Raw genomic sequence first — 72,089 nt, forward strand, 5'->3', positions numbered from 1 at the left:
GTTATATAGGATTGGTGTATTATTAATATGTAATTATTTATAAAATATATATTTTAAATATTATATTAGTATGTTACTCATGTACTAGAGGGCTCTTTGAACACACTTCTCATTCACTGCCATTAATTTTTTTACTAAACTTTAGAAAGAGAAAGAAAAACGACCCAAAATCATTTTTTTACAATAAGAAATACTCTTCCAAATGTGGCACTATTCTTTATTAAAAGTTGCGATATCTTAAAAGCAGTTGGTTATTTGAGCTTAACCAATGAACGTTAAGAACAGTACATGTAAGATACAAAATATACAGAGAATCAGCAGCTGCCTAAAATCTTGAATATTGTAGTTTTTGATGCTGTGAAGTTAGCATACTGACTTAATTGATAGTAAGGATTTATTAATTCAAAAATGTTAAAGACATCCCCAAATCAAGTTCCAAAACCGTTATATGGAACAAACTTTGCTCAATGATATCCTCATAAGTGTGTAAGTAAGTCACGTCATCATCAAAATGTGTCAAATATCGTTGAAATACTTATCAACATCCATATTTGATAAGAATATTAAATGCAGCCTTAATTATTTCAGGATAACGACAAACTATTCTTATTCATGAAAGCTACTTAAAGTTTGATTGAATAATAAAATGGGTGCATTTGAGTATTTTTCTGTCATATAAGTGACTAACATAAGTAAGTGTTATTAGCGTTGGTAAACAGACAAAGTTTGCTTAAATTGCAGTTAGTGATGAAAATGATGTATATTTTGGGCATGTTAAAAAAAGAAACCGAATATCAAGATGCTAAACCTGACAATTTGAAAAAAATGATTTGGAGGAGATCAGCTTCGCTGTCATGACGATTCATTAGATCAGCTACAATCAGCTGTGACAAGAGAGAAAAAGGAGAAATAAATAAACGTAGAACTCCGGAACAAATCTTCAAGGTTACTCTCTGTCTTTTATGAGCACAAATAAATTGTCAATGAGGGTTCCAATATAATTGAATGTAAGTTCACTCTGCAGGAGTTATATAAAATAACAACAGATAACAAACATTCAAACATTCACTCTTCAGTTTGACAACCAAAAAACCCCCTCAAAAAACGGACAAGCAAAAAAGTACTCCCGATTTTCATCACTAAATATAGTAATACCATTCTTTTCATTTTTAAATTTTTTCCCACATAATATTTGAAATTTCATTTTCTCAAAAAGAAAAATATATATATAATCCTGTTGATGCCCTGGTGCAGAATTATATTTTACAAAAAAAGTCATTTGCTTCATAATTTGAGGCAATTGCCTTTTATTAATAAAAGCAAAAACTCTTTCATGGAGGGAAGGGGGAGGCTCCTGATTTGTGGGGAGCTGGCTTCCATTGTTCACTTCCAGGGCTGGCTCATAGAGCCGTTACCTTCGGTAACGACGACTATCACTACTAAGATGTTCTCAATGACGCAGTTTCTCTATTTTATCAAAGGCTAGTGCAAATATCCAGCATTGACTGGAGTTTTTAGGCACCAGCAAACATACAAACTTTGCTACATTAATATAGAAGATGAAATTTTTGGGGTTACTTTCCGTTTTTCATGAGCACACTCATAAGTAATTGCTCAATACTTAAATGTTCTCTCTTCAAGAATACAAGAAAAAAAATATGAGCTTTTGATTTTTTTAAATATGACTTGATGTCCCAACGAGTACTTTAGGTCGTTGTAAAACCTCATCTAAAGTCATATTTATTTCTTTATATAAAGTACTTCTAATTTTTAAAAAAATGTATGAATTGACCTAAACGCTTGCAAGATTTTATTCATTGTTACATATCGTTTTTATACAACTCTACTTAGTCTTCTTTTTTTTTAATATTACGCAAACGTTTGATTGTATGGATATTTCTTAGCCCAGCACATCAAATATATATCTATGAAGGGAGTAGTTTTAATAATTAAAGTTTGTCTGTTTTTTTGTTTTTTGGGCGTTCCAAATAACTCCGAGCAATCCCGATTTCTCCTGCTAGTAATCGATAAAATAGAGATACCACAAAACATAGTACAATTCTTAGACCACATAAATGATAAACCAAGTAGTAGAGGACTTGTACTAAAAATTTGTTACTCAATTTGGACTTGTTAAATTTGTTTTATTTTGCAACCTCTCTTCCAAAAGAAAAAAAAAAGGCCCAAAATCAGTTGGTAATTAGCTCATTATTCTAACTAATTTTTATGTCTATGAGTTAATAGCGTGTAGAAAGTTATGTGTACAACTGTTGATATAAATGTGGCTCCGATCACTAATCTAGTTAAATAAAAATGTTACGTTCGATATAGATAATATTTTATATATAAATAGAATTAAGTATTTCATTTTATTATCCGTAAAAGTAAGAATACCCAAAGTCGGTTCGGGTCTAGGATCTTTTTGGATAATTCATGATAACTTTACCTTATCGGGGTACTTAGGTTCCGGCTCTAAGACCCGTCTTATATCTAGATCTGACTTTACTTGTGAGCATGGACTTGACTCTCAACTTGGATTTACAGTATATGTACTTCCGGAGAGAGAGGCTACTTTTGACACCAGCAATGAAAGTGTTATAAGTTCTTTTGAACTCTTTTTTTACACTTTTGCACCCCCCTTAGGCCCTGATGCTAACTCTCTCGACTACAGTTTTTGGGTACATGGCAAGTGGAAGGCTTTCAGTCTCCTTCATACAAACACCAAGGCCCAAAAAGCCACTCTCAGCCAGCACTGGGATCCCATGACAGAGTACTACATACGCAGCGGATGCCAGGCCGTCCACCGTTTCCGGGAAGCCATCATTGTCGCTAAGGACAGCTAAAGGATTATTTTTTATATAACTTGGTACGAAGATTAATATATGGTCAAAGTAAGAGGTACTTTCATTTTGAGGTGTTAAGGTATAACACAATGAATAATGGAACATAAATTTGGAGCAAATTGAGATAAATAGCTTAATTTTGATTTTGGGCTCTACCGAGTGCCCATTACAGTTTAATTTTCCTTTACAAAGAATATGACTTTGTCCAGCGGGAAAAAGTATTAACCCAAAAATGGAACAGTCTAATTTGCATAAGTACATTTCTTAAACAAGAATAACTATAAAAAAAAAACTAATAAGAAAAGCAAATTCGCTCCCCCACAATATATCCAAAAAAAGTATATATTGAAACAAACCCATTCTACAAAGAAAAAGAAGATATTATGAACATTAAATAAATAGTACAAAAAAAAAAAAAAAAAAAAGACAAAAAATGAAAAACAATTATTTGAATATTTTACGCCTTATTTAAATTATTGCGTGCTATGTGCTTTAAAGTCTCATTACAAATTAAAATGAGATCATGTACGTACGTACATATGAGTACTAGATATTGAGTAAAGTTTTTTTCTCCCGGTATCTACATTTCCCGGGATTTCCCTGGGCTTTACAACTAGGGGATATCCTGCATTTAATTATTTCATATTCGTGATGGGACGAGTAAAAAAAAATCATGATACTTATTCCGATCCGATTCATGTAAAAAATCCCAATGCCGATTACAATTCTTTTATATTTTTAGAAATAGTCAAAAAATACAATTTTGCTATCAGGGGCTTCCACAGGATAATATTTTTGGGGAGGCTTGGTTTTTCTATTTTTTTTGAAAAAAAAAAAAAAAAATAAAAATAATTAGTACTTATAACAGGTATAAACTATTAAAAAACTGATCGTCTAACGACCAGGTAAAATGCAATTATGATAGTGAAATTTGATTCTTCTACCTTCACTTAGGCGGTCAGAAGGGATCAAATATAATTTTAGACCTACTTTTGTTATGTAAGATGATCTTTTCAGCACTTTAACAAAAAAAAAAAAAAAAGAAAAGCTAAAACCCTGCCTTGATCCCAGAACCTATTTTTCACCAATGAGTTTGTATTTTTTAAATTTATTTTCATGGTAATGAGAAGAAAATCACGAACGTCGTGAACATTAAAGCCATTTTATGACCTTTTTAAGTTTATAAAGTACAGTTTAAAGGTCATATGAAAGGTGAAAACAAAGGTCAAATTCATATAATTTTATAATTTAGCGTGTATACTAGGAGTCCCAATTTTTAATGAACTGTTTATTAAATATTCTATTGTATTTTAATGAAAAATTTATATTCCAAAGTTTCATTATTGAAAGGGTGATTTTTTTTTACCTCGATAGACATATTGAAAATGATTTATTTTAAACGACATTCTCTTTTTCTTAAGGGATTCAGAATGCAAAAAAGTATTACCTGGTAAAACGCATTTTATAAACTTAGTATTTAGAACGGGTTAAATAACTGTACAGAAAAACTGTCAATCAAGCGACTAGGAAATTCAAATTGTGACAACACAATTTGAATTTGTAAACACAATGATGATAACGAAATTTGAATTTCCTAGCTTCAATATTAGCAAAGACTTAGTCATACAGATATTAAAAGTTGAATATCTCAGTTCAAGATTTTCAAAAATTGAAAGATTACATTTTTAGAAAAAAATATGAAGAGTTTAAAAAAAAATTGAAGAGTTAAATGAAAAAGAAATTAAATTTTTCCTAAAAAAATTTCATGAATTTTAAATATTACATTTTTTAGTAAAAAGTTTCAAACATCCACAGGCATTCATATAAAAATGACATTTTTTGGAAACAAATTTAAAATATTATTTTTTTTGGAAAAGAAAAAACTCAAAACACATTAACCATTCCCAATAAATTCAATATTTTCAGAGCTGCTCAACAAAGTTAAATTTTTGAAAAAAATTCAAAAATCCGCAGTTGTTCACAAATAATGAAATTTTTCGGAGAAAATTTTAAAAAGTCCATAGTTATTCCCAGAAAGTTAAATTTCTTGGTAAAAAATTTGATAAATTATTTTTTAAAATTAATGTTAATATTTTCTAGTAAAAAGCAAAATTCCTTAATTTTGGAGGCCCACCCCACCTGTATTTTCTAATTGAGTCAACGATATATTGATAATTTTTGGAACAAAAGATACAATATTTCCGTACTAAGATAACCTGTACCGGGTTAAAAATTGCTTGCAAGACCTTAAAATTTGCCAGAGTCAGTTTTTCGATACTCCCCAGCAGAAAAGGGCTATGAGCAGGAGTAAAAAAATATGAACCCGAATGCGGGACAGTTTAATCTTTATGTACTATGTACATAAAAAAACTATGATTTTATGGAAACTTTCTGATATACTCGTAAAATAAAAATGATAGACTTGGGTGAGTTCACATACCTAGTAGATTGTAAAGTAACAATAGACGAAATGACGACGAGAAAATAATAAGAATAATAAAAAGACCCTCTTCTCTGTACGCCCACGTGATATCATGAATGTCGTTGTTGTTGTGAAGAACGATAAGTGCGTAGACGCTCACTCCGATTACCTCTCATGATAAAATAAAACAATTAAATGAGGCCTGTCCAGGATATTTCAAATTAACCGATGTATGTAAGTATTTGTTTAATATGTACCTCTATCATTATCTATGTTTGTAGTGACAATCTTGTAACAAATAACAATAAAAGACCACATTTATTTACACTCCAATATTGCAAAGACATACCGAACTGTCCGTAGGATTATATGTATATTTTTTTTTGGGGGGGGGCGCTCGGTTTTGGAACTTTTTTCGAAAGAAATTTCAAAAATCTACCTTTAAAAAATTTTTTTTTTTGATTTCTTTTTTTAAAATCAAGAGTTGTAACCAACAATTGAAATTTTTGGAAATTTTTTTTTAAAAATTAAATTTTTCTCCGAAAAATCTACAGTTATTGCCAAAAAAATAAAAAAATTAATAGCTATTTTCAAAAAAAAAAAGTTTTTTGAAAGAAATTTTTAAAATTATCACAGAATAATTTCAAATATTTTTAGCTATTGACAAAAAATTAAATGTTTTGGAGGAAAAATTTCGAAAATCTATATCTATTGACAAAAAAGTAATTTTTTGGAAAAAAAGTTTAAAAATCCAGAGCTGTTCAGAAAAAACTAATATTAAAAATAAAAGCTATAAAATTAAATTTCAATAAAAAATTTTTGATTTTTTTTAAATCCATAGATATTTACAGAATATGAGTTTTTTTGGAAAAAAATTAGAAAAATTTAAATATATTTCAGATATTCATTTTATAGTAAGATTAATAAATCTTCAAAATGGGGGGGGGGCTACAGCCCCTCCAGACACCCCCTGACATATTTAGTAGTTTTTTGAGAAACTGGGGAAATTGATTGTAATTTTTGGGAATTTATGGGAATCTTCTACTAAAAACAGGTCGAAGGATTGGAGCCCATGAGAAATGCTTCTTGAAAAACAGAAAAGATTTCAGATATATCAAGGAGCATTCAATGTTTGATAGAATCATTGCGTTCGAATAATATGCTGAGTGCTTTTATTATAATTGATATCAGTAAAGTATTTGATTCTATTTATCATCATTTGCTAGAGTTGATTTACCTGGCGTTTCCGGGACATTAAGAAATTTAAATTAATTCTGAGCTTTTCTTCTTCAAAAAATAAAAACCGTAAAATTTGAAGAATTATTCACGCTACGTGAAAAAATATTCAAGTTGATTTTTTCCGCTCATGTCCTTTGTCTTATTATCTATTTTTTTTTTTTTTTCAAACAAAAAGTAAGATAAAAAATTGACCTTACTTAACCCTCTCTTCATAAACATCGTTTAATAACGTGGGTAGTGAACTGGGCAAAAAAGAAACCCCAAAAATAAAACTTATTTAATTACATAATAAATTGTTGAGAGATTATAATAGTGACGTCATATATATTTTCTATTATTTTTTTAACAATTCCGTCCATTTTACACTTTTAAATATCAACTAGAATACAAAAAAATCCAAGAACTCAAAACAAAAAATAAAATAGTTAATTAAATTCATTAAACCTTGATTTAAAATAGCTAAATATACGAATAAATCCTAAACAAGGAATTATTAAGAAAAATAAAGAATTGCAACTAATCAGATGAAAAGGTTTGGCGATTCAATGTAGATCTAAATTAGTTCAATTAGTATTTTAAGTAATCACGTGGTATATTATATCTCAGTTCACAAACGAAGGGTTAGGATGGGGATAATGTAATAATTAAATATTCCATGGATGATTGATAGGGTGTCTATTTTAATAAGTATTATCAAAATATGAGTATTATGTCGGACATTATAAAGTTTAACTGCCCACAGTTATATTACTCAAAAATACATAATACCCATTTAATGAAATGATTGGTTATTCCAATTAATAACTATACATTGAACCTATGTTCCAACTATACGAGGGTTGCTTGAAAAGTCCGTACAATGTCCGAGAGATGACATTACTAGCGCGTATAGAGGTTACTATTAATAACTCTTAGATCAAAGGAACGCCCCAAGCACCTTTTGGAAGAACACACCCCAACTTTCAGATCAGTCTATTTCTTTCTGTTATACATTCGTTTGAATCGATGAAGTGGTGTGATTTTCAAAACTGGACGAAAAAATAAATAAATTGTGTATTGATGAATGATATACAAACCACCTCAAGAGACAAAAAGAAGCTTGATAAACATTATGGGGACTCTGCACTTTCGATTAGAACTGTTTATAAGTGGTTTCAAAACTTTCGAAGTGGCTAAACGTTCTGGACGCCCTGTTGAGCTTACTACTCCTGAAATCATTGATAAAATCTATCATATGGGGATGGATGACTGAAGAGGGAAAGTGCGTGAGATTGTCATTGATGTTGACATCTCCAGTTGTAGCCCTATTTCCATTAATTTTACAACCACAACTGCTGAGACGTGGGCTGTACATTTTCGTGATGGAAAATGACGTTTTTGTGGGCCAATTGTGGTCGTTTTTCTTGCTGATCTGGGTTCAAACTGTCCAATAACGATGATTAAAATGAACCTGTCATAGTTGTACCCTTTTCGAAATAGTCAATGAGGATTATTCCTTCCGAATCTAAAAAACATTCACCATAATCTTTCCGGGCGATTCCTCGATTCAAACGAATGCAAAACAGAAATAAATTGACTAATCTGGCTGAAAGATGGTGTGTGTTCTTCCAAGAGATGCTACTAACTAATCATAGCCACGATACGTGCCAATAGTACTTGGACTTTCCCCTTACTTTGCAAACGACCCTCCTAAGAAATGTTAAGTTGAATAAATTGAAACTTGTACAATTAGCTTATACAAGTTGCAACTTGCACACAAGTTATATCTAAATTAACAAAGCAAGGTTTATCTTTCTGTCTGTCTGAATGTATGAAGATCTGTATACATATATGACATCAAGTCACCGGGTGCAGTGTATATGATGCCATATTAATCATATACATATTTTTATCTTAAAAATAATGTAGTCGTTTTAATGAAATATTAAAGACGTCTGCATATATCATTCAACATGGATACAGGGTGCACTCTATATAATGCACCCTGATGTATATTATTGAAATATTTTTTGTTACTGGTCCCTTATACATATAATAATTAGAGTTGCATAGTTATTAATGAAAAAAAATAACAAATAAGAAGAAGAAAAAGAGTCTTCATTCAGGTGTACCATATGTCTCGCTCTCGCTTTCTCTCTGGCTCTTTTTTTTTATATTACAAACTAATCAACTCTAATCATAATCCATGTGTGTATATGTTAAGATTTGAATAAAATATAAACGCTGAAATGTTAAATGAATTTTGTTTGTTTTTATTAGTGAGGGTTCCTGTAGAAGAAAGTACTCATCAGCTATCCCAAGGTATTAATTGTTTTTCTCCAACTCTTATTAATTATTATTTCCTTCTTGAGGAGGGTATACGTCAATATAAATATTATTCTAGTGTGTTGAGAAAGTGGTCATGAAAATATATGATTTCTTGGGGAGGTATCTTCTATACTATGGAAGCAAAATTTTCTTTTCGCTAACACCTAACTACTCCGGGCAATTTCGAGTACTACTGCTAGTATATTATATACATTGGTTATCTTTATATTTTTATCAAGAAATTGTGGGTATTTTGAATGTGTCAGGGATTATGAGCAATTTTAAAAGCAACAAAAATTATTCACTCCAACAATTAGTGCCTCTGAATCTTTGTTTGCGTAGATTCTTTGCTTTTGACTTATTATTTAGATTTTGATATTATATTCGACATCTGGTACCGTCCAGATCCTAAAAAACATATAAATAATTTTATATTCATAGCCAACACTTTGAATAAATGCTCCAAGGGCAAAGTTCCACTTGGAGGAACAGACTCTTAATTGAAAGGGGAAGACATCGCCTGTAGATGGTCAATTGAAAAAAAAAGTACATATATAGATTGCATATGATACATTATTCCTTGACTAATACAACTAAGTTACGGATAATTACCGTTTTTGAGGGTAATATGCTTCAGATACGATTCTATACGTACAAATATTACTCCAAACCATCTTTAACAATAGTTTTAGATATAGTCAACAAATAAAAATTGAATACATTGTTACTTTTATTGCTGTTTACAATCTTTTCTCCAAAAGGCCTAAATTAATTGGTAGCTTGCCAATTCGCTCTAAAGAATGGAATAATAATTTAATCATTGTTGGGAATTATTCAAAGCTTAACAACAAGAGTCAATTAGAATTCAACCAATCAACGTTCAGAACTCTGATGAGAGAAAAAGAAGCAAAACATCGACAGCTGACAATAAACAAAGTGTTCATTTTTTGTGAGGTAACTCCTTGAGAAAGGTTTTCTTGATTACCCCTTTTTATGTCGTCAAAAGAAGAAATCCCCTTTCGCCATTTTGTTTCTCATTCTTTCGTTGACAATTTATCAATTATAATATTATGTTCATATTTAAACAATTCGAATAAGAATGAGATTGGAGAACTTGCATCTAGGATTGAACATTCCATTCCATTTGTTAAAACTCGTTCTTGCATTAATTGTTTTGCAATAAGTATTATACATATTTTTTTGATATACTTTTAATCTAAAAAAATAGTCCTTTGAGTCCATATCATTGTCATGAGTTACATGATGATTATTATCATCTGTTTGAATCATGTTACGAAATGACATAGTTTTATTGGAGTACAAGTGCTGAATTTCCATTTGTACTTGGGCGTTGTTACTATTTTGAAATGAACAAATTTAGAGATGAAATATTAGCCAATTTTGATTCATTTGAAAAAATATATATTTTTTAAAATCTATTTTTTGGTCTTTCCAAATTTTTAATTAGAAGGTGCAATGTTGAAGTCTGATAGATAAAAACAGTAAAAACTTCTATTAAAATATATTTCCGTAACCACTTGTCATGTACAAAAAATATTTGGAGAACAGAATAAGGTTATATTATCTCCTCTAATCTTCGATGTAGCCACCTCTAGCGTCCCCAATAGCGTCAAGACACTTTCTTTTTATATATATTCTTAGGACATATTGGAGTACTGTTCGTTTACAGTACCCTTCATGGTCATTATGTTTTCATTCGTAAGGGTACAGGGCCTAGACTCTACACCTAACCAGATGGCGTAGTGCAACAGGTTGTCGTTAAGTGGATACAGGCACCATATTTCTTAAGGGGAGAAAGTCATGTTATTGCTTAACCATATTGGGGCAGCATTGTCAGTATGGGAAGTCTTCTTTCGAGCCACACTATCATCCAGGAAGTTAGCCTGATTCACAAGAGGAAGTGAGACTCCATATCTTTTTTCTTGCGTCACGAAGTGCAAGGATTTTGACGTGAGTGTCACCTTCAGTAGCAATTTTCTGGATAACTTGATAAACTGACGAAATTTCTACACTTTTATTTTTAGCCGGTTCCAGCTCTTCGTCTCATAAAACCGTTATTTCATTAATTTAAAATTACAAAAGTCTCCAAACGCCCGGACAGGACGCTAAAAGGGAACATTCCACACTGAAGAAGACAGTTGATCATTCCAAATCTATAAACAATACGGTGAAACAAAGACCGCATGATCTATAGTTTGCAACTATATTTAACTAAGCAATCTTCAAAAACTCACATTACTCACATAGGGCATGGAACGTTGTTTACTTTATAGTAGTGTATGTACATACCCAAGGATGGTGGCGCCATCTTACGTTTATTACCGTTTATTATCAGTTTTCATACTTATTTCTTTACGAATGGTAATACCCGGCATTGCCCAGAGGAATTAGGCGTCGACTAAACAATAAATTTTGCTTGACTAATATAGAAAATGACTCTCCAAGAAATATCCATTGTTATTCTCCGTTTTTAATTAACTCAAGCACATGTAACTACCCAATACTTTTATCAATTCATATGTGTTCTCTCCTCAAGAATGAAGAAAAATAATAAGAGTTTAAAAGAAAGAAGATATTGAGATGAGTGAAGAGTATTTTAGTCTTCAGAGCGCTTCCTAACAAAAATACGATGATACTTACAAAACGTCTGTGAGAGCTAATCATTTTTACCCACCAGCAATTATATTGAATCAAAAGTCTTAACATATTTTGTGACTGTTTTTTGTAAAAAGAGACAAACTTTCCTTTAGTAAGAAAGATTACGCCAACTCAGTACTTCTGCACCATTCTCTGGATATTGATGTTTTTAAAAACTTGCTAAATTAAAAATTGCATTCAAAATGGTATTGTAATGTCATCCATGTTTTTTCAAACGATATATCTTGCAGGAGAAAAAGATTTCACTTAGCGAAAGAAATGCCTTCAAGCTAACTGACGTGTCTTGTCACTTTATATGTTTATAGCTTTGGTTCATCCTAATTCTGATTTTTGCGAAACGTCTTTACAATTATTTAAGGATTGAACTATATACCTTGGAGTGATCCCTATTTTTGAAAGGAAATAGTATGAAGGTGTTAAAGCATGCACGTGGCATGTTTAAGTACTAAAAAAGTACTTTTGGGTTCGTTTTAATCTTTTTAAAACTCAGCAGTGCCATTTTAAATATTGTCACTAATTTTAGTATGAGGTTAACAATCAAAGACAGTTTACAAAAAAAAAAAAAAAAAATGATTATCCATACATTTTCAAAAATTCCATCATGAACTTAATTTTTTTTACCAGTCACTAAAGCTTTCAGATATAATTAGTTATTTTGTGGTTTATGCAACCATTTGTCATTGCCCAAGTTCCCTTCTCACATCAACATAGTGAAATATTGTTTTGGTCATATCTAAAGTCAATATATTATTGCTACCTCACACTAAAATTAGCTAAAATCCACGTGAAATTTGAATAAACATATAAGAATGAAGGTGAAACTGTTTTTGAGACATGGTACATTTATACTTTAAATGAAGATTTCATTAAAAAATAGTGACAACTCTAATGCAGGGGTACACAGCCTTTTTGCAACATATGTAAGGTATACCTCTGATTGCCAAAAGATTCCAATGCATGCCTTCTTAAATAAATGAGTAAAGATCCTAACATGTTTATAGAAAAAATAACTAACAAGGCTGTAGATATGCGATATGCCATTATCAGCTGTGATGGCTAAAATATATACTCATCTTACCTTTAGTGAAACCTTGGACTTGCCTCTGGGTAATAGTGTTATCAGGTCGTGATAGGATGGGTAAAAGGCTAACACGCAGAGTAGCATTCACAGTTGTTTTCTGTGAGTTCCTTTCCTTTCATCTATTGACAATCACAATAGAAAGCCCTGACTTACATAAGTAAGGGATAGTGAAAGGCATCACTAATTTGATTGCTCAATTTGACATAAAGGGATATTGACTGGCAGCCAGTATGAAGAATGACGCAAGGTCTAATTTTCTGAACAGAAGCTTCAGTTCAATAGGCATCTTACTTACTTTAGGTTTTACCTGTTCACTTTGCTAAATTATAATAACAAATCTAGTACCACTGCCTTCATGGAGTACTAATGGTGCTTTGTGGTACATTGGTTGAGAACCCCTGCTCTAATGTACATACCGGGTTTGACTTCTATTTAACAGACAATACAATTTTTTTAAGTGGATTTCCTTCTAAACTAATCATCCGATTTTAATAGAAACCAATTAAAAATAAAAAAATAAATATCATTATTTAATATTACCTACTTTGGCGTCAATGACGGCCTCAACTCGACTTTGGAAAAGGAGCAGCTCTTAACGACAGTCTCTTTTTGTCAGATTCCAGAATTCCTCCCTGATCTTGAGCATCTATTCGGATTATATATTGCAGGATAACTCTGACAACCAGGTTAACGTTTTCTTTACAGTCTGGCTTTGATGTTGGTTTATAATCACACCCAGACTCTTTCAGTTCCTTCCTTACTCTCCATACAAAGTACCTACTCAGGTTTAATAAGCTTATAATCTCAACATGGTTTCATCCGATGCAAATTGCAACAAGTGCACTCTGCCTTTTCCACGATTGTGGAATGAATACTTTGTTGATTGATGTCATTTTTTTGAACCGATACGAAACACTTTTCAATGCACATACGCTCAAAGTTCGTTGTTAAACAACGCTGTATACTTAGGGTTACAACAGGATCAGTGCAATGTGTAGATTCTATTTGTCAGAAAAATCCCTCCTACTTTTAAGGGAATATAATAACTTGAATCGATAAGTCATCTCCTTTGAAAAATCTCTTTCTCCCCACTCAAAAAATCATCTCAGAAGCAAAATATCGACAATTGGATAATTTCGGAGCTATGACGACATTTTTCTTGTATTGAAATTACTGCTCATCCTTAGAAGGACCCTCCCCCCCTCTAATTGAAGATGTTCCATTTCCAGACATTGAAGAATCCAAAGAAATATTCATAGAACTAAATATACATTTCTTACTTACTAAAACCATCGCGTAAAATCCATTTACGAAGTCATAAAAATCAATCACTTTATAGGGGATTCGTTTGATAAGTATATATATATTACACCTACACATCATGTATAATCTAGAGGCCTGAAGGAATTTTATACCGAGTGGTACATTAAAATCAGTACACTTTGAATTTTAAAGTTTAAAAAGATTTAGTAGTCAAGAGGATGACATCAGGTTTGTAAGAGGGGAAAAAGTATAAAAGAAAGAATTCAAAAGAGCCTTGCAGCGGAGGAAATGGCTTCTTTAATTTTTGGTGTCAAAAGTGACCTCTTCACCCTCATAAGGCCCTTTCCACCCACTTTTTTGAAAGCGTTTTGGACAGACTGTTGTCAAGCCACCCCAAGATATCTTGTATGGACCCTAATGGACTTTAGGGAATTGGCATGGACTGTTTTCTTGGACTCCTCTGGCTTCCGTTTTACCTTTATTTGACAGAACCATTCTGGACTTGCTTACGGGGAAAACGGGTGTCCTTGGAGACGCGCACCTCCTTGGAGTGCTCGAATGGAAATTCGTGGATCACGTTCACTTAACCTTCATTAATGATTAAATTAAAAAGTGTTTAGATTTCAATGGACCACCCGGTAGATGCATAATTATCTACGTGTATAGGCATTAGATAGAGCAGGAACCCCAAAATATAAAGCGATAATGGTGTGAATAAAGTCATTAGGAATATTTTTTGGAGTAGGATATTTTCAATAATTGCTATCATTATCCCTATTTAAAGAAAATACAAAACTATAATCATTATCATTCATTACAAGTAACCCACAAAGAGCTTCTAAACATCTTGGAACATTATATTTTAAGGGAGACTCATATGGATTATGGAAAACATATGTCAACATAAAACCAAGTTATAACTATTTTTCTCAAAATTGAGATTATATTTAGGGGAATTATAGCCTAAGCATTTCAGTGCGGAGGTTTTGATATTATTGGGAGCCTGAAGGAGAGTGTTTAATGTTTCCTAAAACTGTTATAATTATTCGCTCATTCTTGTGCTATGAACATCTCAGTATTAAGTACAGGGTTGATCTTATCTAGTGGTATACATTTTATTATTTTCGATACGGAATGACATTGGTGCGAAATCACGGAGGAGGACAAAAATACATTTTATCTCTGAACAGAGCAATCTCAAGGGCTTCAAAAATTTGGGAAAAGTTGTGCTCTTTTCTGATGAAAAAATTATCACTGTTGAATCCCCTGTGAATAAGCAGAACAGCCGCTACATCACAACCCGAACATCCAGATAATGTCTCAGCAATGTAATTTTTACTGAGGAAAGTAGGACATTTAGATAATCTAATTCCTTCCATTGTTATAGTTAATTTTTATCTAAAATAAGGAAATACGAATTTATAATGATGTAATAACATATTCTTAATAGATTTTGGATAGAGCCTAAAAGTTCAAGTCCTTTTATTTGTCGGTCTCATTTTGACATCCGATAGTTCACTATTGTCCTTAATATAAATGATAAAAACGTTTTCATTAGTATAAAACTTGGTTGTTTATGCCACCAAAATGGCCAACATCAAGTGTAATGACGTCGTATAAAGCGTTTTATACACTCCGCGGGAATGTTCGAATGTGTAAAGACATCTAGCCTTTGCATTGAAGGTTGAAACTTCTTTTTATAACTTAACTAATGAATGGATTTATAATCTTTAAAAAAAAAAGATAATTTACTTCATAAAAAGTCATTTTCAAGGGTAATGATGATATGAAATGGAATAATAATTAATTATTATAGTTATTTTGAGGAAATGATAGTTCTTTTATGATGACGAATCAAATAGAGTTAAGTATTTAAAATAAAGAATTGTTTTAATTATATTCATGCTTAAGAGACAATATTCCCTTGTTTTTATTAATAAAAAAGCCTGATCATGTAAAAGATGTATACTCAATTATGGCGCACTTTATAGAGTGTTGTCATGTAACACAAGCATGGCTGCTGTCGGCCATTTTTGGGGCATAAAAACCAAGTTTTATTACAAAAAAAAAACCCGTTTCATTAATATGATGGACAATAGTGAACTATTGCTGTTTATAGTACAGTTCTACAGAGTTGGAGTTCTGGAGTCGGAGAATTTTTTGGTGGAGTCGAAAAATTTGTATTGTTTTTTACTCCAATATCCTTTATTAATTGAGAATAGAATTTCAACAATCTATAAGTAGATGTGTGTCTAAGCTCTCTTAAACATTAATTAAGCCACCCTTGGCAGCATAAATGGCTTCCAGGCGACGGGGACAGTGGTAGAGAAGACCTAGTACAAGCTGTGGATGTGTTCCTCTGTCATGGCGACCAAGACCTGACTGAAATTGGCTTTGACCCACTCGGTATTCGGATGACGGACACTGCATGCCTTCCCCTCGACATGTACCCAAAAGGTATAGTCGTTGGTGTTGGTACCAGGGTTGTACAGAGGCCAAAAGAGTAAGAAAAGAACTCAAAAAGACTCCTTCAAAAGAGTTTTGTAAGGGAAGAGATGGGTTTCTTTCATTCCTGGTATCAAAAGTGGTCTCTTCACCCTCACAAGTCTCTTTCTACCCACTTTTTTGATAGCCTTCCAGAGAGTCAGTCTGCTGTAAAACCCCGAGATATCTTGCATATGCCCACACTACTTGTATGGGCTGTTTTCTTTAACTCCTCCGGATTCAACTTAGCCTGTTTGACAGAGCCCTTTTTCCTCTCCAACGTTTTCAACTTGCTGATGGCATAGACAGTAGTCCTGGATACGCCCAACTCCTTGGACTGCTCAAATGGGGAATTCGGGGATCATGTTCAAGTGGCATTTTCTCGACTTGTACGTAAGCTAAGGCTTGTCTTGTTTTATAACTAATTGTTTATGCTTTAATATATCGAAATATGAATTAATTTTAATTATTCAACCTTAATAACTTATTGAATTAGTAAGTGTTCAGATTTCTATGGACCACCCGGTATTGGGTGTAAGTTTAGTACGAACACTTCCCTCTATACGTGCCCATATGCTGTAATCAAGAGGTCAGATGAGGATGGAGGTCGAGCGTGTTTCGGTCAATGATAAGCATCATATTGGTTTTAGTAGTATGTGTACAGGCTAGGTTCTCTTTTCTCATATGACGTCGGTTTATTCTATGTATAATCGACTAGAATGCATTAAGTTAATAGCAAATGTTGCTCTCTCTGGCATTGATACGCAGCTGTCTAAGATTTGATTGCATATTTCCTTTGACATTTTGACAATCTGTTGAGATCATATTAGTTGATAACACATTTTCACCTTGTAATTGTAGAAGAGTGACAGCTGAATAATAATAACTATTGAAATAACTTTTGAAGTGTGATTTATCATACCTCAAGGGAAAAAATGATTTATTTTGACAGAAATTACCCCAATGTTGATCCACAATTCTACTCTGAGTCCAAGAGGAACTTAATATTAAAACTCCGGAACAAAAAGTTTTGAAAATGATATGAAAGTTTATACACAAATGATTTTAAATTTTATTTTTAATACATACAATAATTATTTGTTTTATTTTAAGCTAATTCGAAAAATTTGTTGTTATATAAGTGGAGTCTTCAAATTTGTTAACGTTGTAAATGGTACACGTACAACTTCTTCATGGTTAATAGTAATTATCCTTTATTTTATTTTTTTAATAACCAAATAAATTTTCTTTAAACTCTCAAAATCGATAAATATAGACATTAAGGAATATATAACAGATTTAAAGAGGTTCTGGAAAGATTTTGACAAAAAAAAAAAATGTTTTAAAAGTGTGTGTCATGTCACAGCTTTTTGCAGCGAATTTATTGAAACGTCATGACAGCTAAAATCTGCTCTCCTCCTCAACAAAGCCTATTAATTTTCGTTATTTTTTATGTTTTTTTTTTCTTTGTTGAAAAAAAAGTGAATGAGGCATAAACAAAGATTAAAAAAAAAAACAAACATTAGTTATTCATAAAAAAACCCACAACCGGAAACAAAACTTAAGTCAGTTACCTTTCTTTTGTTTTATATACCTACTGTGTGGGCGATGTGAACACGCACAAAAAATGTCCTCAATCTTAAATATTCATCCCTTTGAATGTTTGTTGAAACATAACAAGATTGGATGTTGAGTAAAAAATTAGAATTATTAGTGTTGGATCGGTCCTAGAACTGCATTTCTAATCATACTTTTTCTTCTTTGACTTTCAGTCTTTTTTCTAATCCGTCCGGTCTTTTTAACCTTTCATCAGTCTTAAATCTTTCAGTCCTACAGTCCTCACTAACACAAAAATAAACCCATGTATATGATTGTCATCTATTTATTGTCAGTTGTATTGTCCAAAGACATACTTTACTCCAAGACCAATACTAAAAGCAATTGGCAAAACGACCACCATGTCATTAAGTTTTGTCCTAATTTAGTTTGCTAAGATAAAAATCTTATTTATTTACTAGAGTAGAGATGAGACGGGTCTTGAACGTGTATCCAAAGTATCCGGACACGGTATAAGTAAACTTGTAAAGGATGCAACATCTATTTAACAAACAAAATTATTTAAATAGATTTTCTCTTAAACTAATAATCTGAGTAAAATAAAAACCAATGCGGAAAAGTTATCATTATTCAATATAATCCCCTTTGTCGTAAATATCGTTCTCGACTCTACCTAAGAAATGGGAGCAAGTCTTGATGACAGTCTGCTTTGATATATTCCAGAATTCCTCCCGAATCCTGGAAATCAGCTCTGCTTGTGTGTTGCAAGAGAATTTGTTGGTGTGTAGCTCATCAGCGCTTTGTATAATGAAGTACATAGGATTGAGGTCCTGTGATCTTGGAGCCAAACACGGGGTTCAATAAAGTAATAAAAAAAGACCGTTTTGACTAACAAGTCAACGTTTTCTTTGCAATGTGTCTTTGCTATTGATTCATAATCACGTCAAGAACCTTCCTGTTCTTTCCTAACTCTCCAAACAAAGGACCTCTCCAGGTTAAAGAAGTTTGCAATCTCAACATTGTTTTGTCCGGCGTGGACCACAACAAAGATAATCTGCCTTTTCAACAATTGTAGAATAGGTACTTAGTTCATTGATACAATTATTTTAAAACTAACCCCAAACACTTTTGGCAAGCCACCAAACAACAAATAACGTCCTACCTGCGTATGTGCTCAAAGTTCATTGTTAAACAACGGCTGCACGCTGTATTTTTCGCAAATATGCGAGAACTTAGCCGTCTTCGGGTACTCGAAGTTTTACGAAAATAAAAAAGATCCGAGGGATGTTTCGTATCTTAAAAAGCTTATAGTATTGCTTAATATTGATAGGACGGGTATTGGAGCCAGATACAAAGTATTCGGCTATACTATATGTAGGTAAATTTATATTATTCCTGATTTGGGGCCCAAACAGGCTTTGGGTAATATAATAAATTGGATAAATACATAGTTTACCAAAACATTCGAATTGGGATAGTTAGTTATGTTAAAAACATACAGGGCGCTTCAAATATTTATATTTTTTTAATGTTCATTATAATAATAATAATTTATTACCATAATTTTATGAATTTAGAGATGTCAATGCGTTGATAAAGTATTTCGAAACATATAATTATTTTATGAAGTATATCCAATTTTTAAATTTAAATATAATTTTATAAAGTCTTTCAAAATATTAATGCTGGATTTGGGATATTATTTTGATTATAATTCAATTCACTTATTATAGATTCTTACACTGAATATGATTTGTGAGTATGCTCCAAAACCCAGGAATCATCTCACGTTCACGTTTTATTAAAGCATATATAATTTATACGCCTTTAAAAAAATATTAGATGAATGCAGTAGGCATATTAGACTATTTATATCAGGCTGTAAACCAAATTAATTTTCCTGTATAAGGATAATTCAAAAAAGTACACAAAGTCCTCTAGATCTGTGTTACAATGATGGACCTAAATTATAAATTAGCCCTAATACTAAAATACTTAGGCAAAAAAGCATATATTTTTCTTCACTACCCTTCAACATTTCATTACGACCTTCTTGAATCCCTTGTGTCTTCATGATTGATCTGATAATTATTCCCATATTTCGAGGATTTTGTAAAAATTCCGGTCTGGAGGTACAATTATAGGGCACACAAGTCGGCCTGTTCGACCTGTGACTATGTCTGTATTTAAATAACATGCACGTGTAGTAATGCCTCATGAGAGGCAAATTATTCATCTAATTAAAAAAAATGTTGGATCTTATAGAGCCGAATACAATGTTTTCGAATGTTTTGGTCAACTTTCAATTTTATCTTGACGGCTGTTTAGGTGTCAAAGAATATACCTTGCTCTTGCTCAGTATGATCACTCTATGTATTTATCTCTATGCATTGAATTCACATGTTGAGGTTTGCATAGGGGAGAAGAAATTACATATTCGTCAAATGATCAAGTTACGTCATCTGTGATAGCCAAAAATGACATCACGAAAAATGAGAAAAAATGATCCCGTGCTTGCCTTTTTGTTCATTAAAAAAAGATCGAATGAAAGGATGAAAAAGTGTGAACGGGTACAAAACCTTCAACATAGTCATCAGCGTGTCATATTACTTGGCCATCCTCCTTCAAAGTGGATATTTGAATAATGTACGTGCTGTTTTATATCAGTAATCCTTTTAATAAAAGCTTAGACATAAATATCAGTAGCATGTGCTGCATTTGAGCGTGTGCCATAATTAAGCAATATTCTCCTCCTATGAATATTACATTTAATCGACAGTTTGTTTGCCCATAAAACAAGTTCACATATCATTAATAAATTGATTTATTTCACAACGAGTTGAATATTATAACATGCGCACATAGTAACTGAGATTATCTTTGATGTTAATTACACTTTCAGAACAGGTTTTATCCATGATTGTCATGGATTACACAAAAGACTAATAGGAACAAAAAAAAGTTTTTTTTATACTAAGTATACATTAGTCGTCATGTCTAGGAATATAAAAAAATTTCAAATCCTCTTGTGCATCTATTTAAAGAAAAATAGTATATGTAGGGAGTCTGCAAAATATTGGAGCTCTCATTAATTATTTCTCTTTTTTTTTTTAATTCAAACGTATTATCGAGTAAGTATACTTTATCTGTATCAGTTGATGCATCGTCTATCAAAGTTACCAACAGATACTTTTCTTTTTGAATTACACTCACAAAGATTTAGACAATTTTACCATTTTTGGTCATAACATTCCCTTCTTTTTTTTTACAGGGTCGTGTACTACACTTCGAATTAACTTTGACCTCTTTCGGATCCCGTACGGTATGAGTACATCCCAGCCGAGTTTTTCCCTACTCATACAAGAGGTTAGGGGACAAAAAGTAAATTTCTGTTTGTTTTTCATTTTTGGTCAGTTGTCAAAATGGAGAAACACAATCACTAATCAAGTAGGGTTTTGCAAAAATGAAATAATCAAAATTATTTGAACGCGAATAACTACCAAAAAAAATCTGCTAGAGTGCTATAATTAATCCCATCTAATTCCCCGTTATTCAAGAATTTTAAATTGGTTTCCTTGGTCCAAATTGGGTAATTGAAACACACTCCAATACTGTTTATAGTTTCTTAATGACATAACTACTTGCAATCGATGTTGGATCATAAAAAATAAATTGTTTCGTAATTCAAAATCTTCTATACGCTGTATTATTAGTTGCGATACGTCAACAAAAAACGACAATGGAGTCGAAAAATCAACGGATTACATATTTTTTTCCCCCTCTTTAAAAAAGGTGACTTTATTCGTTTGGAGAATTTACATATATTTATACAAACATTTTATTTTATTAAACCCATAGACAAAAGTCATTACAACAATTAATTGTCACGGTGAGTCAAAAGATAAAAAAAAAACCCGGTAGTAGTTTATCACATTTAATTAAAATCATTAATAAAATTAGTAAAATGATCTGGTCGAAAACAAATGAATAAAAATTATCAAAATTATACGATTATAAAAAGTAGGATGGAGACAAATGCCTGATCATTTAAACATTGAATGCACAAAACTTTTTAAACTGTATGTGGATACGTATTAGACATCGAAGAAACGTCATATTATTTTTTAAACCATATGGGTAGTAGCGTATCAAATCCTCTTTGTACTTCCACGTTGGATTTAAAGAATCCAGAATTTTAATGGTAAAAACAGAGAATCTCGCAGCTGTACAAATAAGAATAGTTCTAAATTCTTCATTTCGGATAGGGTCGCCTTATGTCAGCTTCTCTTCTATCCTACATCTACAGCTCGAGAGAGCTAACTCTATGGCACAAGTTTTTATAGGAGCACTCGAATATTTGAAGAGAGCCTCAATAAAAGAATAGCAGTCACGAATTTATCATTTATTCCTGCTATGTTTAGCAATATGAAAATTTTCAGGATATGTAGTGTAGGGAAATCCGCGAAAGCATGAATAATTCTGTTCAACAGTTTTTCACTGTCCTTGCAAGGATATGCTGAAGATATTTGAATGTGCGAATTAAATCAATCGCTCACCTTTCTTTACTTTAGAGCCCATGATTCTCTTTTTTCCACGATATGGGCTGGTCCAATACTTTTTAAGAACTTGCAGATTTTTTCAGCTTCATCCTTCTAATTGAATGTCAAAAACATTCTCAAATGCCATGGAATGGGCATCATGTGATCGTCTGCTGCTTTATTTAGTGGATAATGAACAGTTGAGCTTGGAGTCATTGCTCAAATCGTGAAAGCTGATAATACCCCTCGATAAGGCTAACCATTCTAAATGTTTTGGTTCCATGAGGTATTTAAACATACAACTTTTTTTTAACAGTTCTGTCGCACCACATCAATGGTTGAGGTGGATGAAAATGACGGTGTTCCTATCCAAATAATCCTATGTTTGCCACTAAAGATGGAGATAATTACAACAAGTGATCATTTATAGAATATGGTCCCAACATAACCCATGTGTACAACGGGTGTGAGGAAATAGTAGCTCGCCACTCAGTCTCTGGATATCTTGAAAGGTCAATTAGAGCTTTTTGATAGACTTTGGGCAGTATTCTTGAGAGCAGAGATAATTTCTTCCTCCCACAAGAGATCTGGGTCGTTTGATTGTGGGTAAATAGATCCTATGAAATAACTTATTAAGCCAGGACTCTTTTTCTTCAATTACCTGCTCAGTGAGTCAAGGAATAGCTGTTGCTTTATATGGTACATTAGGAATAGTAAGGAAATTATAGAGGTCAACCCTCTTTTGAAGATTGAAACTTCTCAATTGGTAAATGGAAGAACACTCATTCTTTTATAGGGATGTCCAGTTTGAATAAGAGGCACCTTTTGTATCCCATATACATAATTCCCAATATTTCCACTGTGTCCTTAATTGAACAGCTGGCAATTTGAATACCCTTAATTGGGCTCCATTTACCAACAGGAAGAACAACGGTTTTTTTATGTTTAATTTTCAAACCGGACCTCATTTCATAAAGTAATTGGGTCGCTTTCTCCATCCCCCATCTAAATAGTTCACTTACCATAGATAGAGAAGAGCTCAAATGGAATTAAAGTCTTTCAACTGCTTTCAAAATATGACTGTGAAGGACATAACCAAATGCTTTCTTGAAGTTCAAAGCTATAATTGCACCAAAAGTCCTTTTTAGATACAATTTTAACAGATTTCTTGAAATGTCTGAAATTTTCCTGTACTTTAGGAAGCCTTTTTGTTCTTTGCCAAATTGGGAGTTCAAAAGTGGATCCATTTTAATGGAAAGAACACCCACTAAAAATTGGTGATTGTTGTCCAATTGTTGATATCAGTAGCCATTCCCTTTTTAGTGATCAGAACTATCCGGGCATTGCAGAAGCTTCCCACGAATTTCCATAGATTTCCCCGGTTCAACTAAATAGTGATAAAAGCGTCTCCAGGAAGACATGGAGTAGAGGACACAACAAGATTGTCATGGAATACTTTGGCCTTTGAAATTGAAACCCTTCCAACCACCTGGATCTGGATTCAAACGATTTCCAAACAGAAATAAAGTAACTTAACTGTCTGAAAGTAGTTGTGTTTTCTTCCAAGAGATGCTACTAACTAAACATAGCTTCGATACGCGCCTGTAGTGCCATCTTTCGGACTTTGCATGGACTTTTCAAACGATCCTCTTTAAGACAACATATTTGCTCACTGAGATCACTATAAACTATGTAAACTTCATCTTGCTGACTGATACGTTTGTATGTTAATATAAATAAATCTCTTGCAGGTTGCCATATAATTTTTTTCAAGTTTACACTATCTGAGATTGCTACCACTCTTTCATTTATAGACCTCTATAAATGTATTACTGTCCCAAAGGATAATTACACAAATGAACTTTAAAGGAAGGAGTAAATATTGATACCGGTCTAATAAGCTTAATATATAGATAGCAATCTTTGTAATTGCCTATCTCAATTGACTCCCTAAATGTAATCGTTCTTATTACACACAGATATGAATGTCATAGTCGTCCTTATCCACTATACATTTCTAACGAGAATATATGCATTGATGACTTGAAACACTGCAAATAAAAAGTAAATTTTGTTTGAAAATTGATTAAAAATTTTAGCAAAAAGGTTTGATTAATATAATGTTGTGTTGAGTCTCTGAGCTTTTTGGTAATAAAATTAATTTCTTTTTGATCAGAGCCAATATGAAAATATGTAACATATTTATACTTAATTGTATTTTAATGTTCAAACAATAAACACACTTAAGTGATCCCACATATACGTTTATACTTACAGTAAGTATTAAAAAAATCCTAACCATTTTCCCCGATGTCTTACAAAAGACGGAAACTCTCTCGTGATGAGTCTTCCCGTACACACTACCCAGAGAAAGAGAGAGAGGGTGTTGATATCTATTTATAATTCATTCAAAATTGTCAATGATCAATACTCTCCAGGCATCATAAATATGAAGCATTTGTACAAAGAAATGGATTGTCTAAAAAAAAGAAATAATCCCTCACGCTTGTGCTTAATATACTTTGCACAAAAGAATGGAAAATTTGACCTATTTGATTTTTCATTTTTTTCGGAGTATGTTAATAATTTAAACAATAGAATATATTTTTCTACTGGCTGTACAATATTAGTCACAAGATTCCCTTCTTTTTTTTCTTCAAATTAATATACTTACTCCTGTTAATGTTCTCTGCATCGATAAATTAATCATATTAATCAAAATATATTTTTATAATGATTAAACTACCAAGTGTGATTGATAGTATCTCAAATGTAACTCTCTATAGACCACAAAAGCAGAAATGTTGGTTTATAGAGGTTATATGATATTTGTCGTGGTAAAAGTAATCAGGAGCACGCCATTGGAATCAAAGGTTCAGAACACTCATAAGAGAAAATAAAGTAAACAAATACACAGCTAACAATAAAATATAGTATACATTTTTTTTGTATTAATGAGGTAAGACCGTAATATACCAATACTTTTAAAAGGGACTGTGCCCGGAATTTTCTTTAAAGTGTGACAACTTTAACAGCCAAGAAAGTACAAAAATATGTTTTTTCTCAAAACACATATTTTTACACCATAAACATCAGTCTGAAATTTCCTTCAAAAAGAGTGCCCTATGGCCAACATTTGCGGTAACTACAGCTCTCAGACGCTTCGAAACTACTTTACGCAGCGTAAGGATGGCCTCCTCTGACAAGTTGTCCTATACGGACACTATGGCGGCCTCATGGTCGTCAAAGCTGCAGTAGGACGTCACACTAACCTCCCTCTCCCTACGGGACTATATGGGAAAATCAATTCCATCTGTAGAATATAAGGGCCACATCTCCTTACTCCAAAAGTGCTCTAAAGTGGTTTGGCACCATTCTTGTATGGACTTTATAGTATGTGAATATGCTCTAACCTGTTGTAAGCAGTAACAACCTTCGCAGTGGTATTCCTATATCCAAGAAAGTACTTGAGACTGCAACATGTCCATATAGACAACTTGATTGACCATCACTCCCTCGGGAATGTAGATCAAGGGCCTTTTCATCACGCAGGAGGTGTCGCTCGTCAGGACAATCGCCAAGACAGGCTTTTTTAGCCTGAAAGAGCGCGCAATGCTTCGACCTACCACCTGGTCGTTGTGGCTTTTGTAATTCAGCTCCACTGATCTTCTATTCAGTCCAAACGCTTGTTGAAACTTACATGCAAAATTTGAGGAATTTGGGAAGCACCTTCACCCGGGTCAGCCTTTCCACCATTGTGGCCTCGCTAAAAAAGCTCCAAATTTAGTAGAAGATACAACTTCATTATCTGGTCATCCTTGACGCATGGTTTCATAACACAAACCCGCCTCAAGAGTAGTGATCTTTCTCATGGAGCTCTTCTTTTTGTGGTTGATCTTCAACCTCGTTGGCTTGATTAGCCTGTATGTCTGCATAAACCGCGGAAACCCACTCCTGTCATTTGTCATTTCCAATTCTCTAATAAATATACTGTCTGTATATATATATATATAATAGAGTTTGTGTTTGCGTGTCCTTTATGGTTGCGCAAAGAGTTGAACCTAGGAGGCTGAAATCTTATTCGAATCCCAAAACACAAAATCTGTTTTTCGAGCTCATGAATAAATTAAAAAGTGACTTGCATCTTTAAAAAAACAAACAAATATACGAATAACTACGCTTTATAAATTTATTGAAAATCAAAAAAGTTATGGGTAAGATAAGAAATCAGTGGAAATTGCACTTTCAGTTTTTTTTTCATGTCCATACAAAATAAAATGGATATACAATGGAATATTGGATTCGTAGATCAAATAAAGTTTGTAGAACTTTGTTAGGAAATTGGTTTGCCACATATATTTGCCACATAAAAATAGATGTTTCTTGTAATATTTTTCATTTTCTTAATAATTCTTCAACTCTTGTTAGTTTTTTTCTATTTTTTTCATCAAACGTATAATAAAACAATATTTGAAAAAATGAAGCATTTATTGAGTGTCATTGTTTCAAAGACATTATTCTCCATCACTTTTGTTTTTGCAAGTGCAAAAAAAAAATCTGGGTAGCTTTGTGCTTATCTTTGCATTGGCAAGAAATGGTATTTACTACTTTTTTAATAAAAATTAGCACAAAAAAGTTTTTAGCAATTTTCTTCGCAAATTTGGATTTAGCAATTTTTTGACAAAAATATAAGCAGACAGCTCACCAAAACAATTTTTGGTGCACATATATTAGTATGCTATTTGAAGTTTATAACGCAATATTTAATTTTTTTAAATTATAATATATATAATACAAGCAATGAGGGGCCAAGGAGAGAGACTAAATCTCATTGAAAATGGTCAAATTAATGGAGAAAATAAAAAAAGTTATTCATAAAATTCTTTTATATACTACATATACTAATAATTATAATGTGAAGGCTTCGTGACTGTCGAAAAATATCCTAATCATTCGAATTCGCTTACTATGATAATAATGATGGATTGGGAAATTAACTATACTACGTGCAACATATACTAATCCCACTATATCAATCAAGTATCTATCGAGTCTCTTTTAGTTCCAAAACATAGTTTTAGTGTTTCGGGTATAGAATAAGGAACTTTCCATGGTGAAAATAAATAGCATGGCGAACTTCTCTGAATACATTTTCCCGACTCGTCAATACATGAATGATTGAGTTAGAAGCTCTTGCCATCAAAATGGGTCATTAAAAAAAGCCATAGTTACCTCAGTGGACCACTGCATTTCAAAGTAATATGATACTCCCCATCTCAACGACTCTTATTTATATTTACAAACAGAGTTACCAAATTTACTTCTCCCGGAAATTATAACATGTAGTTTCTTTGTTCTCTTTTCGACTGTGTAGCAACTAAGCACAAGGCCTCGAATATAATTACTATGATTGCTTATGTAGGTATGTGTATTCAAGTAATAAATATATAATTTGTAAGCATACATGAAAAACAAAAAAAGTTTATCAAGAGACAGAAGAGGTGTAGGTGAATGAGTAATTGTTTTTTTGCTCATGATTTGTAAAAAATAAATGAGGCATTCAACTCAAATTGGTTTAGTTTGTTTTTCTTTCTTACAAGTCATACTTTCACTCTTCCTAATATTTTACGCCCAAATCTACAGGATGTCTTTTTTATATGATCATTTGATGTTTAAGAATACATATCAACATTGTTGTGACGGTCTTATTTAGTCTGCCCTCTATCGTCTCAGTTGTAACTTGTTAAGAATGAAAGAAGGATGTACAGGGTGTAAGAAAGAAATCCAAATCTTCGTATTTCCGGATTTTTCCAATATATATGATAATGCACATTAGTTAACATTAGTTTTTTTAAACATTTGGTTATTTTTTCTAAGAATGTTGATTTAAGGATTTAATCATAACATTCCATGAAAGTAGAATATGATTAGAAAATGCTGACGTTATACAAGGTGTGTTCAAAAAGTTATGTTCAAATTTTTTGGGTAAGGTACATTTGGTATGCTCGACTTTTTTTGATTTTTGTATGTTAGTACACTCACTACAAACATGTATCTACTATTACAGCAATATAATATTTTGTTTGTGTGTTAGGCATAATGGTTAGAAGTATTTTGCGTGTTTGGTGATTTTTTGCTATTGAAAAACATTAATCAAATAATTTGCGTCAAATTTTGTGTAAAAAATGACATTATGTGTTACAAAACACTTGAAATGTTGACAATGGGCATACGGGGAAACACTTCTGAGTAAAAAAAAAAAAAATTACATGTTGAACAAATTCTGCCAAGAAGCCTGGTAGATGCAATTAAATTTCAATGTTTTGCTCACTGTTTTTATCACCAACGTGGCGTAGTACATCAGGAGATCTTACCATATGGTCGGACGGTCAAAAAACAGTATTAGCTTAAAGTTATGTGCCACTTACAAGAAGCAATACGAAGAAACAGTACAGAATTGTAGGAAAACAATTCATGGCTTTTTGAATCATGGTAATCCCCCTTTGGTTGTGATAGATTTTTTGGCAAAAAAACAAAAATAAAAACAAGACCACAATCATGCCTCTGTCACCATATTCACCAAACTTGGGCCCATGGGACTTTTTTTAGCTCCCAAAACAAATGAGACTTAGGAAAGGACGTAGATTTGCAACGATTTAGGAGATAAAACTGCATCGCTACAAGCGAAAAGTGCTTATGAAATTTACTTCGAGGATTGGAAAAAGCCTTGGCATAAGTCTATTGAATCTGAGGTGAGTTACTTTGAAGTGGACAACATAAATATTGATGAATAAATAAACATTTCTCCCTACAAAATACCAAGTCGTGTTAGCTTAAATTTCAGTCTCACAAGTGCCAAATTTTGAATAAATGTTGAACTGGCGTCATGTCAGCTAGAATGATAACATCATGATCTCTCCCCCGCCAAACAACAAAAACTACAGTTAACGAAAGTGTAACAGTGTAACTAAAGTTACACCGGTATCAGGTATATACCAGAGTAAGATCTAAATATATTTTTGACACGTGGGGTTGCTTTATCAGCTTTGGACATCTGAATTGTTGAATTTATATTTACACATGATACATTTGAAGTGGTTTGAGCTGAATAAGAAAAATATATAATCTTTCATTTTAAACTCAATCTGTGTTAAAAGAGGACTTATCGTTGTTGTAAGTAATATTATTATGACAATAGATTAATGGACCACTTCAGTGACAATTACTAGTAGACATGATTGTATCTATGTTGAAAAAAGTATTGACACAGTACTTTGTTGAATCACAACAATAGCAAATTCCTTTAGGTAATTCTTTAATGTTGGATCACTTATTAGACGATAATTTAGAATTGTTTCAAATAATGTCATCCACAATTATGAAAATATTATTTTGCAAATTAAATTTGGCATTTTTTGTATAAAATAATTATTGCTCTTAAACCTCTCAATGAAAAGTACTTTAAAAAGATACAAAAAATGAAAAAAAAATCATCGGGTAATACCCAAGTTTGGTTTATGGAAAATGGGTGACGTCACTTGTAGGATATGCTTTTCAAAACTACGTAAAACAAAACGATAAATGTGTTTTAGTGTCTTTTGTAAAATGAACCCATCATATCGTAACCTGTAGAGATATATTCGAGGATGGTCTATAAAAGTTTAAGATACTCAATGTGAAGACGGCAGCACTCGTAAATAAAAGCTAGTCATATCTATCTAGCATCCGTTAACAGTTACTCACCAAAGTTTCAGACATTTTGAACGTGTAGCTGTTAATTGACAGTCGTTTGAGTGAGTTGTTGTAGTAAAAATGGACAAAATCGCGTATCGCTCTGTTCCTGCAGTTTAAGCACAATAAATCCAAGTTTTGTCGTTAATTAATTACTGTAGATGAAATTTGGATGCACCATTAACTGTCCTAAAAAAAAATGTAGTCTATAAAGTGAACTGCAAGGATTTTCATCAAATATAGAAGTAATTACCTTTGTTCAGTTGGAAACTTTTCAGACCATCCTCGTATGTATTTGTTGTAAAAGTTGCAATTTTGTACAAGTTGTAAATTGTATAAGCAATTTGTAAAAGTTGCAACCAAAAAATGAGATGATTAATTTTAAATGAAGCATTTACTGTACTTGGGATAAGGATCATGCAATAATTGAATAGTCCATGGATTATCGATAAATTAATGCTATAACTTTTTACTATTTGGTCATATACAAAAGACTAAAATATAATTATTCTGTGGCACTTTATTAAGTGCAAATGCTCACAGCTATATTACTCATGAATACATACTAACCAAACAATTTTAATACATCAAAATGAATAGTTGATAATTAGAATGGCTAATGTTTTAATAAAATAATATATTTTAAGACGAATAAATTGTTACTTGTACAATTTGCTTATACAAGTTGCAAGACGTACAAATATCCCAACTTCTACAGAACTTTAATTTATATGGACCCATTCATTTCCCGCAAAATTTAAAGGCCGTCTTATAATAAAATAGTTTACAATATATATGAATTGATATTTGTTCCTTAGAAAAAAAATTACCTTTTTTTTTGCGTAATCTTTTCATAAAAAGCCATGCTTTTATTGTTTATTTTATTTTAATAATCTGTGTAAATATTTTATTCAATCATACAAATATTTATATTTTTTCTATATAGGACTTTTTTACAAAAGAACCCGACATTTAGTTCAACTTAAAATGTGTTATAATTACATATTTTAAGGGTCACATTTAAGTTTCATATTTTTTTTTTCTGATTCTAATCATCAATGGAGGTGAAGCCGTGGCACAAGCCTTCAAGCCACATGGCAATGAAGTTTTTTTTTTCTCTTATGAAAGATCTTTATTCCGTTAAATAAAATATAATACAACTCATTAAATAGATAAAATATAGGAAATTAGTGTTATAAAAACATAAACAATATGCTACATAGTATTAAAATAATTTATTTATTATTCTCATGTACATCCCGCTTAGAAAAACAATGATAAAAGCATTTATTTCAAAAACAAACACAAACCTTTATTATAAAAATTAGTTGTTCTGAATTCTGAGTTACGTACGTAGGGCTATGTTTTATTCATCTGCTTCCTCATAAACGGAATAAAAAATGACACAAACGCTTCTCAATATCCTGGATCAGAATCTATAATATGTTTGGAATTAAGTAATATAAAATCTTTTATAATTTCCAGAATTGAACAGTAAATAAGATTGATAAAGTTATATATTCGTCCACAAACTTTTCCATAGAGTGAAAACAAAGTATATTACTCAATATCCACCCACAACTGAGAAATGAGCTTTGTCCATCACTGATGCCTTTCAAGAACTCATTATCTTCTTTTCAAGCCAATAAAGTTATCCAGAAAGAGCAAGGACAACTTTTTTGCACAAATTAAAGCATCTTGGGACAAACCCACGGAGTAAAATGTGTAAGTAACATGCAATGCTTTAGCTTAGCGTTTAAGAAACATACACATTTTCCTATAATGATATAAAAAAGAACACCCAACAAATCCTCGGTGTTACCAGGGCGTACACATAATTCTATTTTAGGAGGGGGCCTTGGTTTTTTGGATTTTTTTACAATAAAATCTTAACAATTAAATTCTTTTTCAAATATTTTTTTTTCTTGGAAAACAATCCAAAAATTAATAGCTGTTCACGAAGAAATAATTTTAGTCGAAAAAAATTTCTAATATCAATTTTTTCGGAAAAAAAACGTCAATATCTAAAGCTGTTCGCAGAAAATAAATTTTTTTGTAAACAATTTTAAAAATCCACAGCTCTTCACGAAAAAATATTTTGCTTTTAACTAGAAAATGATTTTCCAAAAATTTAATATTTGAAATTTCAATTTTTAAACTTTTTTTCCTGAGAATTTAATTTTCAAATATTTTTCAAAAAAATTATTATTTTTTCTTACTAGCTAAGAGGTTTTATATTTTTTTCAAAAAATGTAATATTTGATTTTTTTCCAGAAAATTAAATTTTCTTTGGAAAAACCTAGGGATTTTTCTAATTTTTTCCAAAAAAAATTATTTTTTTCTGAATTTTTATATGGTAGGAGATCCGAGAGCCGTTGTAATTTCTGAACTTTCAACAATGCACGCTTTGTTTGTTTGTGGACATAACAGAATTACCAAAGAGATTTTGGAAACATTCCCAAGTATGGACAAAGAAACCATTTTCCAAGAGTTTTGCAGTTTTGCAGAGGTGCTGTAAATCCCATTTTCTTTCTTCATCAATATCTTGCATCTTTATTTAGTGGCAAGTTTATTGATCGCTATCGTTTGAGAATCACTTCTAGATCCATACACGATCATTTGTATCGATTTGAAAATGGTACTCTTCTTGTAGGTCAGATAGAAGGGTGGTACAATAATAGTCTTACTTTATGTGTTGCTGGGGAAATAGAGCTTGGGTGGAAACAAAAAATGTCATTAACTATCCGCTCGTGGATATGAACAACATTTTATTTTCTCCCTTGCACATAAAACTTGAATTGATAAAGCAATTCGTTGAATCTTTTAATCACAGTGGAGAATGCTTCAGCTGTGTATATATGATCAACTTTTCCTGGTCTAGTGAGAAAAAAAAAAGGCAGGGATATTTCATAAATCTCAAACAAGAACACAAATGATGTATTAAAATTGTTTTACACCAATGAATGAGACACAAGAAAGAGCTTGATATGCATTTTGTAATGTGAGGAAGAATTGTCTAGGGAATAAGAAGGCTGTTATGGGATTGGAGAAGAGCTACTAATGATCCTGCGAGCCTTGGAAGTTAAATGAATGTAATACGAATATAATTGCTCATTATTAGGGATATAAATCCTAAACTTTTTCAGTGTTTTTCATTTTCTAACGCTAGCATAATTATTCTTTAATTCTTGAGGAGGGAGCATCTGTGTGTATAATGTAAGCATGGCTTTCTGTGCTCATGAATTAACGAGAATAACACTAAGGAATTATAGGCGTAAGACCCCATAGGACTCAGAGTAGAATAATTCGTTCCTCCTTGCTTGATATGGACTTTATTTAATTAATCTTACATCAAATAATATGAAATGTCATGATATCCCTTGAAAAAGATAAAGAAAGAAACAAAAATCGGTGTTAGGAAAAAATGACAAGGGGAAAATGACAGGAGAAAACAAAGGAAATGTGTCTTAAGTGGAAAAAATGTCAAGATTCCTTAAAACTGACATAATACCTATCGGCTATCACCAATATAATAGGATCTTTCCATCTCAAATCAACCCCAAAAAACATAATTTGTAACTGAAAATAATACCGGAAAAGTAACCAGGTCTTCCTTGTTAAAAATTTGTCAAATTTGTCGAAACAGTCCAAAATGCTAAGGATCATATCTCTTAGACTATTAATCCAATTGGGATAAAATTTCACTACACAGTTAGTTTGGCATTTGTGAAACTGTTTTGTCTATCTAACTCGGGGCTTACCTCTCAATTACAGAGAAATACAATCTTTTTTATTACTTTTGGTGGGTATTAGTCTATATATGCTGATCTTAAATACAAGACCCTTAAAAAAATCGTTTTATGAATCTAATATATATCAACAAATTAGTCATTTCGATCGTTATTTTCTGCTAATGTATGTTTGAAAAATGCTTCATTTTCAACTAATTTTGATCCAATATAAATCCATGCAAAAAAAATTAAAAAAAATGCTAAAGAGGATTTAAATAACCATAAAAGTTACATTTGTCAATTTGTGATTCAAATATACAGGTTGAATTTGTCAATGTGACTCATACAACCTCTTCCAGATACTACAACACTAAATTGCTTATGGAATCAAATAAGATACTTTATGCTGTATATGTAAATATAATAAAGTGAAATATTTTTATTAGGATTATGATACCATGAATATGGTACATTTATTACTATCTTAATGTTGAGATATATCCATCATAGTACACAAAAACATTAGGATAAATGAACCGACACCTTTTTAGTTTAGATGTACTTTTCATATGCTTAGATCTATACTAATTCATTCAAGATAGAAATAATTCAATATTTTGTAAAAATTAAGACAAAAGAAGAGATTTGAGATAGTTTACAAAAAGAAAACAAAAGATGCTCGATTTCTTATACATACCTCCGGGGATGATTATGGTATGAAAATGTATCCTAAGTAGCGAAGCAAACCAAGCTAAGCTTCATAAGGGAGTAGAGTGGATTCTTTCTTATTATAGAAATCTATTCATCTATATATATAACAGTGAATATATTCAAAGATTGAAACTATGACGGGATCCATTCACTCCGAGATTCAAGGCTCTGGATGTGAAATAAAAAAATAGATATATTAATTACAAATACTAATAGGTACTCAACAATTTGAAATTATTACCAAAAAACTAAAATATATAAAAACAACACATTTAAACAATTGAATCATTTTAAAAGAGGAATAATTTGATATTTAGATGTGTTTTTAATTTGAGTCTAAGAAAATTTTTCAATTAGGACATACATAAGATAGAGGGAATCGTAGGAAGATACTTATAACTTGATCATCCATCTCAAGGGATGTTCAGATTCCGAATTCCACGAGGGACGAAGGCATGGAAATTCATCTGAGAAAAACCACCAGACTTCCTAAGGGAATAAATTGGACTGCTTCTTTGGGACGGAAATTCCATCCCTCAAAAACTTCATGATTTTGGTAAATATACTGTAATTTTTTAAAATGTTTGACCTTGAGATAAATCTATTGTCATTGTAAGTGAAGAAAATCCGGTCTATTATTTAGCTGGCCAGTTGCTTTTTTTTCGGAATTGGTAATCTGAAGAATGAATTTTATTTTCCTAAGCAGCTGTCAATATTATTCCATTCCTGAGTAGTGAATATCCTTTCCTAAATAGATTCAATTATATTGAAAAACTGATTGATCATTTGTGTGTGCTCATAATGACTTGAAAACCGCCATAGTGCCCGCAGTGGACAACTTTTCGGAAGCGACCATAGGTACAGCGTGTGGAGTAGTTCCAATGCGTCTGAGAGCTGTAGTTGCCGCAAATCGTGGAATGAACTGGCACTCCTTTTGAACTCCTTTTCTGATTGCAATGAGGTGAACAGATGCTTCGAGTAATAAATATTGAGTACTTTCTGTGATGTTGTAGTTGTCCTAAGACTTCTGGGTAACCCTGTACAAGATTTATAAAAATGAAAAATGTTAAGAGGCAGTAACTTTAGTAAATTTTTAGTAAGGGTCGTAATGTTAACACTTTTTTCCCAGGTGATAGATGACCTATGACTATAATGGTATACCAGACAATAGTATTACAATTTGTAAAGCTCTAAGATAGCCACCGTCTGGTGGCCAAGGATTTTTCTACTTTGATTACATTCAAGGCTAGACGTAGTGTGCAACAAACAGATGTAAGTGCTTTAAAGTAAAAATACTTTGTAACAGTTTGTGCCAGAGCGGTTTGACTTCTTCTAATAAAAACAAATTTTATTAATATAATTTGGTGAAATAACAATAAAAAAATTACTGTAATGATTGCTTGTTACTGATTTAATAATTAATTTAATTAAAAAGTATCACAAAACACGCAATCTTAAAGATACCCAATGAAAACTGAAAAAGATTTTATTTATATTCAGCTTGTTTATGTCAAAACTCTTAACTAAAACAATTAATTATCATTATATAATTAGTAAAATTCTACTGTAAAACCTTCTAGTATACAACATTTTTTGTTATTTCTGTCCATTTGATGTAAGCATATTATCAATTCTGTATCCCTTTTTGACACTTTTAAAAATACAAATTATGTGAAAATACTGATTTTGGTAAATATAAAACATTTTTTTTAAATGTTTGACCCTGTGATTTATTTATTGTGAGTACCTTTGCTAACTTGCAATGTTTCTTCTTCACCCAAAATGAAGATTGAAGGTACATACTAAGATTAACTCGCTCATCTTCTTCCAAATTCCCTTTTTTAATTCGTATTTAATATACGTTCAGTTAGTACAATATTTCGTTTTGATGTTTAATTTTTGGGTGTTTTTCGAATTGACAACCCATAACTTAAAAAAAAAACTGTGGGACACGAAGTATTAATCTTGTTTTTTGAGAAAAAAAATCAACTTATTGGCGAAGAATCAAATTTATCCATCAGAGCCCAGGAATCTGATCTGATCAGAATTAAACATAGTTTTCCCTACGTAACTCAAAACTCTAAACAACTCTTATTTTATGACTAAAGTCGGTATCTATCTCCGTTTTTGAAATAAATGCATTTCATCATTGTTTTTCTAAGTGGGACGTAGATCACACACATAAATTATTTTAATACTATGTAGGATTACCTACTGGGTGGAAAATTGAATCTTTGACACTTGTATTATATTGTTGTAAATGATTTTGTGTGTAAATGAAATTAAATCTATCTGTAATTGTAAAGGTAGCCATGTTCCTCAAGTACCTACTACTTTTGTAATTTTTAAAATTGGACGAGAAATGACATCCTCATCGTATCAAATCTTCTCTTTGCGGGTGATCGGAGTAATTACTCCCTATATCTTTATTAATTTCCATTAACCCTTTCCTACCTCGGATCAGCTGATTGTAGCTGATATAATGAAATGTCCTTACAGCTAAGCTGCTCTCCTTCAAATTGTCAGGGTTATCATGTTGATTTTCGTTTTTTAACATGCCCAAAATACATTGTCAAAAATAGTTGTCTAGAAGAGTATTACTGACAGAATAAGTTTGGGAATAGCAACGACATTTAGATACACCAATGGAAGTATACAGAAGTGAAGAAGTCACTTATTTATTCATTTTAAACACATAACAGTTGCTCCACATAACTACATATTTATATGTAATATCAGAATAGAGTAACATACTTAGCAGACAAAACCATAGAGAAAAGAGAGGCACATTAACTTTAATTACTATTTTGTATTGCTCAATCACACAACTTGTAGTTAAATATGTGGTATATAATTGCGTAGATTTGATCAAGCATTTATTTTGCAATGTTGTTGGGTTATGAGCGATCCATCATAATTGTTCCATTAATATTATTATATTGCTTCGACATGGTCTTTTTTAAAATGAACATGTGTTGTTACGACAGATCCAAACTCAATTTTGAAATAACACGTGAAATTAATTTTATTCCTACAAAAAGTATTTTAACTATCGTGTAAATATAAGGCAGATCCTCATTTTTATGGATCCGTGTCGGTTCTCATCTTTAGACGTCAAGTACACGACATTTTGGATCCAGATTCAAACCAAAAATAAACAGATGCTTGGCTCGAATGTTATAAGCATTTTACAAGGAGTTTGGAGCCAAATAAAATTGGATCAGGACGAAGGCTACTTTTTTACTGACTACAAATAAAGAAACAATAAATACGCAATTTTATTATTATAGAACATAATTATTGTTTAAATAAATCGTTACCTTTATTATATATCGCAACCTATCCTCCAAAAAGAAACAGGAAAAGGCTCAAATCAGTTGGTCCTTGGCCAATACTTTAAACTATTGAATTATTGTTCAATAATAAATGATAATTGTTCACAGCTTAATAAAAATAATTCGTATCCAACTAATCAATGTATATCCGTCGTTCGAGTGCTGTGATTTTATAAACTCTAAATTTTCTGAAATGTCGTTAAGGATAAGAATTTGATTAAAAAATTTCTTTTGCTTTTCTTATTTCCCTTTGATCATTTAAGCTATAGACATTGCTACAAACGTAATATGAGCTGTTTTTCATATATAGCAATCAATCCCATCAAAATTAATGATTACTACTTTAGTTCCGTAATTTTTTTCTCCAGGGCATCTGGTATGGCGTCGGTGATCTTCCAAGGCGCCGTGGGCTCGTTTCCTTAGCGATAAAATATTTGATCAAATCAAATAGAATAACGTAAGTGACAACTGTCTACTAGTATACCACCCTAATACAATTAAATATATATAGACGGATCCAAAGATGAGAAAGGTATCACAGGTGGGGGATGGGCTATCACTGGAGGCAAGGAAGGCTTGATACATGGAAGGGTCAGATTTTTTTCTTTCTACACTTGTATTAGTAGCAAAGAGAGAAGGGGAACATTACTTGATATGAACTATTGAACCAATTGTGCTATGAACATATGTCGTCAAAGATGTGTAAATAAAATTTAGAGGGCAATGTTTTTATACAATTATATATTTCAATTTAAGAATTATGAAGGAAATTAAAAAATATACATCACTTATTGGGGGGCTAAAATGATCATTTTGCCGCTCTTCTGCTGTTTTCTCCCCTAGAATTAAGATGAACTTCATCCTTTTCGACTTCACAAAATTTTTCATATTCACATTCAATACTTTCGTCGCATTAACAAATATTAATTCTTCGAATTTGTGGCTAAACTCCTATTCATGATCGTGGAGAAGACTTGTTCTTTCATCAGACTAGAGATTCTCAGACATATAGCAGTGCCGATATCCCGACCGATGAAGAAGCATTGCAAATCCCAAAGAGATCAGAGTTTTTAATCATGCACAATAAAAAGTTGTATATATATATGAAATTTTTGAGAAAAATTCGAAGTAGTAATCAGTCCTCCTCTATTAATAATAATTATTGGGCTTGCATTGTACCCTTCTTTATCCTTAGAGCATTGAATCTTACATCCAACGAGCTCTCTTTCACTAGCAGTTATCTACAATTAGGACAAGACATTTTTTTTTTTTTTTGAAACCGATCGAGCAATGAAGCCTTCAATGTAAAAAATAATTTTATTGAGTGTAGTGCTTCTGTCGAACACAGTGCAGCACATTTTTCTAATGCAGAATTTAAGTCCCTAGCAGATTAAACTCATTTGCTTCGTCAAAGATTCCAGATTACTCATTATTTGAGACTTTGGTATATACTTTAAAAAAAACTCTCAAGCGTGGAGCCTTTTCTGCCTGAAGGAGCTCTCTTATAGAGATTTAGTTAGCACCTGCCATCATATCACATCATATCAACCAAATCTCTTTTCATTGTTTTTTAATTGACATTTCCCGGTTAATACGAAATCAAAGTCGTAAACAGCGATTATATTAAGAGCCAGTGCAGGAATTTCTTTGCATGTATGGCTCAAAGAGGAGAAGGCTTGATGTGCTTAATTCTTTAACAATTAGGCGACTCCACCATTCTCTAATTAAACGTAGAAAGTGGGCAGTTAGACTGAAATGAAGGAACCCATGATTAAAATACCGTTCCAATCTAGTGATTGTACGTTCTTGAAACACTGAATTGGCTAGTTGGACTAATGTCCTCTCTAAAGTTGTGGATGCAAGACATTTTTCCGTTGATAAGTGAGCAATTTTTGTTCCTTTTCTAATTTCGATGTGGTAAAGTTATTTTGTATGACTAAATTGGGGGCATCCCATGTCTTGACAGTGAAACTGAGGCAAAAGAAAAGGTTAAGACATCATCCAATTGATATATATAGATTCTAAAAAGTGTGTTGGATCAAAGGTTCTAAAAAAAATCGTTCAGTGCTAAGAGGAAGAGAATAAACTCTCTCTGAGAAGTATTTTTACGTGTAGAAGGCCTCGTGAAATTAATGAAAAATTTAATCAAACTGAGGATGCACACAGCTTAGAATAAAGTATTATATCATTAAGGAAAATAAAAATAATGATTCTTCCTTTTTTGGCTACTACAATGCTAATCCATAAAAAGGAAAAAAAAAGAAGAGAGAACTATTAAATGTATGTAGCCTTCCTTGACTGGAGGTGACATATGAATTCATCAATCATCAGCATCATTAAATAACGCTGCATCGGTCTTCCAAACAGAAATGATCGCCATTCATCAATCAGTAGAAGCTCTTCTAAACCAAGACAAGCCATCAAAAAACGTAATAATTCGATCAGATTATCAATCGGCAATTGCTTCTATTCTAGATCTGTTTAAAAAAAGTGATAGGATGAAAGAGCTAAAGAAATATTAAATATCAGAAAATGTGAAATAAACATATATCTGGTTTAGTGTAAAAGCCATTCAAATATTTCAGAAAACAAATCTTGCAATGAGTGGTGCTGAAGGTCAAAATCCTTTCTGCGTTGGAGCACCTCCAAGCTACATAAAGAAGGTGGGGGGCCGACTTCTTTTGCGAAGTTTAGTGCAACAGATACAGGGAAGAGGAAAGAATGTAACATACACATCACATGTTGAAGAAACCAAAACAAAAGAGTGTCAAACTTTTGCATCAAAACATGAACTTACTTGTTCAAGCCTATACACAGGTCATGGGTCATTTTTGGGCCATCTGAGGCAATGTAAAAATTCAAGTACAATGTGCAATATTTGCATGGAAGAACCACAAAGTGCAAACCACCTTATTAACAGATGCCCATCGCTCTCATATGAGAGATACCAAGCATTGCAAGAAGAGGAAGAAGATCTTCGTATTCTTCAATTTATTAAATGTACAAAAATAAAACAAAATATTGATAATAACTGTCAAATTAAGTAGGACTTAAGATCAATTTCTGCTTTAGTAGTACATATGTGTGGTCGTGTTCTTTGCCTTATGTATGCATAGTTTTATAATGTATGCATATTTGTACTATTCTATAAATTATGTATTTACTATGGTAAGCAGCAATAAGATCTGAACGAACTAGTAACTAACTAGGCCCATGCTATTATACTATCTCAGCAGGCCATCTGATATCATTTCGACATCACCCCCCCCTATGAATAACTATTATTTTAACTATGTTTATGATACTTTGCAGCATTTCAAGGGCAAATAAAAAAATACATAATCAAAGCTACCTCATTCTATGATTTCTTTTTGTAAAATTTAATGAAGTACTATAATTCATATAAATTTCTCACATGTTTGGTGGAAATAAGTATAGAGACCGGACATTTTGCTCCAAGGGAATTGTCAATATGTATTAATGAAAAACGCATTGACAAAATTACACTCCTTACAAAATGTTCATATACATTTCTACAATAATACCACTGAAAATAACAATCAAGGCTTACATAATTTACAAATAACAGTCTCCTTTTTATATACCTCACATTGACCACAAACTGGTTTCCTACATTGTTTAAATTTTTTATACGTTTTATTTCTGGAATTTCTATTGCATTTTACGTGACAACATACTCTTTATACAATTAGAGAAGTAAGATCAGGTTGAGTTTCGGTTTCTTGATCAAATATATGATTTTGTCATTCCCTGATCAATTTTAACAAATAATTACGTCCTGTAATTTGTATCACGTATCACTTCATTGTAGACAATGACAGAATTAATTGCAGCCAAATCAAGTGCATTGTAGAAGCCTTGTAATGGCCATCGTCGTGAAGATAATTTGGTTGTATATAAACGTGCCTTTTGGTCCGTCACATCTACTCCATATTTTGTTTGGTTGTAATATTCAATACTTTCAGACGCTTCCTTCTTGTTTTCTGAGCAAGATACAGTTTCATGTACTATGCTCAAAAGTAAAACATTCTTGGAGTTAAACTGTTAAGCTTGTGGTTTGGTTTTTTTCGTATTATACTGGAGTAATATGGAGTTTTCATTGATTTGACTTCATTTGACATCTCTCTCCTGATCCTGTAGATGGTTTACATCAAACTGAGGGAACTGGCGCTATAAATCCTCAATTACCAATGTGATTTATTTAAATACCAAAACTTATTTACTGTAAACTGTGATATTCTGAAGTATTTCTCTATAATTACAAACATATGTGTACTTAAAAGATTTATTCTTACTGGGGATTGGATGGTCTACATTTCAATAAATAATTATATTTAATGCATTTGTTACCTATTGTAGCCAATGTTTGACATTAGAGCCATTGAAAACTCATAGAGAAGAAATTTTTGTTCCTAGAAATATTGATAACTCTTCATACGATGAAGGTCTTTTATATTGCCAATTTGAATCAGCATAAATAACTTAATTAAGTAATTTAGTTTGAACACAATACCTAGTCTATATTTTACTTTTATATAATTCGTATCAATTTTAAAAAAACCAAAAGTTTTCATTTTGTTGGATCTTTCACAATCCTACAGTTCAGATCTACAGACCTCATGAGTAGTAAACGTCATTTTTTAAATAGATTGAATTATATTCAAAAGGTCAATGAACATTCGCTTGTCCTTATATTAGGATTTCTTGACGAGTTATAATTGGTAATCTTTGTTGGGCACAGAGTAGAATTGAGGATGGACATCAGGGTAATACTTGCCAATATCCTTGTTTGTTTCCTTTTCCCCCTCCTCCCTTGTCACAGCTGATTGTAGCTGATCTAATGAAACTTCATGACAGCGTAGGGACTCTCCTCCAAAAGATTCTTTAAATTGTCAGAATTACCCTGTTGAATTCCAGTTTTTTGAATACACCCCCAAATACACACAATTTTCAACACTAATAATGTATTATTTAAATACCATTGTTGCGTATACTTAAATATATCTGTACCAATCAAAATCATGATGTTAAAAAAAACAAAATTATTTCCCATTTTGTTGGGAGATTGAAATAAATAAATTAGAAACAAAAACATACAATATAATACGACCCTTTTGCTACACATCTCAATAGAGGGATAAATCTTTCCTGCGATTCATGATCAATATGGGATATATTTCTATAGCTCATAAACGAGATGGGATAAAGAAAATATAAGATCTGATTTGAATTTGAGTCTGTTTTGTAGATCAAAGATAATTAATTTTTTAGGTAAAAAACTTTTTTTAAATTAAATATATGCTCACGAGGACATAGACCATTTTCACATGGTCTATGAAATATAAAAGAATATGTGGAACATCATACAACAAAATAAACTCATTGAAATGACATTACATATCTAGTTTCTAGAATAAATATATTTTTTTCCAGTATGAGGAATAACTAAAAATCTATTATCTCTTTCTTGAGAAGAAAAAAAAAGTATTTTTATGTATGATTCATAGAATTGATTATTAATTTATTATAGTTATACACAACGTTGCAAAGAATTTAAATATCATTGAATATGAAAAGATATCAGAAAAAACGCAGCAATTTATATGTTTGATTTTAAAAAGTATGGCTTATATATATTAAAAAAAAAAAAATGTTTCTCATTTAAGAAGTGCTTTGAATGAAGGTTTTGACATTAAGAGTGGAAACATTGGGGCATGTAATCCAGTCAGAGTTGAGCTTGAATACATTTGCTTTTACTCTTTTAATATCCGTGTTATCACAGATGATTTGACCCAAGTTACGGGTTCGGATATTTTGGATTTGAGAGTCAGTGAAAGAACCAATTTGGTTAGAATGTGTAAAGAAATACCGATCTCCATATTTCAAATTTTCAAATTGTTTTCCAAGGATACAGCTAAAGGTGTCTCCCAAGACAGAGCCGTCACTTGAATTCTCAGCAAGGCCAGCAGTGAACAAGTCAATATCATTAGGACTTTTGTACAGTGTCTTCAAAATATTCCAGTTACTTTGTTTGATATTATCTGGTTTTGTGTTCCAATCACAAACAGGTTGAAGATCACAGTGCTGTCTCCAGAATCCATAGGTAGGAAGTCCATGATCTCTTCCTCTTTGAATGTTTCTAGCAAATAAATCTGATCCAAATGATCTACCACCATTGAAGAGATGATTAGTGAGATCATCAACTGCAAAGTTATCATTAGCTTGTGAAGGTTGATCCAGAAGGCCCAACAGGAGTTCCTCAAGGCCTAATCCATCCTTAGCTTCATAGTGTGCCATCCTGAAATAGGCATCCTTTCGAGAAAAAGATGTGTTGGAACCTCCAGGAGTGAGAGCTGCTCTTCGACTATTTCCCCGAATCATAGAGTGTCCAAATCGGTATGCCGCAGTTGCAAATGCATTGGAAATGTCTGCATTGACTGTGGGATCGTATGTGGATCTAGAAGTGATTCTCAAACGATAGCGATCAAGATACTTGTGACTAAACAAAGATGCAAGATATTGATCAAAGACGACGTTTTGATTTTCAGCACCAAGGATCCTCCGAGCCTCTTGGAAAATGGTTTCTTTGTCCATGCTTGGGAATGTTTCCAAAATCTCTTTGGCAATTCTGTTATGTTCACGAACAAACAAAGTGTGAATTGCTGTAAGTTCAGGAATTACAACGGCTCTCGGATCTCCTGCAATATACACATAAAAATCATTGGTTGGAAGAAGTTCCTTTCCTGTTGCCGTTTTTGTGGTCTTGAGAAGATATTTATTGGAGTCTCTAAGTATGGCAAGGCGGGCAGAGTCGGATCCGTAGACATTTGAAGCGTCAACATAGCTGGCAATAGCGTTGAATTGTTGTCTTGGTGAAGAGTCACAATATTGCTGAGATCTAGTAAATTCGAGACACGTTATTCCTACAGTGGAGTAGAAAGGGTCATTGCTTGGAATACTTATAGCACTGCATTCATCCTTGCTATTGTCACCACAGCAATTGAACACATGGTTCTCAGGTGTTAAGGACAGATCATGATCCAAATATTGGCCAAATTGTGTCACCATGTGAGTAGCTAGGGTTGAAGGCACATCACTGTCAGGGTGAAAGGTGGTGCTGACGTGTCTTGAATTAGGGAGATTTCCTGGCTGGGCACAATTTGCGTCACCTATTTAGGGTTGAGACAAATTTTGACTCCTGATTAAATCCAATATATTAACGAACTAGGACTATTACTTACTTGGTGTAAAAAGACCCTTCGTTTTTGGAGTAGAAGCAGCATTTCCATAGCGAGCTTCCAATAAACGAATCAAAGGAGCACCGGTAGCCCCCCAACTTGTATGTTTCTTATTATTGCAGGTTCCATCAATGGTTCTATATTTAGAGTCAGTGGTGCAGTTACTGGTTGCTGTAGAGGAACATGGAGCCTGAGCACCGAATTTTTCAGCCAGGAGATTTTTCACTTCTTCCTTGAAATCCTGAGTGCTCTTTCCCACACGCTCCAATTTGTTCATTGCCTTCTTGAAAAGAGCATTTCTCTTTGACATTTGTAAAGAGCTGGATACAATATAATATGGGATAAAATGTATTATAGTTATATAGATACAAAAGAGTAGATGCAATCACTGATTCATACTCTGATTATGTTACGAGTACCTACCTTGTTGTTACTTTCTTACAGGGATTCCTGGAAGAGAAAAGCTGCTCAGACTCTGGAAAGTCCGAGAGTTCTTCTTCCGCCAGTAAGATTGCATCCTTTGGAGTAAGGCCATGTACATCTACTAAGTTGAGTATAAGAAGATAGGGAATCCAAAGCATTTTGCCTTCTTTCTATTTTTTCCCTTTTGATCCTTGAATGTCAGAACTTGCTCTGAATGATAGTCCCTCAGTTTATAGAAAATTTCTTTCCTTCAAGAGAGCTAGATTTTCCATTCAATATCACATAATTACCCGCATACACTTTGAATACAGAGTAGTCGCAATATTAGGTCATTTTGATCGACGATCTATTTATTATTAGATATATTATTTAGGAAGCTAAAAAATGATTATATCTCTTTAACTTAGTCTTAACGTTGTGTAAACTCTGATACGAACTATATATATATATATTTATTTTTTTTGTCATAAAAAAGTATCTTAAATTTTTATAAATCTAGAAGTACTAATCATAATGTAAAGAGGTTCATAACACACAAAGAAATATCAAAAATATTAAAATTAGTTCAACGACACTAGAATAAAAAGAAAGACCGGCAAATCCAGAGATCTGATAAATAATCATATCATGAAGAGAGAACCTTGGGCGAGTTTTAGTAGTATTTGTTTCGCATTGATGGAGAAGGAAATGAAAATTACAATTCCCCAAGAGACATAATCATGGAACCACGCAGGGAGTTCTTGGTTCTTGTAGTTCACAGCGTATATTATAACTTGCACATTGGAGATTAGGCATTAATTTTCCACCTATCCTTATACAGTAAGAATGTAATAATGAGCCAATCCGAGGGACTCAGTTTTACATTAAAGTTTCTCCAGATCTTATCTTCCAACATTCTAAGGAACGGGATAATTTTTATACATTGGTGGAATAGATGAAAAGAGGTCTCAAATTCATCATGACAAACATATCAAATTTTCTTTTTAGGATCTGTCCGGGACTTCTTTGTAAAAATATAGGACGTTCCCAATCGCACCTCAACCATTTTTGGCGTGTACCAGTGAATGGATTCTTCAAAATGACATTCAGATCCGCGTGTTTAATCCCATTGCTAATACCAATCCGTTCGAACATTCGCCTTGCGATAAATAAGGGGTATTTCTGTTGACGACCAATACAAACACTCAATGCTTGCTTTATTATTCTGTTTGGAAATGAAAGTAGGGATCGGAGGGCCGAGATAATTACTTTTGAAATCTCGTCCATAGAACATCCACCGTGTTCTGTGAGATTGAAAGAAGTTATGTAACACGTAGCTCCCGTCAGATTTATATTGGCCTGCAGAAGCCCTGCAGTTCAGTCGAGGATTAAAATCAAGTGGTTGGTTTGAACCTAGTAAACGGAGACCATTCTCAATCGCAGAGTTTTATATACAGCCCACCAACCACCAATAATGATCGTATCTTTTCACCCATCCAAACATTTATGATGCACCTATACAGATCTGTTCAGCAAATTGACTACCAATATATTATAAGAATTCTTTTTTGATTTGAATTACCCAAAAATTACCAGAGCTTCTGAATTTTTTTAACTACGCCATCTACATACCTTCTATGTGTGTGGAACTAAGATCCCAACGAGTTGTTGGGGCATTAATCCTCTACCCTGAAACGTATGCCCTAGCATGCCCCCATACTAAATCTTCCCTTAATTTATATATGTTCTCCCATATAATCTTCGAAAAAGGCACGTATCTTAGCAGATGGAATGTTTTTGGGAGGATATTGATATTCCAGGCCTTCATTTTTCATATCTGGTGAGTGAAGTATTACTGAAACATCTAACACCCTTATGTATGGTAGATTAATTTGATAACTAATTTCTTCTCTCAGCATCGACATTGCAGCTAGAAACTTCAATTTCTAATAGTGAGAAAGACTAAACTTATTATAATTCGCTAATATCATCACATGTCTTAAGATAGTTGTCACAGTTGGATAAGATCTCAATCTTCTCCAGGTTGATGAAGCGGCTCGAAATTCGTTTGAAATCTTGAATGAACTTGATGGCATGAAAGATGGAGTATGCCAGTTTTGTTTTGTTTTTGTTCCCGTTAGAAATAAGGAAAGGTCATACACGTATGATAAACACTTCAGTGACTTTTCATTTATTTTCAGACGTTCAAGGCTGTAGTTGGAGTTTATAATCTTGTTCCATTTATTGTTACTAAAAAGAGGGATGGGGATAGCAAATCTCCTTGCCGAGCTTTCAATTAAATTAAAAGTGGCATAAAAAACTTGGCTAAACGTATAGCTATTTTAGAAGGAAACCTGTTGCAAATGCAATTATGATGTATGGGAAGACGATCCTCTGTTCCTTTTCTACATCCTTTTTATGTGTATTGGATTTGGAACCTCGTGGTATCTGGCAGAGTAAATGATTTCTTTTTGGCTAAAATTATGATGTTAATATTAAGTTTCTTTTTTTAGTACTGGATATCATCTATAATATAGATTTTATTTAATAAAGCAAGGTTTGTCTGTCGGTCTGTATGAATGTCATAATAAATAAATACGAGTCACCGGGTGCATTGTTTATAGTGTTCCCTGATGTATATGATAAGTATATTTTGATCTAAGAAAAAACAATATAGTCGTATTGATGAAATAATGGAAGCTTGTGCTTATAGAGTTGAACGTGTATACATGGTACACAGTATATAGTGCTCCTTGATGTAAATCATATAAATATTCTTGATATAAGAAATAATAATGTAGTCCTATTAAGGAAATATTGAAGGCTTGTGCATATATAACAAGAGTCCTGTTTCTGTTTGTTTTTTGTCATTGGTCTCTTTTGTATATCAACATAATTCATCTGTATTTTCAGTATATATTAAGATTTGAAATAAATATAAACTCTGGTATGCAAAAATGTAGTTTGTTTGTTTTTGTTAGTGAGCGCTCTAGAAACTAAAGTACTCATACAGTCAAATATAGTGTTGGGTAGGTCCGTATTTATTCGGTCTAGTCCATTCCAGACTTAGGATCGGTCCTTAGGACTTTCTATCATTGGGACCGGTCCTTAAGATCGTCGGTCCTTGAGGCCGGTCCTTATATGTCGTTACATTGAATTTTTTATAAAAGTATCCATGGTTTATTAAGGCAAATAAGGAGGGTGAAAATTTTCAATGTGCCTCTTATGAACCTGGTGAGGCAGTGTGCCAATTTTTTTTTTTTTTTGGGGGAGAAGTATATAAGTGGTCTTATGCTATACCCAAAACAGAAAAACCGGTTTTTTAAGCTTAAGCTTAAGGAGACTATATAAGGGTTTTTATCAAAAAGAGATGGGCGTTTCAAAAAAACAACTCAACTAACTACGTTGTCTAAATTTATTAAAATTAAAAAAGTAATGTGGTAAAAAAGGAACTCGGTAAAAATTGCATTTTCATTTTTTTCGGTTAAAAAAAAAGAACTTTCAATGGAATATGGGATTAGTAAATAAAATAAAATTTGTCTAGAGATTTGTTTGCTTATAAATTTGACTCATAAAAATGGATATTGAACTACAAGGATTCTTTCTTTTTTTTCTTCAGTCTTTCACTAAACCTCAATTTTATATCTTTAAAAAGAAAGGGAACAAAACGATACATTTTGGACATAAAATTTTAGACTCTAACTGTACTATATTTTCAATGTCCAGAATATTTTATTACATAATTTCTGTAATATTTGCAAAAATGAACCAATTATCGAATGTTATTTTTCGAAAATTTTATTCTTCATAACTTTTTGTTTTTGCAAGTACGAAAAAAAATTAATGGTAGGTGTGTGTTCCTTTTTACAATTTCCATTTTTTTAATGTATATATGTTGCTATGTTATTTTGAAGTTTATAAGATAATATATATTTTTTAAAGTTCATAATGATACTTACAAAAGTTACAAGAGTGTTTTTTTTAGAGGGAGGGGGAAGGGGGTTTGCTATGATGAGACTATGTAGATTACCTTACTTAAACGGATTGGCATCATGTGAAGAATCCAAGATGATTAGAATGATCAGGATCTTTTCTAAAACAACGAAACAGTGATATTATATAGAAGTATTTTCTGAATAATTTTTTAATTTGATCAATTAATTTGACCATTTTTAGTTTGATTTTCCTCTCCTTCCTTGGGCCGAGAAAGACGGGGAACCCTTTGCTAGTAATACGGACCAAGGACTCCTGTAAGCAGACATGACACTACACTCATGCATTTCCAATTTGGGTCTTAGTTTATTCTAAAAGGAATGTCTCTCTTCAAGTGTTTTGCTACAAGATAAAGAGTTTTTTAAAGTATTTTGCTACTAAAAATTATCAAAATAATAAAAATGAGGCTATATATTTCTAATAGAATATTTTATGAAAGTTGGTCCAAGTCTACAAGTCAGAAGATTTTGATTGAAATTTAGATTTTTTTCTATTAGCTTCTGAATTCTTAGGTTCCATTTTCTTTTTTGTTAAAAATCGAATGTCATCATTCAGTTTAGCACTTAAATTTTTACCCATGACATTAAACAAAGCGAATGAAATTCTCTGAAGAAAAGCTGACCATGAGTGTCCTTCCTCGCACTTTACTACCACAACGGCGATAATGTCAGAGTTTAAATATCCTGCATCCTGTCAATGAATGAACAACAAATGAAGCTCTAAGATTTGGTGTACCAAGTAAACTGTCTTTCTCTTCAGGAGTAGCTAGCTGTGATGTAAGAGAACATGGAGTGAGCATAAAGACAGGAGAAGTAAAGAAAGTCGGATGGAGTCGACAACCCCCCTCTGCTCATTATGTCGATGAACTCTTACAGGTCCACATGCTGATTAATTAGACTATCGAAGGTTATTGAGTCTGGAGGTGTATCTCTGATGACCATTAACTCTTGCCATGATGTACAGCTGATCTTCTTCAAAGAAAAACAAATATACCGAGTGACAAAGTAGAGAGCATTACTCTCTCCCTTGAATCCTAGTTCCTGGATGTCATCTGATTGTCAGTTAGTCAAAATGAGCTCAGCTTTTACCAGGTCTTCATCCAGCAGAGTTTTAATTTCTGAAGTAGTCATACCTGAAAATTTAAAAAAGCAAAATATTGTAAATAAGTAATACCTAAATGAAGAAGCTTACTATTTACAAATATCTTATTTACCTGAGAATTTGACAAGACTCAGAATACAATTTTTTTTCTCTGCTTCCAGGGTCTGTCTCACACTGATTTGGTAGATACCCCATGTAGTTGTCTTCAAACATCACTAACTTGTTAAGAATGTCTTCCCAAGTCACTGTTTGATTCAATTCTTCCTTTGCTACCAGAAAGGAAGCCAAATTGATGGCTAGAATAAGAGTGTTGACCTTGTCTTCTGAGGTGATGTGTGACAATGCCTTTTTGTCAATCAACACCCCAGGTTGGTTAATTTTGAATGGCATATCTGTCTCAAACTGGATGCTGGCTACTACTTGGGGGCCATATTTCTCATCATGGAATAGCTTCAAAAGGGCAACACTTGGTTTTGTGATGAGGATTAAGCCTGATGGGAGTGTCGCCTTGCCCAATTTGTCACCAAGTTCTTCCACAGAGAGGACTGACTCCTCAATCAAGAGTCCAAATTCCAGATGCTGTTGTAGGTCATTGAACTGTTGATCCCTACGTGACGTGGTCGCGGCTGGAGTTGACCTCAATGACGCTTTAGGAGTTGAGAGGTAGTTGGGACAGTTTGGCCATAGGGATGGCACTACATCTGGTTTGGGGTACTTGTAAAAGAAGGACAGTTATTAGCATACGCTTCAAAAGTGAGCAGCTGCCATACCTCTTCTTTAGAGTCTTGCTGAGGCTCTGACTTCTTTTAGACTCATAGATGAAATCAGAGACGTTGAAATGCAGGGAGCACAGCTTTTTACTCTTGGATGGTGCCTAATCTGCCTTCTTCAATTCTGTTTCTCTCAGAATTGATGTCAGCCAGGCGGTATCAAATTCGGGGTTTCTCTCTTAGTTTGGCCACAGATGGATCGTAACACCAGACTGTTGTGGCTCATTGCCTACACCCTGGAGCACAACACTTAGTGGGCATGATTGGAATTACAAACCACAATAAAGATGGCTTCCACAAATTAAGTAATAGTTATTAGTTATTACTTATTATCTTACAAACAACAACACGTGTCATTGTTTTTTTTTCAATCGACCCATGTTGCACGGTTATTTGATTTCATGTTTGCGTGTGCCCGACCCTGCTTACAGGAGTCCATGTACGGACATATTATATTGTTAGCTAGTTATTTATTTTAATGATTTGAAAAAAGGAAAACAGTCTCATTTACATCACAAGGCATTAATTTTACCCTCTTTAAGGACCGACAAGTGGGATTGGACGAGATAAAACCGGATCACACTGGATAGCGATCTTCAGTCCTAGATAAAGACTGACACAACAATAATATCGTCATCATACTATTTTTTTTTTTTCTTAAATTTGTTTTTATTATTTTTTCATTCGGGAGTAAAAAACACGTTATTTAAATTAATATAAGTATTGAGTTGTTATGTGTGAGTGTGGTCATGAACAACCCAGAGTAAGACTAGGGATTTCTTGGTGAATTATCTTCTATAAATTTAAACGGCAATTTGTCTTTTAGTTTCTAATATTCTACATATATAAATCTACATATGAACGTGCAAATCCTTTATTTTCATTCATAGAATGAGTAAGAAATAGGAGTTTCCTTACTCGATAATTACCATTTGTTCATTTCGGTATGAGACAAACAATTAATTTTAATTATCTGTAGAAATATCAACAGTTATGGTTATACGGAAATCATTAAAAAAATATCTTTACGTAATTACTTAACATTAGGATTCCTTTTATGTCGCGAGACTTAGGAGCAATTATCTAATGGATCCACATTTACCAATAATAACATCACTGTACAATATATAGGGACGTCTGCAGGTTTATATTTTGAGGGGGCTTGGTTTTTGGAATTTTTGTGAAAAGAATTTCAAATATCTAATTTTTGGAAAAAAAAATGAAAATATTTTTTTTTTTTAAAGCACAGCTGCTCACAAAAAAATTAAGTTTAAAAAGAACTAAACTTTTACTACAGATTTCCGTGTGTGAAGAACAATTTGTTTGTTTGTTTGTCTGTCTGTTGGTAACTGAAGGTTTATGGCAAAAGTTACAAATCAATTTTGATCTAACTTTGTACATTTGTGGACTATATAAACAACTTCTTGGATTCTCATATTCATTCTCGGCCAGTAATGCGTTTTTCTTGTACTTCTCTTTGTCCGTTCTATTCCTTGATGTGAATAATGAAGATTTTACAGAATCTCTTTCTATTTATTTTTGGGAATTATGAATCGATTTCTATCTAGAACGTGTTCTCCCTCATTTCTGAACCCAGGTAAAATTTTAATGTACATTGTTTTTAATTTCATTTATTACGTCGATATACTCGTGATCTCTTAAAGACTCTTCACGAATATCCTCTACAAATGGATCGAATATTTTATCTACACCTTCCGATTGACTCATTCAAATAATTGCAATCTGTATAACTTAATCTCTATGGTAATCAATTTTTTCTCCAAGAATGTCATACACTTTTGGAGATGACATAGGTGCCCTTGATAATGCGTATGGGATCTCACTATCTTTTCTTGCTTACATTCTGCCCTAAATGGATACATGGACAATTTAATTTTATACTAGATCAATCTTATATTTTAACAATATCTATTGTGTAACTATTTAAAATAGGAATAAGAAGCTGATGATCAGTTATAACAGAATCTATGACACTGCGTAATCGCTCATTAAATTCCCAAGCACTCCACTTCGATCATGGCATATCTAGTCTCTGCAATGGACAAAAAACTGAGATCCTCACTATATTAATTTTCATTCCTCTTTATGCTTTTGACGCAAAAAATATCCTAACCCATTAATTTGGGATGTATCTGTCTCAACACATGTTTCTAATTTACAGATAAAATGGTGCTAACACAGTTGGTGAAATCAAAATTTATTTAAATTTTTCAATGGATATTGTATGGTTACTTAGTACATATAAGTTCCTGATGATAACAATTCTTTTATAAGTCCCCCCGCTTAGTTTATCCACGATGAAAACAGACACATTTTATTGACCTATCTTAATACACTCCAAAGATCCTTCCAATTGTTTGGATTAGGAAATTTATTTAATACATTCAGTTTATTATGACTAACTTCTGTGTCTTCTTTACATAAGTTATATCCACAAAACTTTACTTTTGGTAGAACAATTGTAATTGTGCATGTTTTTGATAGAGTTCATTAAAAAAAAATTGTAAATTTTTCTCACAGAAATATTTTTGAATGCTGCTTTAAATAACATATTTCAACTTTAAGAAAAAATACTGAGACTGCCTGTTAAATATGCTTAACAATTAGATAAGAAAGTTTTAGTTCCTAAATCCATGAAAAAAGTTAAAGTAAATTTGGCTTTAGTCTCTCGACAATTAATGGACTTTTCAATTATTACATATACGCCTAAAAGTCCCGGCTTAATTAAAAAAACAAAAAAAAAGAAACAACACTTTTTTTTGTTGAAAAAGGTCTTTTTAAAATTATTAATATTGTTTTATGGAGTTGAAACCAAATAACACTTGCGTTGTATTGTGTCAGTCCATATATTTTTGGTACACTGCATTTCAATCTTAGGACCGGTCATATCAGTCCTTGGGACCGGCCCCTAATACTGTCTGTCATTTGGAATCTCAGGACTAGAACAGATAAAAAAAAGTAAAAATAAAACTGATAGACGTCATCAAAGACTGAATGCAATGATTAGCACTGATATGAAGGACTGAACTGGACGGGACTCCGGTCTTTCATAAGGACTGACATAAAACTACTTAATAGCACCAACAAATAGGACTAGAATGGACCCTGGTCCTCGGTACTAAATAAGGATCGACACAATACTACTTGGGAGATATGAGAGGTTTAATCTTTTCTCAAATATAAAGTTATCCAATGAAATTTCATATAATATGTTTTTGAGGTGTAATGCTTCAAAGTGTAAGTAGTTTTAAACCAATTAACATTTAATATTTTTTATTATTGTTAGAATTTAGTTATTTCCTTAGCCCTTGGTTTTATTAATAAAATAAACCATGAAACTAAGCGACTTGCTGTGTAACTAACTAGTTTATGCAAAATAATTTTAAGATTATAGGTGCTTTATAGCCAAAATGAGTGGTTAAATTTGTTCACATATTTTTTCTATCACATATGTGAGAACAGTAATGTTTGTATAAATTCGTCATTCTTCAAATATTAATAGCTGAATTGTTTAGTTACTTATGTAAAAGGATAGTTCCATCATTTATGGGTTTCGTAATATTAATACAACCGATGGTTTAACTAAATTTCATCTTATGACAACTGAAGAAACCATATTGGACGACAATTTGAAGCAACATCAAACAATATCTACTACATTTATTAGAACATATTTTATAGATAGTTTAGTGAAATTAATCAAATCAAATTTAGGCCTATACATATGTAGTTAGTTGGAATTTTGATGGATAACATATCCCTTTGGGAACGCACCGCATAAGCAAAAATATTTAGCAAGGTTTATTGATAAAAAGAAACCCAAAAAATATAAAGTGGACTTGTTTTTTTTTTCGAATTGGTAAATCGACTCACCATTTGAGTCAATGAATCTAACTTAGTAGATAATTGTTTGAGTTGACAAAACACTCGTGTAAAAAATCATTATTGTATTTATTTGTATACATTTTCAAACAAACTTTACTTCTTTTTTTTTTTTGCATGATTTGAAGTCATCAATGCATAAATTATTTTTAGGAATGTTTAATATATGGAGGACGCGTATGACATTCATGTTAATTAAAGCAACACTGTCTCTAATAAGAATGTGTCCATTTAGTGAGACAATAAATGCAGGCAATTACTTTGATAGGTATTATGCTTATTAGGCCTATATAAACATTGTAAGGTTAAATTATAGATCGTTTGAGTAATTCTCTCTTGGAGCAATGATACATTTATAGATAGTTATAAAAATCATGTGTACTTTGATAATGTGTAAAAAAAATAAAAAAAAACAATGGTAATCCTCACAATTTGAAGAATGTTTTGGAAAGAGTAGCAACACTCCGCTGTGAGGAGAGAGGAGGGGGAGAAGGAAATAAAAAAGTTCCATTGCAAGAATTACTCCTATGTCGATCCTCAATTCTACTCCGAGTACAACAAGTACTTATAATTTTAACTCCGCGACAAATCCTCAAGGTTACTGTTTGTCTTTTATGAACACACACAAATGTTCATTCAAGTTTTGAATATAATTGAATGTAGTTGGAAAGGAAGTTCAATAGTTCAGCAGGAGTTAAATAATAATGACAACAGCAGAGGAAAAGAAAATTCATTGTTCAGATTGCCAATTCCAAAAATACGGGCGTGCTAAAAAATACACTGAATTTTCCTTACTATTTATGAAGGTGTAAAAATGAAAGAAATATCTTTGATTGTAAACATTCAAGAATTATATATTGACAACCTACAAGAGATTAATTAATTCTTCTTATTGAATACATTGAAAGATATTTAGGTGCCAGATGAACTATTAATAGTTTACAGGGATCTCTCTAAACAAGTATCTTGTCCCTCAAAATTACGTTATCTTTTATGACTAAAGGAAATCTGTGAAAAGGGTCAAAATTCCATCAACTGTAAATTAAAAAAAAAAAGCCAACTACAGCTTTGGTAATCTATATCAGGGATTCTCAAACTTTTTTTTACTGATGTACCATTTGTAAATATTTATTTAACCCAAGTACCTCCTTACCAGCAAAAATACCTTTTAGTTTTAGTGAAAAGGGCATCCAAAGAATCATATTTTGGTAGGGACTTTGTTTTTGTAATTTAAAAAAAAAGAATTACAAAAATAATAAAAATTATTAGCAAAAACAAATCCAAATTAAATTTTCTGATTTTTTTTTTTTTTAAATTCATATTTATTAACACAAAATTATTATTATTTTTTTTTTTTTTAAAGATCTGCATCTACAACGGTGACAAAAAATTTAATCCATTGCTATTCACAGAAAATTAAATTAAATTTCAAATATTAATTTTTTCCCAAAAAATAATTCAAATGTTAAACTTTCTATTAAAACACAAAAATTCCTTAATTGTGGAGGTGGGGCTACAGCCCCTCCAGCCCACACCTTCCAAACGCCCCTGAACTATGTACCACTTGTAAAATATTCTTTCAAAATCTCACGTACCCCCTGGGGTCCCTCCAAGTACACATACCCACATTTGAGAACCACTGTAATAGATCAACCCAACCACCTTACATGAAAAATTTAGACTAATCACCGCTTCATATTACGTACATATTAATGCCTTCAATTAGTATATCAGAATTATTTTAATATATGAGTTTTAAAATAAAACTCCTTCTGGCTGAAAATAATGCCTAATAAATAGATAGATAAGATACCAAAAATAATGTTTGAGAGGCATATTCTACGTAGGAGAATCAAACAATACGATGATGCAAATTCGTATATATAATCTTTTATGCAAATGTGTATGTAAAATGTATATATATCCCAATAAGAGAACAAAGCCTTATTTATTTTCTCCAACACCTTCAGATTTACTTCTTATCAAATTTGCCAATAATACTTAATTAATCTTGCAATTTACTGGCTATAACTTTAACAATTATTACTCAATCACAAACGAGTGTGGCGCTTTGATTTGTACAAATTTGCATGTTTCTAGTTATATAGGTATTATATTTAGTCGTGTGACTTCATTAAAATATCTTTAATGCGACACACATCACTAAATTTGTACAAAATGTGACCCAATACGAATGTGAGTATGTGGGTTATTTTCCAAAGCTGTTATGATTATTCTTTAATACTTGATGCGGGAACATCTGAGTAGAAAGTACATCTGTCAATTAATGATAGAGAGTAACATTGATGATTTGTTAGGGAGTAATAATTGTAAGTCCTTGATGTATATATTCTGCAATGCTATCAGACATTTAGAGTCTGCTAATGTATATATTATATTGGTGTATCCTTTGTCGAAACATAGTTACATACAAGGTTGATCTTATCTAGGGAGTACACTTAATTTAAATTAAAATAAATAGCAAATTTATCCGTCAACTGTCTTCAAATTCGGGGGATTCCTTATGTAATGTTTCGGCTGAATTAAAAACAAAACAGACGAGAAGGAGTAAAATGGAGAAACAAAGGAGTGAATTTTGAAGGTTCTCTCAACTGGAATGTGCCCATGGCCATATCAAAGGAGCTCGGGTGCAGCTTCAGTGAGACATTTCTTCAATACAATAAATACATCCGTAACCACGGTCTTGGGTGCTGTGGCCAGTACGGATGAATATGCCATCCAATTTTTGTGGAGAGGAAGGAATGTCTTGAAACAGATGCTTACATTGAACTTTTGGATAAGAAAGTGCTCGATCGAGCCAGGGAAAAGTTCATGGACAAATTTGTTTTTCCTCAAGACGGATCTCCGTGCCATCGCACTGTTAAGATACAAGCCTTCCTGAGAGAACATTTTTAGATTTTTAGTACCTCAACATGTGGCCGCCTTCTTCTCCAGAAAAAAATCCCTTCGATTACTCTATCTAACCACGTCTTTAGGAGAGGGTGTGTACTATTTTCAATGGAGTGTCCAGTCTCTAAAGGCTTCAATTAAGAAGGAATGGACCAAGCTCGAGTCTTACTACATATTCAAGGCCTGCAAGGAATTTAGGCCACATAGTGAAGCAGTTATTAGAGCTGAGGGCTCACATATTGAATAAAAGTTGTGCCGAGGACTATTTACAGATGATTTTGTTCAGTAAATATCCTCACGAAACCTCTTGTTTAAATTGCAAAATAGAAAATTATAAATGTGTACCCCTAGATAAGACCAACCCTCTATAGTGTTGTGTTGGTCCTTAAAAGGGTAAAATGGATCCCTTGTGACGTCATTGAGGAGGTTTTCTTTCGTTTTTAGTTATTACCTTATATAACCTTAGAGTACGACAAAGAAATTTTAGGCATCTTTAAAATTAATTTTTTTGGGCTAATTAAGGTTTTTCAGACAAAAAGTCACAGTCGACCAGGTTTGGACCTGCAGAAAAGACAGATTTATGGCAATATCACCTGAGGAAGTCCAAAGCACCTTCAGGACAAAACATCTGTCGCAAACAATGTGCTTGGGAGTCGTGGTCTCTGATGGGAAGAAAATTGATCTTTTCTTCTTCAAGCCCATTGAGAAATTCGAGGCTGAGATCCACTATAAGGTCCTGAAGTGGAAAATCTTGCCCTGGCTGAAGGCTAACTATCCTTAGAACAAGTATATGTGGACTTAAGACCTTGCCCCCATCCATACGGCCTTGGAGACACATAACTTCTGCAAGGAACACGTTGCTGACTTCTGGGACAATATCTTCTGGCCCTCGTCCAGTTCTGTCTCAATCCCCTCGACTTTAAGTGTGTGGAGTGTCTTACAGAGCAAGGTTGGGAAGGCCTCACTCAGAAATGTGAAATTGATCAAGGCCAGCATCATGAAGCAATGGGCCAACATGCCCACCGATTATATTGTTACAACCTATGCCAAGTTCTGACCTCGTGATCGTGCAGCGATAGAGGCTGGAGGTGGCCATATTGAACACTTCTTGCCTAGATTTATTGCTAACAGTTTGTTCAATAACATTTTTCATTATTCTTTTCTAATACAAAGTTATGATGGTTTTGATTTTGCTTCTTGATGTCAGAAAATTTCCCTGTCGCAGTCTGTAAGTTAAAAAAATAGTTCCTAATGTATTGTATTACAATGAAAAGAGCAATAGAACGATCTTAATTCATATCTCATATATCGTATTTGGCTCTATAAACAATCGATAATTTGATGTAAAAAGTCGAAAGATTGAGAAATATAGAGATGTCTCATATAGGACACGTCCGGAAACTGGACTGGACCGAATAAAATAGAACTGACTCAACATTATTAACATACATAAATATAATTAGGGATGATATTATTCTCTATATTGCAGTAAGTTGTAATCCTGCACCTGTGGGAATGTCATACAAATTATGGTCATTCTGAGAGACGTCATATTTGCTGACTGAGCTAGATTAAATAAAAATAATAATATCCAACTGTATCTTATAAAAAATAAACGGAAAATGAACGCCGTCACCCTGATTTGTTCTTCAAAAGTTTGATTGAATTGTAAACTAGCTCCAGTGAAACTCCTAAACTTTGCTGTGTGGGTCACTTTGGAGATGAAAACCACCAAAACTCCACACCCAAATGTGGACTCACCGTAGGCCGCCATAGTAGGATTTGTGGGAAAACTTGTAATAGGATTTAGTCATCAACTCCTACTAGGCCTTCCAACAACATGGAAAGACTGTATTTGAGACGGAAGCTGCCTATATTGAGTGACCAAGCTTGTAAAGGGCTTGTTTACAAGTTCTGTTATTATTATTTTCTGATGTTGTTTGAAAACAAAAAGTATTGAAATATAAAGTTTTGCCGCACAAAACTTTAGTAAAAAGAAATCCATTATTTTTTTATTGATTTTTTAATTTTTTCCCCGAATGGTATTTATCTCCTTGGCAATCAAAACTGTGATTACATGACGATCAGACTCGACAATTCTATATCATATCCACATTTTCGACAATTGGTCTTCCAGTATATCTTTTAAATTAAAATCACATCCACAAAACCAAAATTAAGAATTATTGGCTGTTATAGTATCAGTATCATAAATACTGTTGACTAATTCGCCACTAGGCTTATGTTTTTGCATTGATCAAAGAAAAACCTTAAATATGACGTATTTTCTCTTGTTAGTGTCCATCTTCGACGCGCACTCAAGCAACACATAGTCAAAAAATCACAAAACAGTCTAGTTGCCTTCATTTTCTCTACACTGTGTTCTATCCTTCATCTTAGCATGCAAACAGACGGGCTCAACAATAAATTTTTTAGTACTAAATCTTATCTTTTCTACTCCATTGATCATACACCAATCACTCTTATACAACTCGAGATACACGATACTAAAGCCATTTATTGAGAAAATAATGGATGTTTTTACTTCACCTATTATTTAATTATATTTTGACAATGGATCCGCGAATCACAAAGTCTACAAATGGAAACTAAAAGTTTCATAGCAGAGCTGAATATACCCATTGAAAAAAAAAGAAGTTATGTAATTAAGTAAATTGTCTAAAAGGGTTCATCCATCAAAATATAAGTAAAAAAATGGACATAATATTTTTCCTTCCTTGGTCATTTATCAAGCATTGCTGCGTGGGATTTATTTTATTTTTTACAATAATTTTTTATGGCGGCTGTAATTGTCTCTTGTAGATAAAACTTTACCACAAGAACAACTTGTTTTAAAACTACCTCATTTAAAGTTTTTTGATACTGCGTTACTTTTTGTGTGTGTGTCATGATTACATACTCGTATTAAGTAAATGTAATTAATTCAGGACTTTAATGCAGTCAAAAAGATAATGTAAATACAGGAATACATTATATACAAGTGCTCCACCATTAAAAAAGCAGGTTAGAATGATTTTTCTCAAAATTCAGCTAGGATTATATATATATTATATGCTTCAACGAATGGTTAATTTAATTTTGGTGTTTCCATATATTTAATTTGAGTTTATTGATAAATTTAAATCGATTTAACCCACGAAAAACAAACAAAGACCTCCCGCATGCTCTCAATGTAGTCTAGGCTTCATTTTGAGGAAACTGATTTGAACTTTTTTTAGTATTGACGGATCATACAGTACCGGTTGGTCCATTGAAATCTGTATACTAATTAATTCAATCATTAATGAATATTGAGTCATTGAAATGAATTCATATTGTGATATATTAAAGCATCAAAAATTAGTTAAAAAATAAAACAAATCTGAGCTCTATTGCTTAAGTACAAGTGGAGAAACGGACTCATGAACATGATCGACGAATTTTCATTCGCGCACTTCAAGCAGTTGGGCGTCTCCAGGACCACCGTCTACGCTGTCAGCAAGTCCCAAACGTTGCAGAGGAAGAAAGGATCCGTCAAAAAAGGCCAAACTAGACACAAAGGAATTGAAAAAATAGCCCAGAACTATCAAAAAAGTGGGTGGAAAGAGCCTTGTAAGGGTGGAGAGACCCCTTTTGATACAAGCATGGAAAGAAACCCTTCTCCTCCGTTGCAAGCCTCTATTGAACAAACTCAAGAATCCAAAAGCCAAACGGGATCTTCAATGACGAGAAGACAGGCTTACAAGATCCAATTATGTGACTGCCTTTGGAGAATAACCTTTTTGCCGTTGGTGCAGCCAAACTATTCGATGGAGATATATTATTCCCATAGGATGATACGCCTGCACTCACCTCAAAAAAGGCACGGAAATGGTTCCCAACAACATTCTCTTCTGTTCAAAATACTTTTGGTTCCATACAGCCCTGATTCCAATCCCTTGACTACACCTTTTGGGTGTATGTCATTAATGACATATCAAATTTTAATCTTAGGGTTGACAAGCGGAGGGGACAAATTAGAAAAAAAAGTTAGGACAAGGGGATGTAGGGGAGTCCTTGGGGTTTGGGTGAAGACTGGAGGGTGTGTATCCCCCAAAAAAAAAGGAGTTTTTTGGTTTATTCTTGAAATCATTTTCTATGAGGATAATTTGTTTAAGGTGAAAATTGGAGTAATAACTTATTTTAAGGATTTTTTTTGTAAAAAAAGTCATTTGGTCAAATTATATATATATATATAATCCTGTGGATCAATTATTATTCAACCAATCAATCTTCAGAACACGGATTAGGAGGAAAGAAACAACAACAGCCACAGCAGAAGACACTGTATATTTTTGTGGTGGTAGCGGACTTAAACCTTTACCCTTTATCAAAAATTATATCCCTCTAGCTTTTATACAGTATGTCCAGAAATTAGTGGTGATATTTTAAAATCTTAATTAATCTTGATTAAAATCAAGTAGTTTTAGTCTTTGTAAAGTACGTAATCCTTTTGATGGAGTTTTATCAACATTTATTATAAATTTCTCCCTTTTACGCATCAAAAATATCAACTTTGAGACCCCAAAATGGCGTCTCTATCAATCATAATTGATGACGTCAGTCAAAATGCTCTATAATTCTTTTGGCCTCCCTCTGTCCTATTAGGACAAAAAGATTCTTAATTGAGCATGAGCGTTGTTGACTTATATTACCTTGTAAACAAAGGGATAGAAAGTGGTCCCATCTTGCAGCAAAATTTCTGAATGAAAATATTATTTCATAAAAAATATCAGTGTATGTTAAGTACACAAATGCACCATTTTTTGATAAGACAAGTTTAAATAACAATTTAAATTTTCAAGAAACAACATTAAAGTTTCATTTTTTTCGACATTTTACGGATTTTCAAATCAATTGCGTCCATAAAGGACCATTTTTTTTTGTTGGAAGTTTGACGGTTATTTTCTTATTTAGGGGAATAAAATCCATAATAAAAAATATGATGTCATACCAAAATACCCAACTTATGGCATTACGGTTCAGTCTAATATAAAGATATATTGGCCATCTTATTATTTTGATCATGGAATAAGTACTAGCAAATAACTAATAACTACTGTAGATTAGAGAATTTTTCCTTAATCCCCCTCTTGAAGGAATGGAGTAAAACATGACCTTGACTCACTTTTTCCTTTTTTTTCTATCAATCCCTCTTTTAATATTCCCCTCATGTGATTATTCCAGGTCTCTAGAACTCCATGACTATCACATACAAATTTATATCCATCCTTTTAATAAAATATTATTATACAGTATCCGAGAATTATAGAAATATAAGATTATACCACAACTCTTTTTCGACCAATGTTTGACTTCCACCACGCTTTTTAATAGTGACGTCATAGAGTATAACTGTTATATACTGATACTGTTAGAGTACTCTTGTTATAATACAAAAGTTTACCAAGTTTTTTCCTTAATATGAATGAAAAAAGGGTTTATACTGCTATGAAACTGGGTTATTCAGGCTTCCAATATGACTGACGTCACATGAAAACTCTTTATTTGTAGAGTATCTTGGAGTATTGTTATGTAATCATCAATTTTGTTGAATAATAATGAAAGAGACAAACAACATTGCGTGTTTAATCAATAACATAAGGTACTTATCATTTTTATTATATGTGCCTATTTTATTACATCTTTAACACATCTGTATTTTTTTATCAGGTAAATAAATTTGTTATATTGCCAAGTATGGTTATATTTTTCTATTTCTCCAAATTGAGGATCTATATATATATAGAGTACACAGGCCCTCCGTGTTGAAAAAATATTTACTCTGACCAGTTATCAGATTTAAAAAAATCAATCAGACTTAAATCTGGTGAAGTTTGGAGGCCAAAAGTTTAGCAACAATAAGTTGTGAAAATTGTCCAAGAGCTATTTGAACCTTAAGCGCTTTTCCTTGATCCTTTTTGTCCAGATCTGGGTCTACATTATCTTGTATAAGAAGTAACAAAGGTTTTCAAAAGTACAGAGCCAGATTGGATAATCTAACTCGAGCAATTGTGCTGATGGACTTCCCTGGGTCCTCATTGACGATTTGTTGAATCCTTGCCTCGAATTCCGGCATCTGGACACAGTAATTCGACCCTTGACCTCATCCTCCGCTGTTGCCTCAAATAACCTTTAAAGGCCTTAAATTCCCTCTTAACCCTACTATGTTGTCTCTTCCGGTGTGGATTCTAAGGATAGACCAGTGTCTTCACCAAATATTGGGGACAATGAATTCGTCAATTGACTTTATTTTTTTCCAAAATGAGGCAAGTTGAACAAGATATCAAACAACGAAAAATCAGGCGCTTAAGTCCCCCTGTTTGCCCAATACACAAACATTTTTTTTTTTGAGCTCCAGGAGACTAAATAGGAGGTTAAGTTATAAATAAAAAAAATGATTGGCGTCTCAACAAACAAAAAACAAATACAAGCGTTGTCTAAATTTATTCAAAATCAAAAAAGTACAACTACTTAACTACTTTTTTGCAAAATTAGTGCAAAACTGTTTCTTTGTAAATTTCGATTTGCCAATTTTTTGATAAAAATAAACGATGGACTTATCAACTAAACATTGAAAAGAAATTAGGTTGACAATTTGTCAATGATATTTTCCGCTCCCTCCTTGGCTCGAGCACACCGGGTAATCTTTGCAAGTAAATTATAGTATGAAGTAAAAACATAATATGTTGTTATTAAAATGAAAATATAGGTCGATTTTTAGTGGCGCAATGGAAAAAGTAGAACTATTCCTCATTGCTCTATTGACCCTTCTCTATCGTCCGTATCCGTGATTGTGGCGTATGATTTTATAGTTCAACCTTGCTTTTTTCACTGATATTCTAGCAAAAATCGACCTAAAGAATTAACGACAAACGAAACAGGCAATTAGTAAGGGTCCATAAGGCACAGAGACATATATCTTGTTTGCCCCTTTGCTCCACTAAAAATTGACCTAATTAATATTTTTTGCAAGATATGTAATGTATATCTCATAAATCTTATTTTGCTGAAGAACCGACTATCCACATTTCTAATAAAAATTACAACGACAGACAGTTAAGGATTGATAGGAACGGTCCTTAGTCTGGAATGGATAAAAATAAATAAGGACCCACAAAACACTAGTTTTACTCTTGCGTTCTCAATTGTAGAAAAGTTCAATGAACAATAATTAAGTCAAGTCAACATTTAAAAATAAATAATGCACATAAAACAAGTAAAAAAGTAACAATAATAATCTTAATTGACTTATTTTTTAAGGAAAAGACCGATGATTCCCAATTTTCGACTTCTTTTTTCTTTATATACGGAAAATGGTTACGATTTACATCCTTGTGGATAAGTGTTAAAAAGAGAAATTATATATATATATATATATAGTGAGTTTTCATTTTCAAAGCAATATTCATGCATTTATGACATGTATTATTAATTACATCTGTTCTTAAAAATACTATAGTACCCAAAAATAATAAAATAAATACTATTCCATGTTTATTTTCACTTTCAGACAGAGATAAATATATTTATGAGGTTTCATTCAATGTCTATAAAGGTAGATTTCATATTTGGAGAGGAAAAGAATGAGACATAGTGTCAAATCCGTTTCCCATCTATCACTCATCTCCAGTCCCGGCTGTCGACTTCCAGGCCCTCCCTATACACGCTTACTATTAACTAGTTTAGAAACATAAACTAAAATTCATCACAGAAGAAACCCTCTTCCATGTTGGCATGAAATTTACGGTGATGAATTTTACAAGGAATGAATTTACTGGGAATTAAATCATATAGCACCATTCAAAATAGCACTGGTGCAGATACAACAACATTATAATTATACTTAAATTCATATCAATTTATTTCATTAAGCAGTTTTAAATCAATTTACATCATAGATAGGCAATAATTCTTCTTTTAGCGGGAAATGTCAACACTAAATTGACTTATTAAATTATGAACCTAAAGGAAGAAAGAACAGACGCATCAACCATTTTTTCTTTTCTATTCACTATACTTAGTTTTTTTCTTTGTAGATAAATTACTCATATTTTATACAAATCTACAGCTGTAAGTCCTTGTCGGCCTCAGGAGTAGAATTGTAGATCGACATTGGTCATTCCTACCTCGAGGCATACATATTATTTGTACCTAAATTAAAGTCAATATAATTTGAAGCCTCATTAACTTTTCTTTTTAAAAGTCAAACGGAAATATTACTTGAAAAGATCAACCCCAATGTAATGTGGCCAGACATTGTATTATTGAATAATAAATAATTATATTACAGTAGTATTTGAAAAAAACTTTTCGTGAATATGAAGCCTCTTAGTACATAAATATGTATTCGTATTTCATCAAAATATTTATGCATCATACTTTCAAGATGTAGTGAAGGTCCGAATACAGTGATATATTCCTATTCCTCAGAGCTTTTAGTTAAATCATATTTTTATTAGGATAATAATACCTCGTGTACATGATTTCAGTAGAGTTGTAAATTACAAAAAATCTGGCTGAGTTATAATCATATATGATCATTTATTCAATCTACCATTTAGTTATACCATTAATGCCGACACAAAAGATTTCGAGTTGGCATCAAACATTACCCTGACCATCTTGGGTTGAATTTTTACAAGCCTTACTTATCTATTACTATCTTCAAGATGTCTCTTTGAGCCGATTGTACTTTCAAAAATTAAAAAAACAACAGTTCAAGCATTTTTTTTTCTCCTGCTCGATTCTGCCTTCTACTGTGAACCACTCGACTGTTTGCAGCTGTATATCGAACAAAAAGTGCAAGTATTGGTGAATAGTAGAAAAAAAGACATCGTCAAGCCAACGCTAGGGCGCACACATTTTTGATGACACGCCAGAAGCTCCTGTATCTCGGATGGGAAGTTCTTACCCATCCACCCTACAGTCAGGAACTGGAACCAAGTCTATGGTCAATGCACCATTTGGGGTTACAAATTTCACCTTATAAGAGGCCTGTGAAAATTGGTTGTCCGAGGTTTCTTTTTCCAATGGGGATCAAGTTTAAAAAATATGCATCTCCACGGATTTTGTATTTTTTAAGTGATCCCATTTTGAAATGTTAAAATTATTTACTCATTGTGAATTGATCGCTTTATTGTTTTAATCCTGGTATCTCATTCCCTAGGAAGGAGTCAATTCTACTGCCTTATGAGGTCTGGTAGTTTTCATTAGAGGAATTATCCTCCCATAGTCCCCCATGGAATTCGAACATCTCTTGAAAGTGATGATTCTTTCCTTGGCCTCGATCTTCCTTTTACGAGGCATGAAGTTATGAAATTGGCACTGAAGTCGGACAAAATATGATGATAATGTTGACTATTCTCTAGTAATATAAGCTATAATACTTTTTATATCTATGTATTATGAATAAGTTATAAAAGTATGAAGAAGATTGTGGGGTTTCATCATTTTTCAGGCTAAAAATGGAAATTTATCAAGTTCAAAACAAGATACAGAATCAATCAAAAAAGTTCGAAATTACTATAATCCCATATATTTAAGAATTCAGATGACTGAGGAAATAAACTGAGATCAATTTTGGATTTTGCGCTCATAGATAAATTCCATTATTGTCTTCAATTTGTTTGCACATAATGCCCCTCTGCTATTGTTTCTGTGTAGGTAGGCTTGTAAAATCGGAGTATTTTTGAGTGTGCAAGCTTTGTTATTGTTACCAAGTGGAAGTGTTTTTCTTTTTTTATAGAACCATTATCATTATTCTTTTATGTTTAAGCAGATAATATATAAATATATATTGATGGAAAGTAATATTGAGGAGTTGCTAAGGCCTTGAAAGTGTTAATCAAAGTTGGAGAACAAAGTGATATATACAAAGTGGGATTTGTGTTTAGTTCCGTTTTCTCATGGCTGCAATCTTGTAGCTTATCTAATGACACGCCATGAAAGCTAAGCTTATCTTCTCCAAAATAATCTTCAAACTGTTAGGATTATCGTATAAATTTTCGGTTTCACTATTCTTTACACGTGAAAAATGCTCACGATTTACAACTCTCTCGATAAATATTAAAAAGTGAAATTGAACAAGGAATAAAAATAAATGAGTGTTAATTGCTTTTTCAATCCACTATTTCAGCAATTTATGATATGCATCAGTTCTTAAAATACTTTAGTAACCAAAGACATAAATATATTTTCACCTTCAGACAAAGAAATCAAAATTTATGAGGTTTCATTCAAGGAGTATGTAAAGATAGACACATATAAGTAATTGAAGTTAAAAGGTAGATTTCACACACCAAAGAGAAAAGGTTTTTATTTATATAGCATTTACTCAAATTATAGTAATTATAATTATCAAGTCGATTTTTTTGAAAATAACAACCTTTTTGTGCCCATAAACTATCATCATAATTATGGGTATTGAGTTTGGAGTGAAAAATGTGTTAAAACGATTTTACAATTTTACCTGGTGTAAATTAAAGTTTGACATATTATCGATCAGGGGTTGGCAACCTATGGCACGCGTGCCACTGTCGGCATACTCACTGGTACGTTCAAATTAGAACAAACTACCGTAGTTTTTGTGTGTGGTTTTACCATTATTGTTGATAATTGGGTACACTCATTGATTATAAATGTGTAAGTTAGTACTCCATGTCTCAAATATTGCATATCCTTCTTTTATATATGAATGAAACATTTTAATACTCATCTTTAAAATATTAATGATTACTAGATATTTAAATATTATGACATATTACCCTTCAAAAGAACTCTCATTTTTTATTTTGTTAATGGGTATACTATATATATTTTATTTTAGGGGGGGGAGGGGGGATTTGTTTTTGGAATTTTTTTGAAAAAAATTCCAAAGATTTATTTGTATAATATTTGAAAAATTAAATTTTTTGTAAAAAAGATCAACAGTTATTCATAAAAAGAAGAACACACCCCAGCTTTCAGCCAGATCGGTCAATGTCCTTCTGTTTGGTAATCATTTAAATCGAAAATCGACTAGAAAGATTATGGCAACTGTCTTTTGGATTCACAAGGAATATTCCTCATTGACTATATAGAAAAGAGTAAAACTATTACAGGTTCATATTGTTCATCGTTATTGAACCCTTTGAGAAAAAGAAAAACACCCACGATTGGCCCCCCCAAAAAAAATCATTTTCCATCACGACAATTCACCAATTTACACCTTAGCTGTTGGGGTAGCAAAATAAATGTAAATAGGGTTCCATCTGAAGATGTCCACAGCACTAGAAATCTCACACACCTTCACTTTTCTGTCATCCATCACCATATCATGGGTTTTAATCCATGATTTCTAATGTAGTAACCTGAACAGGGCATCTAGAACGTTCAGCCATTATGCTCACTCCGAAAATACCCATAAAGTTTATCAAGCTTATTTTTAGTCTTCTGAGGTGTTTTGCCTTTCATAAAGTAATGTCTAATTAACACACGAAATTATTGTCCGTCCATTTTTTGAAAATCCAAATACCGAACAGAAAAAAATATACAAATCTGCCTTAAAGTGATAGTATGTTCTTCCAAGTGCCTCGATGCTCACAAATAGTGCCAACTCTTGGACTTTGCACGGACCTTTTAAACGACCTTAGTAACACATGGACTAAGAAATCCTCTTCTTAACAAAGAAAACAAGTATATTTGTTGTTCCATTATTCTTTTTAATTATTATTAATATTCATTTTATGAAGCAGTGGGCCCATAAGACTCTTAAGCCCATTGCTTGATTTGAACAGTATTTTTTCACATCAAAAAGCTGTGTCAAATTAAGACACGAATTTTTTTTGATCCACTGTTTTGGAAATAATGAAAATAGCATCACACAATAACTCACAATACCAAAGATCAGATTGGCATGGAATTTTTACAGATGTCATTTGTAGGTTGGTACTCACTGAAGATGAGAGAGAAAAATAGTGCCGTCTATGCGTGAAGCCCAAGACGTTTCAGCGCATGTGTGATATACATATATTAGCCATTTCTTATTTCTATGAATAAATTTTGGCTATCATATACAAATGAACAGTTAGTCTAATAATAAATTATTAATCGGTAATATTATTGTACCGTTTTGAATAAAATACTATGTAAGATTTTATTATTTTGAAAAATCCATATACATTTTATTTATTTTAAAAAAATTTGGAGAAATAATATGACAATCAGAATCATAGAGTACTTAAACGATAAATAACAGTTGGTATAGTGGAATTGTTTGGATAATTACCAGATGATTTCCGACCTTTTTTTCTGTTTCTTTTGGACAAAATGGTTGCATGATACAATTAAGATAGCAAAGTACTCCAGCAATGATATAGGTAGGAAACAATTCGATGACAATCCTTAATTATACTCTGTGTCTTACAAAGCCATACAGCTATAGATTCTTATAAATATATCTATGACCTTCCGTTACACAAAAATAAAATAAACCAAAAAATGGGGAGGGGGGAGGCCAGCTGCAATGACATAAGGTTTTATTGGATTAGCTACAACTAACAGATATGAGATGAAGGCAATAAACACAAATCCCACTCCGTATTTATTGAACAAGGACATCTGCCCTTGGCGGCAATGATTGCTTCCAGTTGTTACGGAAGGCCTGTCACCCAATGCAGATGTAGTCCTCTGTCATCCTGTCCCTTGCTGGCTGTGAGTGGCTTTAATTTTAAGAGGATTGACATCAGGGGGGGGGGCAAAATAATCCTAAAAGAGTTCAAATGAACTCAAGAAATCCACTGTAATAAGTCTTGCATAAGAGTAGATGGGTTTCTTTCATTACTGGTGTCAAAAGTGGCCTCAGGTGTGATACCTCTAGATCTCTTACATAAGCCCTATAAGCTTGAGGGAATTGGCCTGAGCTTTTTTGCTTAACTCCTCCGGGTCCAGTTTGGCCTTTTTGACAGAGCCCATCGTCCTTTCTAACGTTTTTGTTTGGCTGACAGCGTAAACGGTGGTCTTGGAGACGCTCAACTGCTTGAATACTTGATAAAGGGTAAAGTTTGATAAAATATGATCTGTCAATATGAGGGGGAAAAAAAGGAAATAAAATGTACAGGATAATCCTAACAACATGAAGAGTATTTGGGAAAAGAACAGATGCTCCCAAAAGATGCTTACATCAAATTTGTAGATAAGAAAGTGCTCCACTGGACCAAATATGAATTCGGGTACAACTTTGTTTTCACTCTAGACGGAGATTCGTGTCTTTGCACCACTATGATAGAGGCCTTCCCTTAGAGACAAATTTATATACTATTGTGACCTCAAAATGTATCCGCCCTCCTCTCTTCTTTAGATGCGAACCCATTTGACTAATCTATCTATGTGTATCAAGAGATAGAGGGTTTGTCCTAGTCCTCACCGGAGTGTCAGTCTATAGAGGCTTCCATAAAGAAGAAGTGGACCATGCTTGAGTCTGACTAGGTATTCAAGTTCTGTCAAGGACTTAGGCCTCGTATTGAGGAAATCATTAGAGCTGAGGGCTTACATAATGAATAAGGGTTACGGCGAGTACTATTTTCTGACGATTTTGTAAATAAATTTCCTGACGACAAAATCTATTCTTCAAATTTTACTATTGAAAAAATGAAAATAATGTAATGTGTACAATTAAATAAAAGATCAACAACCATGTATTTATTTGTGTCAGATCCGCGTTGCACGGTTGAAAAAAGGATGTCTGATACTATTCAGATTCTCAAAAACAAAACAAAACACCTAAAAAATGTGTAGAGTTTACAAATCTAA

The 72,089-nt window shown here is 32.5% G+C and overlaps 1 protein-coding gene and 1 long non-coding RNA gene across 2 annotated transcripts; both read right to left on the reverse strand.

Annotated features, from left to right (window-relative positions):
* Positions 1–21,641: 21,641 nt before the first annotated feature.
* Positions 21,642–27,821, reverse strand: LOC139906145 (uncharacterized). The gene is made up of 2 exons (XR_011781471.1): positions 27,646–27,821; positions 21,642–24,464 (listed from the first exon to the last, which is right to left on the reverse strand). It is a non-coding gene; the product is annotated as an uncharacterized lncRNA (long non-coding RNA).
* A 15,627-nt stretch (positions 27,822–43,448) lies between these two features.
* LOC121123446 (salivary peroxidase/catechol oxidase) lies at positions 43,449–45,816 on the reverse strand. The gene is made up of 3 exons (XM_040718565.2): positions 45,604–45,816; positions 45,184–45,500; positions 43,449–45,111 (listed from the first exon to the last, which is right to left on the reverse strand). The coding sequence occupies exons 1-3, from the start codon at positions 45,759–45,761 to the stop codon at positions 43,604–43,606; spliced, it is 1,983 nt and encodes a 660-aa protein (XP_040574499.1). The 5' UTR covers positions 45,762–45,816; the 3' UTR covers positions 43,449–43,603.
* Positions 45,817–72,089: the final 26,273 nt, after the last annotated feature.

The sequence above is a fragment of the Lepeophtheirus salmonis genome, chromosome 8, assembly GCF_016086655.4.
Source record: "Lepeophtheirus salmonis chromosome 8, UVic_Lsal_1.4, whole genome shotgun sequence".
Classification (NCBI taxonomy): Eukaryota; Metazoa; Arthropoda; class Copepoda; order Siphonostomatoida; family Caligidae; genus Lepeophtheirus; species Lepeophtheirus salmonis.

What these genes read in the sequence shown, in the direction of transcription:
- LOC121123446 (XM_040718565.2), bottom strand. Translation starts at nt 45,761, where the DNA reads ATGCTTTGGATTCCCTATCTTCTTATACTCAACTTAGTAGATGTACAT. An exon ending in TGTAAGAAAGTAACAACAAG is followed by an intron (nt 45,501 to 45,603) that starts GTAGGTACTCGT and finishes TATTGTATCCAG; the next exon opens with CTCTTTACAAATGTCAAAGA. An exon ending in GAAGGGTCTTTTTACACCAA is followed by an intron (nt 45,112 to 45,183) that starts GTAAGTAATAGT and finishes AACCCTAAATAG; the next exon opens with GTGACGCAAATTGTGCCCAG.